Raw genomic sequence first — 72,089 nt, 5'->3', positions numbered from 1 at the left:
AGTGTTAATTGCACCTAAAAAGAATGAAAAGAAAGATTGCATTCCTACCACATGTCGTTCTACATAATACATTTGTTTTGTCTAAAATATGGGATATGTAAAATATTTAATTTTTGTTTTTATTGTATTGTTTGCTCTAATTTATTATATATTTTTACAATGTTAATTATTATTTGGATTTCAAAAATACCAGTTAAAGGGGAACAACTCAATTTAAATTGTATGCCAAGTAAACCCGAGTAGCAAATCTTTGTGTGGCGATAGCAAACATTTTCAATATCAATTTTTAACGTAATTTTTGCCTTTTTAACTGTCAAAAGTCGGATGGGTTTATATATAATAAAGGGAAATATCAAATAACTTTTTAGTCCTTTTAATACTAAAAAGTTACGACAGTATTACATTAAATAGAAAGGTAGTATGCCAATGTCTGTTAGTGAATTAACTAAAGTCAAGGTACAAACAGAGATAGACCACAGATGCTCGTTAAGCAGAGGTAGGTGAGGTTTTACTGTCAATGTAACCATTTTATATATAGGATCGCGACCGCCATTAACAGTAAAACCTCATCTGACTGTACTAAACGAGCCCCTGTGAATGGCCATTCCCTTTTATAGCTTCCTATACGGTATCGGATTTTGTCATTGTTGAAGGCCGTACGGTAACCTTTAATAGTTTCTTACATCCTGTGAGGTAATTTAAACTCTGGTCAGAGAGTGTCTCATTGGCAATTATACCGCATCTCTTTATTTTTATACTGGTTACGCTCAAAGAAAATTGGAATGCGACCAGCTCGAACCGACACAGAATAAGCATCTTCTGCTATGAATGCATCAACCGTCATACGTGTCCAAAGGCATATCAAGTATGAGGGTTTGGATGGGGACCTTTATTTATTGATTCTTTAATTTTATGGACCATTTTTCTCTCTTCTTTATTTATTTTGGCCATTATGCTCTATTCTTTATTTTTCAGCAAACGGTGTGGATGGGAGTTTACAGAATAGAGAATAATGGGCAAAAAGTATAAAGAATAGAGAAAAATGGACCAACAAAATAAAGAATAGAGAATAATGAGGTGCTAAAATATAAAGAATAGAGAATAATTGGCAAACGGTATAAAGAACAGAAAAAAATGGCCTAAAAATTAAAATTACAGAAATGAAGGACCGCCCATCAGGACCCTCATTATTCTCTATTCTTTATCATTTTTACCCTTTATTCTGTACGTTTTGTCCATTGTAAACCCCTTCCACAGTCAAAATCCTTGGCCACTTGCCAACGGGAGTAGTGACAGTGATAAGAACGGAAAACGGACGTGACCGGAAGTGACCAATAAGATTTAGCAACGAGAACTTATCCCCTAGTTTGATCGTACCATTCGTGACCTTTGAGGAAAATACTTGTCGCTGGAATCGTTCGTCAACAGTTATAATTTCTAAATTTCGACCGTTAGGTTCAGCTGGCGCCTCAAATATTCATTCAACGGTCCTCTTTAGATCTGTGATTAACTTCTCTAGTAAGTTGAGTACATGTGACACTGTAACCGTTGCAATCAACTAATTCGTGATAAGGACACGAACACTTATGATGTGATTATTTCAAGTGTTCTTTCTCCTATAACCTTGCTAAATTTGTTAAGATTACAACGATGTTAGTGACATCATGGGAATACTGTTTTACCTAAGGGGACGACCATTTGATATTCTGGGGGTGGGTGGGGGAGGGGCAGGAGGATTTTGAAAATAAATAACTCAGCCTTGATAATAACAAAAATGAATGGTTTGTTCTGTGGTAGTTTGAAAATAAATAACCTGACTTACAATGTATTGAAAATAACTTGGCAGGTCTTTTAAGCCATTTTATAAATGCTATTCTGAAGTATGAGATGGCACCAGATTCTTCCAAAATTCGTCTTTTTTCATATTTTTTTCGAAAAAAAATTCCCAAATCTTTTAATAATTTAAATATTAATGTATTTGAAATGTCTGAAAATGGGTTTCATTTCATTTGAGGTATATTGTCTCGTGAACTTTTACCTCACTTTTATTACAGGGCCGTATCTACATTGAGGCAAATGCCTCATGTTGGAAATTTCAAAACAAAAGCTTGTCTTCATATCAAATTGTTTTCATGGCAAGTGTCTTGCAAGAAGCAAGTTCTGTTCACCCTCTTACGTAGCCCCTGTTTTTTGAGATCCATGTTTCTCATTTATTTTTATTTTTCAGTGTTGATTGTCTATAATGTTTTTCGTTTTGTGTTTTATCTGTTCCCGGGTTCGTCTTTTGTTCATTGATTGCCCTTCTTTATGACTACTCTCTTAGTGTTAAATTCTATTTGTAATTTAGTAATTATGTATTAAACTTGAGTTTTATTATATTTAAGGACCTTTTGACTATTACAAACTACTTTAAATTGTATCCCAGTTAGGAACTACATCAAGTTGTAATTGAAATGTGTTATACAAACTGACTTGACATAGTTATATCAATGATAATCAGCCCCCTCTTAACTTAATTTGAAAAAAAAAACATAATTGACAGGTATAAAAGGTTTTCTGCAAACTGAAACTTTTTTTGCTTTGTCCTACATATTGGTCTTTTGATGTTGTCCCTAAAAACTAAAAGTCTTACTCTGAATCTATATATTTTGCTTGGAGACCAGAATATTGTCAAACAATTAAAACAGAACTTGCGTTTCAGATTAAGAAAGGGTCTGAGACGCGCATAATGCATGATTTCGCGCCATTTTTTCTATAGCTTCTTGGGGCCTTCAGCGAACCCCAGACTCTTCGCTGATTTTTTTTTGACAACTTTTAAAAGAGGCTAGTTACAGCCCAGCTTTAATACCTTGTACGTATGCAATATATGCAGTTAGCAATTCAGAAGATTAACTTCCAGAGGATGATGATTAATTCTGATTGACTTAATTGACTATGTTGTTTATTTGAGAATTTAAAAATTGTATGTTTACAAATATTATAAATATAATTGTGAAAATAGATAACCAGTCCCTTGTTTTAATGAAAATGAAAAATCATGCTTCAACAGTGCAGAAAATAAATAATCTGTCCTTTTGGTCCACAAAAATAAATAACCCATCCAAAAACAAATCCTTCTGCCCCCCCCCCCCCCCCCCCCCCCCCAGAATATCAAATGGTCGTCCCCTAATATGCGTAAACACCATAGAAAGATGCAGATGGTATGTTTCTTCAAGAATGTGAAGTGGTAGTACATGAATAGGAAAACTTATACAATCAATTTGATATTGGTCATAGTTTTGAAATGTTGATATTGTCCTAAATACGCATGATGTAATTGCCACTGGACGTTAAGCCGACAATTATCAACCATCAAATGTTTATATTTTATCAATTTGAAGATAAAAAACCCAACCAAAAGATGAAGCCGGGTACACATTATTGAAGGTTCTTGTACCATGTTCAAGGTAAACATACAGTGTGCGCTGTGATGATATTTTTGCTTTGAGTCATGATGCTACTGATGATGGACTTTCGTCCCCAGGCACCAGCCTAGTAGTCAGTTCTGTGCTAACATGAGAAATCATTGGCACGGTCATTTTCTGAAAACTTTCTAATAAAAATGTTGAATTATTCGTAAATTAAGACATTTTCACCCTAGGCATGCATAGATGGCCTTGACTGCATATCGCACAGCTTTTGGAAATTTTACACCAGCGCAAGGGGTGCTTGAGATATCTATTACGATGCTAATTTTATTGCTAACCAAACAAATCCTACAATTAGCTTTAACACTTTACATATAAATACTATAAGTACAGTGGAAATTATTTTTTCAGATCGAAGTTTTATGGTTAACAGGGCAAAAATATCCAAAATTGGATAAAATTACTCAACTACTCCACAGCTATATAGTAACTCCTGCTTTGTATACATTTGTAACACACACTAGTGACCATTGTCTTATCTGAAACTACATATATATAAATAAGGAGATGTGGTATGATTGTCATGAGACAACTATCCACCAACGTTCAAATGAAGTGGATGTAGACCATTTTTAACAACGATGAATTCCAGTAAACCATATCTAAGATAGTAAATATAAGACGAATGGAGTATACGTTCACAGATTAGGCCATTTATAGAACTCTCTAATTGTATTTCGAAATCAGCAATTGGTGCCATAAACTTCGAGTTTCATTTTTGATAATTCCCGTTCCATACTGCTTTATTATGCATTTATTTAAGGTTTTCTAAAAGCAACTTTAAAATTTCTAAAAATGTTATCCTCAACGGGGAATCCTTTTCAAGACATGTCTCTATTATTCTATCGACATGTTCCTCGTTGTCTGTTTTTGTGAACAGTGGATACATTAGCCCACCTTTGTACATGGCGTTTGGGTTCAGGATTTCCAAAGGAAACATGAATAGGCCATTTAGATCGTATAATATGTCTATCACAACCTGAAGTTTCTGAAATTCATGTAACAGTGCAATATCAAATGGCACACTGCTGTCGTCTGCACAGTATTCAAAAACTCTATTTACACACGCTGAATCTACAGGGAGATCATAGATATGCCCATATTCTTTGCTCAGCAGAAGCATGTGACTAAACAACAGAATTTTAAGCCTTTTGTTGATTCCTTCAATCCAGAATTTTTAGCGAGGTAGTTTAAAGCAAGTATGAACATTCTAGACACCTTCGGAATCATTACTAAGTTTTCTAATGGAAACTGGAAAGTTCTTGCTAAAAACGATAATCTTTCTTCTTCCTCAATACCTTGCATCATATTCAAAGAGGGTATTTTGCCTAGTTTCAAATTACTAGTCATAGGAAAAATTCGTGTTTGCACCATGTGACAGTTTTCTCTGTGGTGTTCGACGATCACTTCCTGTAATTGTTTGCCAGTCGCCATCTTGTATATGATTTGACGTATCGGTGATGTCATTTCGTACAGGAATTCTTGTGTTAAGTCTTCAAGATTGGGTTTCAGTAAAACTCTTTTGTCAAGAACATTAATAATGAAAGGCGATATGTCACAGTTCCGAATACTTTGAGTAAGCCAAGATGGAAATGGTATTGCTGGCGTTACTTCAATCTTTGCTTCCGAATTAAAGAGACTAGAGTTTTCTGTTTCGGTTATATTTTGCAAAGTAAACTGTTTTAAAATAATGTTTGCGTTGTCGATGATTTGGCATTTCTCTTCATTCGATAAGAATGTGATATCAGCAAGACATATCGTCAAAGCATCGATACCCTCACTTGTATCGGCGAAGGATCGTAATACTTCTATCATAACATCGATTGGCATCTTAAGCTTGTGTTTAGCTTGTTTGTGTGAAATGTTCAGTTCTTTTGACACGAACTGCTCAATAATTGCCTTATCCAACTTATAATAGTCATTGTCCAGAAAGACCGCAAGAAGCGGTAACACAGGTGCTGAAATTCCAAACGATTCTTGAATATTCTCTGTATAGTATATTGAAGTATCAATATATGTTGAGTACTCAGTTTTAGTATGTCTGTTGAATTTTATATCGTTTAAGCGAATAAATCCTCCCGGAAGATCATATATGTAAAAATCATTGTCGTTTGACAGAATAGGACATTTCCAAGAATTAGCAAGACTGGCTATTTCATGATCAGCTTCGTAGTTACATGTCTCGATTGGAATGCCAAGTTTTTTTATAGTGTAAGTGAAACATCTGTGGGACAAGATTGGGAAGTATTTCTTCCTGCCATTTGATGTGTTAGATATCCTTTTCTCGCATCTTTCTAGGAGACAAATGAACTTTTTATCGTCGGAATCGTGAGCACCATCCATGACAACATACGGTTGAACGTTGCAATTTCGTAATAAATTGAAAAACATTTCCACGTGCTCTGAGAATACATCATAATTCCCACCATATTTGGTGCCAGTGTATGATTTTTCCATTAACTCGTGACAAAGATTCTTCCCATCTATGACTAATTTGGTATCCCGAAGACGGTATTTTTTTACAACATTACGTCGTTGAATGTAACCACATAGATGTTTAATTCCCATGTTTTATTTCAAAAATCTGAAAGTAAAAGCGAATTCAATTTTATATAGTCGACACGACAAAGAAATATACTGATACAGCATATAATATATAATATTAACGAAGAGAAGAATTCCACAAAACATTTTGTGAAAAAACCATGCATAATCAGGCTTATGAGAAAAAAATAAGACCTTGAACACTAATTAACAGTACATCGGACTTATATAAGGAATCGTTGTTCTTGTTGTACTGGTACCTCTGATCGTAAGATAGTTCAATAAGAGTTGTAAAGCAGCATGTGTTTATTGTTTAAAAAAAACGTAACTTCGAGTTTGTTCCCAATAAATAAAAAGGTTGGTTATGTCACTAAAAAAAGGCAGACTATTGCTACGATTCGATTAATTGTGAAAACAGTTTCATGAAGAGAACTGAATAAACGATTTTTGAAATAAAAAAAGACTGCTGAACGATTCTGCTAGTTGTTTGTGGACGCTTGTATAGATAACGGAACTTCTTGAACTCATTTTTTTATTCCATAAACTCATTGGTTTATTTTCTTCAATCACATTAATAGAACGCTATCGATATTTCTTCGTAGGGAAAAGATTTTAAGGAGCTGACACAGTATGGTGAATATATTTCGTCGTATTTCATTTTGATAAGTCTGATTGGAATGCAGATCCCGTGTGCCGGTCCACGCTCTGCTTACAAGGATCTGGCAGTGCTCCGTTCTACTTTCTGTTTTAGAAATTTTTCGGAATCCTCATGTTTTGTTGTAATGATACAGACCTTCCAAAAGTTTAAAGACTGAAATTTCATTGCATGGTTGGTGTAATTATTTCTAGGAAAGAAAGTAGAACGGTATGTTTTCAGATCCTTGTAAGCAAATCATGGACACAGGATCTGTATTTAATTAGATTGCGATAAATTATTTTCAATTTCGTATGTCTCTAGCATTCTTATATATTTGGAGAATTTATGTCATGTATAATCATTATTTAAACTAATTCATGGAATTAGAAAATAACCCTAGCTAATACTTTCGACAGTTGGCCGAAACAATACGACCGAACGGTCACTCAATAATTGTTTTTTGAATGTGTTGCAATCGATTTCATCCTCTATTCTTCAGTGACAAATACATCTTTTATATCTATATTGCCTGAATTTTTTATACTATCATTTTGAATATCTAATATAGATGCCATACTATAACCTACTATATTATACAGTAGTAGTATATCGCATACACTGGATCACGTAACCTTTAACACATCCTTTAGAATTATGTGTCGGTAATATAAAAGTGAACAATACATAGTAAAAAAGGTGAAGATATGATAAGGCATCGTTTTGGCCCCTTGACATCGGATATAGAAAAGTTTGATGAATCTATCAAATAGCATCTCTCAGGTACTGGAAAAAAAGAGTATATTGTGAAAACTTGTTACACAAAATCACTTCCCTAACCGAAAAAACAAAGGCAAAGAAATTGTACTTTTATTGCTGTTCTTCCACTCAAAGTCGCAGCGAGCCCTTCAAAAACGGATAAACAAATACCACCACAATGATTGCTGTTCAAGACGCCCTTGCTGTGGTTAAACATTAACAGATGCTCATAAGACATTATACAACTTCCGACTCTTTTTATCTTTATTTTTGAACTGCGTCTTAGTTAAAGGCTCCAAATATCTTACAATTTATTACACTACAAAAACTGTCAAAATAGGATTATTTTGAAATGTTGTCATCAATATTTACTCTTGGCAAAGGTCTTAATAAAAAAAGATAGTTTGCTACAAGATGTTTTAAACAAGCATGCATATGTTGGCAAAGTATCTTTTCTGATAAGACATTGGCTCATTTGACCAAAAATTATGTGTAAAATTACCATTTTAGTTCAAATATGTCAATTACAGCATATTTATGACGATATAGTGAAATTATGATCACAATTGACATTTCTGTTCTAAAGTTTACAGCTTGTATCACCCTATTCACAATATAACTTACATAATTTTGAAAGGATTGAATAATTTTCCATCAATTTATATTTTTTGTTGGGTATATGTAATCACATTAAACCACATTGAAACAAAAAACAATTCTTGAGTGACCGTTCGGTCGTATTGTTTCGGGCAACTGTTGAAAGTATTAGCTAGGGTTATTTTCTAATTCCATGAAATTACATGCAGTGGTCTCTTATCGTATCTCCTTAGACCTAAATCCTCAATATTAATGCCTGCTGGCAAAAAATGTCTCGAATGTGCAGGTTTTCTCCTTCGTGCTTTATGCTCAACGTATTATCTCTGTTTGCAACCTTTTTATATCGTATACTGCAAGAACCAGCCCTCGATCAATATAAGCCCTCGGTCATGTTGCACATATTAATCTGTGTGGTTGACTCTGGTTTGTCCAACACCCGTGGTCACAAGTATTTCATTCAATAATGCAACAACCAGTTTTCCTATGAGAAATCATAAATCATGACACGAAACGCCAAAGAATCTCTCACTTTCTCGATTAGTGACTAAAATTGTGACCTACGAAATTGGTGTCTTATGGTAGCATACCTTTGTAATGTAGCAGTCTTCTTCTTGTAGTTAAAGATATATATTTTCGTTTGTTCATTTTACCTTTGTATATATCAAATATCAACTTTTTTACAAATGTGTTTCGCCGCTACCAAAGTCATGTTGGTCTTTTTATCCAAGAGCACCTATGACAACGTTTATCTTGATGGCGTCACAATCATGACGTCTGACACGCAACACCAATATCTTAATTGTTATGAGTCATTTATGATGACAAGTGTAAAACAGGTCAGCACTTATTAGAGCGTACGACCTTGATATAAAAGAACTTATTTCATGCTTTTGAACTTCCATGTAGTCTTTACACCATAACACTACCAGATAGTTGGCCGGTACGAACAAAAAACTGTTTCAGAATACTTTTTGTTTCAGTGAATCATAGAAATGACGCATTATTAAACCTTTTAGTATTTTCTAAATTATTTTCGAAACGTGATACATGAAAATCTACAATATACATATATTGAAAGAAATAAGAATCAAATGTTTGTTTGTAGCTTTCCCCGTCTACACCATAATATATATGTTGTGTACAAGTTATCATTTTGTACAAAAAAATTGTACAAATTATAATTTATATTTTCACTTTGTACAAATTGTAATTTGTACAAAAAGTGCTTGTACAAATTACAATTTGTACAAAATTTGACTTAAATTCACTTATAACTTGTACAATAATTTAGTATGGATTTTGTAATAAAAAAAGCATTGATACACACTTTAGAATATTTATTCAATGACCACACAATAAACCTTATTTACAAAATACAAAAATAGTTCTGTATCATTTGTTTGAGCATGTGAGTGAATTATGGCATCGGGAATTGCACAACTTCTTTTGCTTTTTACACTTACATTTATAAGTGCTGCACCCCTTTGCATTTACAGCTAGGAAAGAAACCTCTGGCGGACCCTGACCACCAGTTTTTGAAAGCTTTTTAACTGATTCACGTAGCGAAAGTTGAAGCTCATGAACCGTTGATGCGAATAAAGATGTGTTTTTAACAGCTTCAATTTGATTTCTCAACAAATATCCTGTTAAAATCCCTTTAGCTGTTCCAATGCTGTACCCAGATTCAATAAATACACCTAAGATATTTCGAGGATCAGTTGGGGCACGATTATACTGAGGAATTGGTATAATGACGTTATCCCCCACAGCAAGTTCTGGTAATTTCCGTTTCGTTTTCTTTGTTAGATATTCGGCTTGAATCTGGTGGCCAGACAGTGCACGCTTCCTGGCACGTATGATTGGTGTTTCAACGTCAGTGTCATCCTGGTTGCCTGGTAGTGCCAATTTCTATTGTACTATCAGAATTAACTGATATGCATGTATCAATTACATTTCCTGTCTCCATCTGGGTATTTTTGTATTTTGTAAATAAGGTTTATTGTGTGGTCATTGAATAAAAATTCTATAGTGTATATCAATGCTTTTTTTTATAACAAAATCCATACTATAAATTATGGTACAAGTTATAAGTCAATTTTAATTAAATTTTGTACAAATTGTAATTTGTACAAGCACTTTTTGTACAAATAACAGTTTGTATAAAGTGAAAATACAAATTATAATTTGTGCAATTTTTTTGTACAAATTATAATTTGTACAAAATGATAACTTGTACACAACATATATATGTATATTACAATGGGGTGAAAGAGCATCTTTCATTACCTGGCGACATGTACTCTAATTCTTTCTAATACTAGTATTCAATTTTGCTGGTGGACGATATTTTGGTCTTTCAAATAGTTTAAAACAATCCGTCTTGAACGATGTTGAAGTATCCTTTATTGGGTTTACCTATAGAAACGTTAGGTGGTGAAAGAGCTTTATTTATTTCGTCTGATTTGCATGTGCTTATAACCTAGTTTAGTGCTTATAATCTAGTTTAGTGCTTATAATCTAGTTTAGTGTTTACAATTTAGTTTAGTGCTTATAATCTAGTTTAGTGCTTTGCTTGTTTGTGCTATGCTTTTACATGATATATGAACATTTTTGCTTATGCAATATAGCTGTCTTACTTTGCATGTCTAATGTGTATGCTTAATATGTTTTATGTGTCTTAATATTGTATGCGTTGTTATGTTATTAATGTCGGCAAAAAGCTCTTCTTCTTCTTTCTTCTTTAGGTACAGAAAACCATCAACATTTTGAAGATTACTTTCCGGCGCATGCCTCAGTGAGTGAGGTTGGATACAGAGCTTATGTTTGTAATGTTTCATGTTAACCCGACTTAAAATAAAATGTTCTTTTCTATTCTATTCTATGATTGGGATAATGTAACGCAAAATGGCTTCATTTTTTGTTCTGTGTTGCATTTTCTCATCCAAAACGAAAGCGAAATACAATGATTAACGTATCGCCATTTAAAGGAACCTTAAATGTTATGTTATAATAAAGAATAATAGTCTGGCGACAATTTGCAAGAGTGCTTTAAGTGCGATATCCGTTGGCTGAAATAGGAAAATCACGGGTCAAGTGACGATGAGGGTCTCTTAGTCGTTTTGTAATTAAGTATGCCGAATCAGTCAATGTAAGGTTATTCAATTTGATCAAGTTGGCTAGTTGATTTGTTTTCCCCTTTACTTCATAAGGAACATTCAGATATTTAAAGAACATGTTGTTGTTTTGTATATGAATAGAACTGCATACGCTTCTTTTTATTTGTAACATGTTTGATTATACATGGAAAGGAGAAACGCGCGTCTCAGTGGCGTACAAAATGTTAAATTCTGGAATCTATGACGATTTTATTCCTGACAATTGTATCACGCGTTAATTTCGTATTTGCACGCCTTGTTGGTTCCTCATTATTATCATTTGTTTCATTTAATTGTCTCTTGCGCTGCAAATTCGATTTTTAAAGGTCGTTGTGGTGCTTTATTGTTAAAACTTTATAAATAGTATTAGGTGGAATTTTATATGGTTCTTAGAAGAAACAATCTGGCGATAGTTTTGATTATGTTGAAACACTCTCTACTGAAAAGATAAGTTGTGTGTAGTGGAAGCAGAGGGAATTTCGACACGAATTTTCAATTTGTTTGATGGTACATATTCATAAAAAATCTCATATGTCTTAGTAAAAGCACATGTTATATTGAATAATATGTTACTTCACAGCTTTAAACTTTTGTTTACGCAAGATATAACGCTGACTCGGACCCGCGGACCGCTTGATCCACTGGCCGTTTGTCGTCTGCAACTTCAAACTGAGTGTGAACAGGTTCAAGACATTTACAATATTCGTGCTTTATTGAACTACGAAAACATTGAATATACTACATAGTTATTCACTTGTACTTCTTGTAATTTAAAAATACAGCTACATTTGGATCATGTTTTTAGATTGTCCATTTGACAAGTTACAGCCCTCAAAATAGGCACAGGAATCGGAAATTCTATCAATAAAATTCTGTAAATAATAAAGTCGACTATCAATAGAGCTTCTTGTAGAGCTCTATTGATAGTCGACTTTATTATTTACAGAATTTTATTGATAGAATTTCTGATTCCTGTGTGTTCTCTACGAGAAGCTCTATTGAGGAAGCAAGTTAACTCGTACCATTGCAAACTCGTACCACGTCAACTCTTACCACTAAAAGTCAACTCGTACCACTGCAAAGTCATTCCCTTGCGAACTCGTACCACTGCAAACTCGTACCATTAAAAATATACTAGAACACACCAGCGGTTCCGTGACTGAATTAAAGTACCTATGCCTTATTATAGCAGGTCCAAAAGGCTCAATAAGTACAAATGGACTATCTAGGGTTCTTTATAGTGGTTTTATTAACACTGACTGCATATTATTAAACCCTACAACATATATAACAATAATAAATACACATTACATAGACAACACATAACAACATAAAACAGACTTATAGACAAAGGGGAATAAGTCAAATATATTCCAATGCTATTACTTCTCTTATATTAAAATAAAATGCACAAATAACGTCTCATAATCATGTGCTCTAAAGTATTATAAATAAGCATAAGCACTAGCAATCTCAATGTTAGTGTTCCGACAATTACATATAAACACTATAACACTATACAGTTACAAAATAGACAAGACAATCACAAACTAAAACATGTAACACATTCCTTACCATATATGTGGTATATGGGTCATGCGTGGAACCATCTACTTGATTTCTATCAAAACCAATTCAATATCATAATCTGAATAAAATAAATATAACATTCATAAGTCCACTGACCTGGACATTATTCTTACATTAATCAAAACACAATGTACTCAATAAAATGTCTATCTTAGTATCAGATCTCTGTACTCATGTACTTTTAAATGTATAGAAAACTATGAAGTTTATATACTGTTTTAAATGCTTTATTCTATTTGACATTTACCAAATATGCTTTACTAATAAAGGTTTATATTTTAATATGTGTGTTATTAATTTTAATCACTTCCTCTGCATATACTTTCATTCAACTCATTCATTCATCTTTTATTCAATATGTTAAAACATCAATATATTAGTTCTTGTTAGAAAATAGAATAAAACTGACCTGTAGAAATGAATAATGAATTCCAACAGAAGTATGAAATATGTATATAATATCCAATATCAAATATTGTCAAAATGTCACCAAGGCTAATAAAACAGGTAAGTAACAATACTGTCACTAGAAAATTAAATGGAACAAAGGAATCAATAGAGAATACCTAAACAACTCACAAGTGACCAATAGAATGACCAGTACTTTCCCTCCAAAACTGAATGAGGTTCAGTACAGGAAAATGACTGAGGTCCAATAAAGGAAAGTGTGAAACTGAATACTAAAGAGTGAAAATCATAGCTGTATCAAATATAATAAGCAAAGTAACTAAATATATGACTAAAACTATATTAACTAATACTAATCATATTTGATTACCAATCAAATATGACTCTGGCACATACTCCCCCTCAATGTAAAATGACGTCCCTGTCATTTTAAAGGAGTAAATTCTGAAATAAACTAAAGTACAATCATTAAGTTAATGTAAAAAAAAAATAAAAATATCACAAAATACTATAAAACCATATCAATCCTTAGTGATCACTGACAATAAAGCCTCCCCTGCCTGTCTCTCCAATCCAATAAATACACCTCTCGCAATACAATCCCTAATATACTCAGCTTTCTGCTGCCAAGGCTGTACCACTGGAACAGCAGACTTAACAACAAAATCTCCTGATCGCATCCATGTAGGTTCCTTTCTAGCACGTGCTGAACGTCTAGGAACTTCATCTAAAGGCTCTGGTTCATCTGTTGGCTCAACTGTAGGTTGAGATACATGTCCATCCGCCTGCTCATCTGCTGAAGCGCTTCCTGTATTGCTCTCAGAATCTTCTCCATCAATACTCTGTTCTATGGAGTGGGCGTCCCCTTCAGATTCTGATTCATCATGGTCAGACTGATCAACATCCTGAATTGTGGTTTCATCCGTGACAATGGGTACTGTGTCATATACTACAATTACTGAAGTATCCTCATCTGAACTATCATAAACGGATGACTCTGATGATTGCTGAGGTGTCTTGTGTCTAGTCCTGGTTCTAGTTCTAGGAACGTTAACTCTTGGTGCTGGAGTTGGTTTCCTTTCAGCTATGTATCCAACTGGCAGTAGAAGGTTCCTATGCAAAGTGCGTTTCCGGCCCTCGCCACTCTCCTTCTGCACAGTAAATACAGGTAGCTCTGCGTTTGGTTGATCTATGATGGTGTACACATCATCCTCCCATCTGTCGGCTATCTTGTGTTTACCATCATAGGCTACAATCTTGACAAGTACGCTGTCTCCTTTTTGCAATGTAGCACCTCTTGTCTTCACATCATAACCAGCCTTCTGCTTTATCCTGGCTCTGTCAGCTGCCTTGGATGCAAGTTCGTAGGCTTTGGCTAATCTTTGTCTCAGTTCCTGAACATACTTAGACTTGGGCTGATGTGTGGCCTCAGATGTAAGTCCAAAAGCAGTATCAATAGGTAGGTTGGGTTCTCTGCCAAACATCAAAAAGTATGGAGACTGTCCAGTTCCCTCATGTCTTGTGCAATTATATGCATGGACTAGTGGTGCAACATGTGCCTTCCAGTTGGTCTTTTGATGTGGCTGTAATGTACCAAGCATTCCCAATAAAGTTCTGTTGAATCGCTCGGTCATTCCATTTCCCATAGGGTGATAGGGCGTTGTTCTGGATTTCTGTGTTCCCAGGATTTGACATAGCTCCTTTATCACCTTACTTTCAAAATTAGCACCTTGGTCTGAGTGTAGTCTACTTGGTATCCCATAATGTACCACAAAGCTGTTGACCAATGCTTCTGCTGTTGTTCTGGCTGTTTGGTTCCTTGTAGGCACTGCTTGTGCATAGCGAGTGAAATGGTCTGTTAACACCAGGATATTCTGTATTCCTCCTTTTGATGGTTCCAAGGTAAGAAAATCCAGGCATACTAGTTCCATAGGTTGCGACGAAGTGATGTTCTTCATAGGAGCTCTATGTGGTTCCTTCTTTCTTTTTAGACACCGGTCGCAATGTTGTATCCACTCGTCTATGTCTTTAGATATAGATGGCCAATAAAATCTGTCGCGCACTAAAGAGCTAGTGCGATCACGTCCAGGGTGACCCATCTCATCATGAAGTGCTTCCAGGACCATAGGAACATGTGTTGCTGGTAAAACAAGTTGTCTGATCTTCCTGTCATCTATAACTATCTCTCTGTATAGAACATCATCTATAACTGTTAGCTGATCAAAGTGTCTTTTCAATGGACTAGGTGGTAGATGTCCTTTCTTTGGTTTCATACCAGACTTTACAAATTCAATCCATGGTTGCAGTTGAGAATCTGACTGTTGTAAGTGTGACCAATCAATGTTGTCCTCTATCTGCATGTGCATATCTATGTTGGCTGTATCCAAAACATCAGGTGTTACTGCTAATGTATCCACATAAGGTGTTGATATGACTCCACAGATGGCCTTGATGGAATCTTTGGATATAACTGTTCCCTCATCTGGTTTAGGTAACCTTGATAATGCATCTGCATCTGCGTTGTTCTTTCCTGGACGATATGTAATGTCAAAATCATATGCAGCTAACGATGATAGCCATCTGTGTCCTGTTGAATCTAACTTTGCGGTGGTCAATACATATGTTAGGGGGTTGTTATCTGTAAGTACACGGAAAGGATGTCCATAGAGGTAATCGTGAAACTTGTCCGTGACTGCCCACTTCAAGGCTAGAAATTCCATCTTGTGAGCTGGATAATGTCTCTCGGCTTTAGTCAATCCTCGACTAGCATATGCAATGACCTGTTGATGACCTTCATGTTCCTGATATAACACTGCTCCTAATCCTAGACTACTAGCATCTGTATGCAACTCAAATGACTTCTGATGATCTGCATAGCCAAGTATTGGAGCTGATTCAAGTCTTTCCTTCAATTCCTTGAATGCCTTTTCTTCCTTTTCTCCCCAAGTCCAAGATTTTTGTTCTTTCTTACTCTTTTTTCCCTTCTTTGCTTTTGGTGTTGGCATCAAATCAGTAAGCGGTCTCGCAACCTGGCTGAAATGGTGGATAAACCTTCTATAATATCCTGCGAAACCAATAAATCTCCTTACTTCTTCCGGTGTTGTTGGAGTTGGCCAAGTGCGTATACGATCTATCTTCGCTGGATCTGTCTCGACACCGTTCTCAGAAACTATATGGCCTACGTACTTCACTCGTGACTGGAAGAATGCACACTTTCCTGGTGATAACTTCAAATTACCTTCTCTGATTCTTTCGAAGACTTGATCCAAACGTTCTAGATGTTCTTCATATGTCTTGGAAAAAATTATGACATCATCTATAAATATACAGCAGATGTTCATGTGTAAATCATGGAGACAGTCTTGCATCAACCGTTGGTAGGTTGCTGGAGAGTTGGTGAGACCGAATGGCATGCGGTTATACTCATATAATCCTAATGGACCAACTGTAAAGGCTGTCCTCTCCTTGTGTTCTTCTAATATCTCTATCTGATGATATCCAGATTTCATGTCGATGACTGTAAAGTATCGGTTTCCTGCCAGACAATCTAATATATCTTCTATGCAAGGCAAAGCGTAGGCGTCTTTTTTCGTCTTAATGTTGAGGGAGCGAAAATCCACACATAGTCTCAGAGAGTTGTCTTTCTTGCGTACTAATACCAAGTTAGATGAATATGGACTAAATGACTTCCTGATAATACCAGCTCTAAGTAGTTGGTGGATGTGACCTTTAACCTCCTCATACATAGATGGTGGTATCCTTCTGTAGCGTTGTTTAAATGGTGTTGAATCATCAAGGTCTATTCGATGTTTAACCATGTGAGTGTGTCCAACATCAATGTCGCTCTTCGAGAAGATGTCACTGTAAGATGTAATGAAATCTTTTCCTCTCTGTAGTTCATCAGTTGACAGGTTATGCTCAGCAATCTTAACTTGATCTAACAATGGTGTTGTGAAGTCATCTATATCCTTTACTGGCTGATCTTGTATAGTTACAGGTTGTATTTCAGCAATGATGCATTTAGGTGGAATGGTGACGGTTCTAGTAGTTACGTTACTGATGTTGACATCTATACGGTTATAAATTCCATGATGATAATCTACTAAAGATGGAGTGATATCTAAATCTGATGGCATGATAGAATGTGAAGTTTGTTGTACTATGGCTGCTGATGTATGGTAAGGTAATCCTTTGTCGACGTAACCTGATATTCTTATGTTGCTGTTGGGTGGTATGGTAATAGTCTTTGTCTCAGCGCTTTTGATGACAGCTAATCTGTTATCATTCCTCTTTAATTCCTTTTCTCTTAATGTTATACATCTAAATGACGTGTACCATGGTGTTGTAAGCCTTGCTTGTTGAAGAAACTTGCATCCATGTTGTTCCTTACAAAGTTCAATGCTGTGACTAAGGGTATTAGTTCCTAACAAGAGTGGTATGTTGTTGTTGTAATCGCTGTCTGGTACGATAAGTAATATACATGGTATATCCTGATGTAATTCTGGTATATGCAACTCTGTCTCTATGTATCCAATGTATGGTAAAGCTTTCAAGCACATTTAATCTTTAAAAGTTGGTTAAGTTCTTTCATGGGTAAGTGCGATAAATACTGCTGGTAAAAGTTGGTACTGATTGTAGATACAGTTGATCCAGTATCTAGGAGAGCTGTTGTTTCAATGCCTTCAATTCTTACTTTGGCTTCTGTTGGTGTTCCACAAAGTCCAGCAGGTATTTTAGTTGATGTTATGTTGTTGCATATGTCTTGATGTTCCAAAGGGCTACTGTCTTTCCTCTCGTCTACGACCCGCCCCTTGGTGTAGACTGGTTGGTGTTTAAAGCCTTGTATTGGTCTGGCATATTCACACATCCTCTAACCATGTGACCTTCCTGTCCACAACGTCTGCAATAAATAATTCTACTTGGCTCTTGTGTGTTATGATTACCAGTATAGTTGTTTCCTTGATATCCTCCACGATCATTATATCCTCCACGGTTGTTATATCCTCCACTATAGTTTCCTCGGTTGTAGTTATTACCTCTGTAGCTGTTGTTACCTCGATATCCTCTACCTCTATAACTTCTATTTCCACCTTGAAAACTGTATTGGCTAGGTTGCTGTTGCTGATGTTGATTTCCTCCTGATTCCAATCTATCTAGTCTAGTAGTAATAGCCTTAAGCATTCCCTTCATCTCATCATCATCATTATCATCATTCTCATCCTTCTCTTACTTAGCAATAGCCTTCTTTGATGTACCCTTGATATGTTTAGGTGGCTCATCCAACAAGTTGTCTTTCTCAACTTTCCTCAAAGCTATCCTCAATGTATCAAAAGTAGTGTATTTTTCCTTTTCATAATGGCTGATGGCTTTTAAATCATGTCGTAGACCTTTCCAGAGCATGTCGTGCAACATTCCATCTGCATCTTGTCTCTTGACTTGGTTTGTCTGTATGGTCTTTTCCAATATATCCTCAAGTCGGAAACTCCATGCGGTAATGTTCTCGTCCTCCTTCTGGGTAGCGTTGTAAAATTCCCTCATCACAGATTCCTTTTCCTCAACAACTCCAAACACGCTATCCATCTTCTCAATGACTTGAGTGAGGTTGGCTTCAGGTCCAAGACGCATGACGACTTTTCCTGCATGTCCTCTCAATGATCTCCTTACGGACTGCATAATAGATTCCTTGCTATGAGTCTTGTCGTTGATATAGCAAACCACTTCATATCTCCAAAGGTCATATGTACTCTCTCCATTAGCAGGAGTATCCTTTCCAGAAAACGTTGGTAATCTTGGTGAGTTGATGTATGTTGAAATATCCTTTGTATGCTGAACTTCCGGTTTAACATCAGCATGTGTCTCTTTTTTTCCTTTTGCTAATATGCTCCTCATCAATGCTCGCAATTGTAATGGTAACTCTTCTATCGGTTTATCTTCAACATCCTTTAACTTCTGAGTGAGTTCCTCATATTCAGCCATGTTGATGTTATATCCTGACTACTATTAAATAATAAATCTAAAAAAAAAAATACTGAGTACTAAAGTACTACTATGCAAACACCAATAGGCGTAAATGACGAAGTAAATACTATGTACTGAGTAAACAAATACCTACAGGTGTAAATCACTAAAAAAAAAAAATAAGTACTGAATGTACAAACACCTACAGGTGTAAATATAGAACCAACTAAATATCAATAAAAATAATAGTAAAGTGCTGAAATACTAATAATATATCTAAAGTATACACAAAGCAAGAAATGTGCTAAAGAAATATAAAGTATCTACTGTGCAAAGAATATAACTAAATGTAATATATATATCAAATCAAAAAAAAATATATAAAGAAAGAAACTTATCTGAAATAAAGAAAATGAGATATTAATAGAAAATACGACTACAAAATAACTAGTAATAAGCTAATGAATATCTACTATCAAAGGAAAACTAATGTGTACTAAATAAGAAAACTCTCAAAAAGATAAAGTAAGCCTGCATAAAAAGAAAATGTAAAACAAAACAAGAAAATGAGAATGATTATATAATAAAGTAATCAACTATCAAGTATACCTACCATAAATCAGTAAATGTCCTGTAAAATACAAAAAAAAAAAAAAAAAGAGTTATTTCCCTTTATCAAAGAGAAATACTAAACCAGTATCCCTATAAATGAATATAAACAATGGATAATCTCCCCTGAATATGAAACTAGATACAAAAATCTACAAAGAAAATTATATTAGAATTATCTCCCTTGATACCAAAGTAACCAATCTACAAAAGATATAAATGTACTATATAATCTCCCCTGAATCACAAAATAATAAACTGAAATAAAAATAAACTAATAATTAGTTCCCTTGGAATCACTGAAAACCTAAGTCTAGATTCCTACAAAAAAAATGTACCGGGGTATACAATATTAATGGCTGTGTCTATTAAATAATACAAACAAAAAATAATTAATGCAATATACAAGTCTGAATCTGAAATATCAAAGCAAAATAATTATTAAATCTAACCTGAAGAAAAAAATAGTTATGAAATTAATAAGTCTGAAAAGAAAAATATACTAAGGTTAGTTCATACAAAAAGAGGTAATGTAACACAGTACTATAAATAAAACGAATATAAAATATATACTATATATATGTAGTAATAATAATATAATATACAGAATACCTATTTCTCACTATGTCTCGTATCACAATATCTACATGTATATGTAACTCAATGTACGTAACCTATGTGTCTCGTACTATCCTTTATGTCTCATATAATTTACCTGTTTACAAATACTCTAGTATACCACTGCACCTGAAAAGGGGCTGGGAATAACTTTATTTATATCATCCAACACTAGATACAAACAAATAACTATCACCAATCTAAAGTAAAGTACAACAGTAAATCAATCAACAATGTACTAAACTAACTAGAAGTAGCTCAAATCACTAAATCAAAAGTTCCAAAGTGTAGAAAAAAAAAAAAAAAAAAATCAACTATCTGACCTCTAAATATCAACTAAGTGTAAAGCGGTCAAGTATAAAGTAGTTAGTAATAAACTAAAGGATTGCTGGATAGAAAAGGTTCATACGCTACATATCACAACATTCACAGACACGTTCACAGATTTACACTAAGGACCTAAACTATCTAACTCCTTATTTATGATATAAATTTAAATCAAATAAATTTTATCAATCAATTTAAATCAAATCAAATTTTATCAAATTTCACAAAATGTAAACAGTAAATTTACTCTCAAGTACACATGTACCTAAACATAAGTTCACAAAGGTCAAGGACAAACAAAAAAATATATATACAAGTACAAGTACCACATACACAAACACTACATGTACACAAAACCACACACTACATATAAATATTTCACAAATAAACACAAATACATACAATGCGAACATACAACACAAACATATATAACTACTAGGTGTGTTGTTTGACTGTAATTAACAACAAAGTGTATGTCAGTGCATAAGTATCACTGCATAAAAATTGCTATAAAAACTACAAGTCAAAGAACCTCATAAAGTGTGTATAATTTCACTTAATGTGTGACGTCAGTGAAATAAATACTTATCTAATGTAACACCAAAGGATAATACAATGTAATATTCAATCAATATATGTAAACTGTTTCAAAACAATCCAATTTTAAATTTTGGATTTCAAAACCAAGTTATTTGTCAAGTGTTTAAACGTAAAATTTTACATGAAATATTTTACAAACACACAGAATATGTAATGATATGCCTTTCCTCACCAATTAAAGTAGTATAATCTATCTAGAAGACATATATCAACTGTTATACATATCCTAAAATAATTTCATCGTCAAACATGTGCAGAAAATCTTCTTCTGTTTACAACAGGGGAGTACTTCGGGAAGGTCTATTAACAGGACAGATAAAACCAGGACAGTTATTTTCGATACGTTTTCATCTGTAACTTTTGTTTTAACCAACATATTGTTGAAATATAAACTGTATAATAAAGAACAGGGTATATACTTACGTTATTTGTAAAAAAAATTAAAATAAAAAATTAATAAGTTAAAAAAAATCTGCCAGGACAGTTAAATTTTAAGAAAAAAATGGCTGAAATTGCCGAGAAAAATTTACTTATAATTGAAATAATTTCTCCAAAACAACTGTCTGGCATAATATTTTTGTACGATTATAAAGTTTAGGGAATACTCATTCTAAAAATCTAGAAATTAATATAATTTTCGATTTTTAAAGGTAAAAAAATCTGCCAGGACAGTAGCCTATTACGTTAGAAATTTTGTTGAAATCAGCTCAAAATCAAAATATAAAGTTAAATATCTTCTTCAAAATGAATGTCTGGTAAGCAAATTTTGGTTCATTGGAAAGTTTGAAATATAAGCTTTAAGAAAAAATTAAAAAATATGGACTTTTATTACATTAACACAAAAAAAATCTGCCAGGACAGTAGCCTTTTGCGTCAGAAATTTTGTTGAAATTCGCTTAAAATCAATGGATAAATTTGAATAATTTGTTTAAAATGCATGTCTGGCAAGAAAATGTGTGTTCATTGGAAAGTTTGTATTATCAGCTTTATGAAAATATAAAATTTTATGAACTTTTATTTTGTAAACATAAAAAAAATCTGCCAGGACAGTAGCCAACTATGTTAAATGTTTGAATAAATGGCGGAAATCAACGTAATTTTTTAATTATAAATGAAATAGTAATTTTATTACCATTGTCTGGCATACTTTTTTGATATTATTAGGACCAAATCATTCAAAAAATCTATAAATTTATTTTTTAATCATTTCTTAAAGTAAAACAAATATGCTAGGACAGTACCTTGTTACATTGGAACTAGTGAAGAAATTTGTTTTAAATTTAAAATAATTCTCAAAGATTTTTTTGTTTTTTCTATTCAAAGTTTGCAGTTTAAGCTTTATCAGTGATATATTCATGAAAGTGAACATATTTAGAAAACATAATTATTGGTGTGTTCATTAAAAAAATATTTACTTATTTCGTTATGTTGATTAATTTGATCTCTTTTCAGTTTATTAAAGGTAGCAGACAGATCATTGAAAGGGCATGGGCTTATATTTTATTAATCAAAAACATTTCATACACATACATGCATATATATAAATAATCATACAATACAATAAAAAAAAAAAACACAAACATTAAAAACTGTAAAATCTCCTTTATATCGGAAGCAAACTCTTAACAAATTAAATTAAGTTTTGACAGTAATAAAAACTTCAAAGTCACTGATTGGTGTCAAATCCTCATAGGTGTTTATTCACTAATTAGTAATGTGTTTAGAGCACAGGAATGTGTCACCTTCTTTTATCCCCGTACACGAAACGTGTTTCCAAATGTTGCATTTTTTAACTCCTTTCTGCCATTCACACCCTAACATGTCTTCTACTGAATCACATTTGCCACACTGACAGTTACATTCCACCACACTAGTTTTATATTTCGGTTTACCTTTCATGCCAATTTTTTTCTTTGGAAATGGAATAAATTCACCTTTTTCTAAACAAATCACAAGATGTTCTCTAAAAATTTCTGTGTCAAATTCTACATGTATTCCACCTGAAAAACTTGTAAAACAAAATTCTACAGCATTTGCAATTGCAAACAACCCACAATCTATGGAATTAGTTTGTTTCTGAACTTCTGGTATCTTGACCAACAGACGTTTTTTACCATGTGAATATATTTGTGAAAGTTGTATTTCTGAAGATGTTGTAAGTGTGTCGTACATGCTGTCCAATATATAAACTTCATTTGATTGTTTGGTTAAAGAAGTAACCCAGTGTGAATGTCCTGTATGATGAATTTGTACAGCCGGACCCTGTGTAGGTGTAAAACTTGTCTCAGAAAGCCATTTTTTTGTTGATTACAGAAAACTGGAGCATAACATGTGTTCTGGAAACCCTGGATTAATGGAAACTGTTTTAAAAGAATGTTTTGTGCATAATTAACAATGTCGGAAGTTAAACACTTTCTATCTGAAATTATTTTTTTGTCTACTTGTGTAAGTGTACCTACCCATGGTTTCAATTGTATTCCTAGTAAATAATTAGAACATAAAAAACTAAATATCTTCTCATAGGTACTCATTACCACTCGCTCGGTTTACGGTTGACATAACAGAATACACAAATACACAGATTCAATGACAGGTCTTAAGTTTGGCACGTGCCAACCAATTATTTAATTAGCTATAGGACGACTGTTGGGTAGATTTTTGAGGTTTTATTATCAAATGAATATTTTTTTTTCTTTTCACAAAATTTATTGTTCATACTTTACAACGAATAACAAAAATAATAATATTCTATTCAACTTTCTATTTCGATTTGAAAAAAAATAAGTTACTGTCCTGGCAGATTTTTATCTACTTTAAGAATGAAAATTGATCAATTTCTTTAGTTTTATATTATAATTGTGTCTGTTACTTTATGATAGTATCAAAATAGTATGTCAAACAATCGAAATAAAGAAAATATTTCATTTATAGTTAGAAATTGTGTTGTGAATTTCCGCCATTTATACAGAAATTTAACGGAGTAGGCTACTGTCCTGGCAGATTTTTTTTGTGTTAATGAAATAAATGTCCATATTTTTTTATATTTTCTTAAAGCTTATACTTTAAACTTTCCAATGAACCAACATTTGCTTACCAGACATTCATTTTGAAGAAGATATTTAACTTTATATTACGATTTTGAGGTAATTTCAACAAAATTTCTCAGGTAATCGGCTACTGTCCTGGCAGATTTTTTTAGCTTTAAAAATCGAAAATTATATTACATTTTAGATCTTTAGAATGATTATTCCCTTAACTTTATAATCGTACAAAAATATTATGCCAGACAGTTGTTTTGGAGAAATTATTTCAATAATAAGTAAATTTTTCTCAGCAATTTCAGCCATTTTTTTCTTAAAATTTAACTGTCCTGGCAGATTTTTTTTAACTTATTAATTTTTTATTTTAATTTTTTTTTCAAATAACGTAAGTATATACCCTGTTCTTTATTATACAGTTTATATTTCAACAATATGTTGAGTAAAACAAAAGTAACAGATGAAAACGTATCAAAAATAACTGTCCTGGTTTTATCTGTCCTGTTTTTAGACCTTCCCGAGTACTTCCGGTTCATCAAGTGTAAGGCTCCAAAAGGGTGAATCACATACACGTTGGGCACCAAAATATAGCAGGTCCAAAAGGCTCAATAAGTACAAATGGACTATCTAGGGTTCTTTATAGTGGTTTTATTAACACTGACTGCATATTATTAAACCCTACAACATATATAACAATAATAAATACACATTACATAGACAACACATAACAACATAAAACAGACTTATAGACAAAGGGGAATAAGTCAAATATATTCCAATGCTATTACGTCTCTTATATTAAAATAAAATGCACAAATAACGTCTCATAATCATGTGCTCTAAAGTATTATAAATAAGCATAAGCACTAGCAATCTCAATGTTAGTGTTCCGACAATTACATATAAACACTATAACACTATACAGTTACAAAATAGACAAGACAATCACAAACTAAAACATGTAACACATTCCTTACCATATATGTGGTATATGGGTCATGCGTGGAACCATCTACTTGATTTCTATCAAAACCAATTCAATATCATAATCTGAATAAAATAAATATAACATTCATAAGTCCACTGACCTGGACATTATTCTTACATTAATCAAAACACAATGTACTCAATAAAATGTCTATCTTAGTATCAGATCTCTGTACTCATGTACTTTTAAATGTATAGAAAACTATGAAGTTTATATACTGTTTTAAATGCTTTATTCTATTTGACATTTACCAAATATGCTTTACTAATAAAGGTTTATATTTTAATATGTGTGTTATTAATTTTAATCACTTCCTCTGCATATACTTTCATTCAACTCATTCATTCATCTTTTATTCAATATGTTAAAACATCAATATATTAGTTCTTGTTAGAAAATAGAATATAACTGACCTGTAGAAATGAATAATGAATTCCAACAGAAGTATGAAATATGTATATAATATCCAATATCAAATATTGTCAAAATGTCACCAAGGCTAATAAAACAGGTAAGTAACAATACTGTCACTAGAAAATTAAATGGAACAAAGGAATCAATAGAGAATACCTAAACAACTCACAAGTGACCAATAGAATGACCAGTACTTTCCCTCCAAAACTGAATGAGGTTCAGTACAGGAAAATGACTGAGGTCCAATAAAGGAAAGTGTGAAACTGAATACTAAAGAGTGAAAATCATAGCTGTATCAAATATAATAAGCAAAGTAACTAAATATATGACTAAAACTATATTAACTAATAAAAATCATATTTGATTACCAATCAAATATGACTCTGGCACAAGTGGTTGCCATGGTAATGGACACTCTATTTTTTGGTAGTTAAGCGTAGTAAAACCTTTGAAAAATTAGCTAAATCACTACAATTCAGAGCCTGATAATGAATAGAATCAAACTTTTTTCATAAATTTTCATATATAACATTACTATAACTTGGTTTAAGCTTTACTTAAGTTAAGATTGCAGTTAAACCCAACTTTTAGATTTTTTGTTAGAATATACTAAAAAACACATATTTTCAATTTTTCTGAATCATGGAGTTTTGTGAAACTATCAAATTTTCTCGTGTGTTTTTCTGAAAAGTGCAAATATGTAAAGCTTAGCTAGCATTGTAGTAACTAAGTTTGAATACTGCTTGATCGAAATAAATAGAATATTGCGTGGGACCCTCTTGAATTTTATCACCGTGGCAACGTATTTTTCCCCTGGAAGCGAGAGTTATTATTTTGTTGAATTCTGCAGTATAGGGACTTCAATGTTCTCAATTGTTTCCAAACCTTTAAGAAAATACATAGAAGCATATATATACTTTTACTTTAAACTACAATCGTGAAGTATTGTTAACAACAGTTGCCATGGTAACAAATATCACCCATAACAACATCCATTCAAAAGATATATAATATAATTTTATGTAAAAATTACATATAATTATGTAAATAATGTTAAATTTTCTAATGGTAATATAACTGCATGCTATGCTTTGTTTCACTCACACAGTCCTGTCTTCGCTCCTTGAGAAGGTTCAACAAATTGAATATATACACTGTGGCATTTTGGGGGAGGGGGTGGAGGGTGGGTAGTTTTTGTTTGAATCTTTCATAGATCCTTATAAGGAAAATTGAGAGGTTTAGCTACCTATAAAACCAAGTTTAATCTACCATTTTCTACATAAGAAAATGCCAGTACCAAGTCAGAATTAATATATGACAGTTTTTATCCATTCGTTTGATGTGTTTGAGCTTTTGATTTTGCCATTTGCTTAGGGACTGATATTTTGTGTACAGTGTAAATCTTAAATAAGTGCTTCAAAGTCAAATCAGATAATATTAACTATTTTACTTATTTCTGCCAAAAAAGTAATGCATTTTTGAATATTCAAATAAATGAAATCTGATTTGGATTAGTGTTTGTGCTCAATGGAATTTATTACGACTTGTTGAATAGTTATTCCTATTAAGTGACTTTTTTGGGATCGAATTTAAAGAAGATCATATTCAAGTGTGACTGTGTCAAAACAAGGGGACGGAGAGTTTAAGATTTGAAAGTGAAACCTTTTTTTCTGATTATTTAACTTTCTAAATTTAGGTACATATCTCCTCGGTTCATCTTTCTCTAAGCATATTATTGAGGGAAAGAAAAGCAATTAATCTATACTCAATAACGCTTTCAGTTATGATTTTTCATACACCTATTTGAAAGTACACCAAAATGGAACTAAAACTATAGGAGATGGAGGTTATACGTCAATAACACAGCAATCAAACGACAACAACATCTAATGACATCTAGCGGGCAACATACAGTTTTTAACAATACTAGTACTTATAGGTGTCTACACAATATGTCAAATTCTTAATCATTACAAGTTTATATAATAAAGACTTAATTGAGAATAAATCTAACAGAAATGATAAAAGAAATCTACCATTAAATCGCAATTATTAAAGTAATGTAACAATTAAGGAAGAAGCCTAAACATAAAAAAGTTAATAATTTAACACTTATCAACCTTTTATTACTACACAAAGGCGTATTCCCCCTTTTTCCCTACAAGAAACTTTCTTTGGAGCCGTGGATTGCAGTATTTCCAAAACATACACGTAAATTTGTGGCGTTTATTATGTGTTAAAACAGTTATTGGCCAATCGAATCGGTATATATCATTTACTCTACACGGTCGGGATGACCCTTTAACCCGAACTCCTATAAAGATACAGAGTGATTGACAGAATGGGGCAGTAATTGACATGATAGGAGAAAAGGTGAAACAATTTTCTTTTGCTGGGTTAGTTTAAAAAATAATGTAGAATATAAAAAGTCGAACATATTATATGGTATGTATTAGAGGGAAAAAAAGGCTCCAGAAAGGTTCTCCTATGATCACATGGTCACTTTTATAAATTTCTTCAGTTAACCAGGCCATTTTAGGCAAACTTTACAGTTCTAAACTGATCTGGTTCTCGGTTTTAATCGTTTTTAAAGTATCAAACAAAGCAAAGTAAAGCAAAACGGGCATAACTCGGGAACAGTTAAAGTGACGCCACCAAAATTCAAAATTGGATCTCTGTTTTGTTGTAATAAGCATTGTGTATATGTTTCATAAAATTTGGTTGAGGCAAACTAAAGTTAGAAAATGGAAACCAATTTTGGGACGAACTAATTTTACATGTTTACTATCTAAAAGGAAAGGAGGGGGATTTCAGAAGGATTAAATTTGTGCTTCCACTAAACCCCATCCCCCCTGCAAAAAAGATCTAATGTTACCGGAATCATGAAATTATGAGATATATGTAGTACGGTGCATAGTAAGGAATGATTCATAATTAATACAATTATTTTGTACAATAATTTTGTTCTGATAGAATTTCAATTGCGGAAATGTAGTACAACACAGGAGTTATTAATGATATGTTTATAGCTATATATTAAGAGGATTCCATTATATTGGACTTCTGACAGCAACGATCTCCAATTGACTATTTATTTTTTTAAGTCCCCACCGACTTAAAATGTGTTCAATTGGTCTGTCCGTCTATCCGTCCGTCCATCACACTTCAGTTTCAGTTTAGAAATGCTTTGACCAAATGATTCTATTTTTTGGTTTGTAAGCTTATTATTATGTTACAGGTCAAGTTTGTGATTTTTGCTGGTGGGATAACATCTCAGACTTGTGTGTGCCCTAAGAAATTAAGAATTTTCTTACAATCGGTAAGGGACAATATTAATCTTGCCTTACCATAAGCCAGGTTGGGCTATTGCAATCCCATGAAGTTTGTCATCTGTTAACTTTCATAAATTGATTATCAGATGATGAACTCTGAACAAAATCCGACCAAACGCAATTATCTTTTCAAGGATCTACATGTATGAAACATTTAAAAAATAAACCTACCCACTCTTTTTTTCCCGACCCTCCAACCCCAATGTTACATTATATATTACATTTGTTGAACCTTCTGAAAATAAAACAAACAAGACTGTGAGTGAAGCAAAGCATGCAGTCATATTCCAATTCGAAAATAAATACCCTCTATATATTTATTGTTTTTACATAATTTTCAATTTATACAGCTTTTGAATGGATGTTGCTATGTATAATATTTGTTTCCATGGTAACTATTGAAGTCGGCAACACTTGACGATGGTTATTTTAAGTAATGGTATGCTTTTATATATTTTCTAAATCTCTTTTTCATAAATATATAAGTTAGGAGGCCAATGAAATTTTGCACAGTTGTCATAAATGTTGTGCCTTTTATTTTGAACCATACATTAGGGCAAAAAACTTAGTTATCTAAAAAAACATTCAGGAGTTTAATATCTTAATGAAATAACAAATTGTATCATTGTAGAGCAATTTATTATTATGGATGATCTTCTTTACTTCTTACTAAAGAAAGTAATGCACAGTTATAAATGGTTAATGTATATATATGTTACAACAATAAAATTTGACCATCATCCAGTTTGTTTGTCCATGACACTTTCTAAAAGTATGAATATAAAAATTCATTAAAGATGGCTTCTTATAACTTGAATAAGCAGAACTTTGTAAAAAAATGAATTATAAATTTTCTTTTAAGATGGCTTCTTATAACTTGAATAAACAGAACTTTGTAAAAAAAATGAATTATAAATTTTCTTTTAAGGTTAAGGTTAATTTGTAATTAACCCATATTCATGGAAAATGATAGTATGAGGAGTGGGGCATCTATGTGCTATGGACATATTTTCTTGCTGTATAAATAGTTACACCCTACCTCAGCTGGGTAGAGGGGCCTATCTGAATAATTATTTACAATTTAAAACACTTATTTAACACTTTCAGTGAAAAATTGTTTAATTTGAATAAACTTTTAAAGTACTTTTAAAGTAGTAACTTTGGGAAATAAGAATATTAAAAATTGACTTTTTTCTGAAAATGATGGAATTATTTTTGCATAACAACCCCCAAAAAAAGGTTTTTGATACATAAACATTTGTATTTTGATATTTTTTTTTTTGTTCCATTTATAAATACCAATTTCAAGTTAAGTCTATATAATAGGATAACTTGAGTTTCAACATACTGAAATTTTAAGTTAAGGCTTTTTTTTTTTTAAAAGCCTAAAATGTAGTATTTTTGTTGCCATGGCAACCAAAAATGCTTATAGATCCCAAAAATTTGAATCATTTTTTTAAATTATTATGTTTTGATAAAAAATGTACAGTACATGATTTGAAATATTAAACTTGGTAACTAAAGAAATTAAATCATTTATACATGGTAAACTTCACAATTTGTAAAAAGTAGAAATTTGAGGATTTTGTTCAAAGTTCAATCTAAATTTACCCAAAATGTACAACTGAGGTCACAATATTGTTTTTACAATCTGATTGTATGTGTATCACATTGTCTTGAAAATGAATTGTTTTAATTTTGTTGGCAAAATACATGCCTGAAAAATAAAGAATAAAGTTGGCTGATTTTTCTAAAAAACGCCTTGTTTTTTATGAAATTTTGCCTTGGCTGTTACCATGGCAACAATTTATAATTTTGAAAAAAATGTGCAATTTTTTTTTTTACATGACTCCCACTTATGAGGACCATTTTCATGCATAGTGAAGGGGGTCATAAATCACACTCTGCCTGGGTTTTACAAGGAGCTGTACTTAATTGTTATGAGTTTTATGGTGACAAGTGTAAAACAGGTCAGCACTTATTGGAGCGTACGACCTTGATATAAAAGAACTTATTTCATATTTTTGAACTTCCATGTAGTCTTTACACCATACCACTACCAAATAGTTTGCCGGTACGAACAAAAAACTGTTTCAGAATACTTTTTGTTTCAGTGAATTATAGAAATGACGCATTATTAAACCTTTTAGTATTTTCTAAATTATTTTCGAAACGTGATACATGAAAATCTACAATATACACATATTGAAAGAAATAAGAATCAAATGTTTGTTTGTAGCTTTCCCCGTCTACACCATGATAATATATATGTTGTGTACAAGTTATCATTTTGTACAAACAAATTGTACAAATTATAATTTATATTTTCCCTTTGTACAAATTGTAATTTGTACAAAAAGTGCTTGTACAAATTACAATTTGTACAAAATTTGACTTAAATTCACTTATAACTTGTACAATAATTTAGTATGGATTTTGTTATAAAAAAAAGCATTGATACACACTTTAAAATATTTATTCAATGACCACACAATAAACCTTATTTACAAAATACAAAAATAGTTCTGTATCATTTGTTTGAGCATGTGAGTGAATTATGGCATCGGGAATTGCACAACATCTTTTGCTTTCTACACCTACATTTAGAAGTGCTGCACCCCTTTGCATTTACAGCTAGGAAAGAAACCCCTGGCGGACCCTGACCACCAGTTTTTGAAAGCTTTTTAACTGATTCACGTAGCGAAAGTTGAAGCTCATGAACCGTTGATGCGAATAAAGATGCGTTTTTAACAGCTTCAATTTGATTTCTCAACAAATATCCTGTTAAAATTCCTTTAGCTGTTCCAATGCTGTACCCAGATTCAATAAATACACCTAAGATATTTCGAGGATCAGTTGGGGCACGATCATACTGAGGAATTGGTATAATGACATTATCCCCTACAGCAAGTTCTGGTAATTTCCGTTTCGTTTTCTTTGTTAGATATTCGGCTTGAATCTGGTGGCCAGACAGTGCACGCTTCCTGGCACGTATGGTTGGTGTTTCAACGTCAGTGTCATCCTGGTTGCGTGGAAGTGCCAATTTCTATTGTACTATCAGAATTAAATGATATGCATGTATCAATTACATTTCCTGTCTCCATCTGGGTATTTTTGTATTTTGTAAATAAGGTTTATTGTGTGGTCATTGAATAAAAATTCTATAGTGTGTATCAATGCTTTTTTTATAACAAAATCCATACTATAAATTATTGTACAAGTTATAAGTCAATTTTAATTAAATTTATTTGTACAAGCACTTTTTGTACAAATTACAGTTTGTATAAAGTGAAAATACAAATTATTATTTGTGCAATTTTTTTGTACAAATTATAATTTGTACAAATGATAACTTGTACACAACATATATATGTATATTACAATGGGGTGAAAGAGCATCTTTCATTACCTGGCGACATGTACTCTAATTTTTTCTAATATTCAATTTTGCTGGTGGACGATATTTTGGTCTTTCAAATAGTTTAAAACAATCCGTCTTGAAAGATGTTGAAGTATCCTTTATTGGGTTTACCTATAGAAACGTTAGGTGGTGAAAGAGCTTTATTTATTTCGTCTGATTTGCATGTGCTTATAACCTAGTTTAGTGCTTATAATCTAGTTTAGTGCTTATAATCTAGTTTAGTGCTTTGCTTGTTTGTGCTATGCTTTTATATATGAAAATTTTTGCTTATGCAATATAGCTGTCTTACTTTGCATGTCTAATGTGTATGCTTTATATGTTTTATGTGTCTTAATATTGTATGTGTTGTTATGTTATTAATGTCGGCAAAAAGCTCTTCTTCTTCTTTCTTCTTTAGGTACAGAAAACCATCAACATTTTGAAGATTACTTTCCGGCGCATGCCTCAGTGAGTGAGGTTGGATACAGAGCTTATGTTTGTAATGTTTCATGTTAACCCGACTTAAAATAAAATTTTCTATTCTATTCTATTCTATTCTATGATTAGGATAATGTAACGCAAAATGGCTTCATTTTTTGTTCTGTGTTGCATTTTCTCACCCAAAACGAAAGCGAAATACAATGATTAACGTATCGCCATTTAAAGGAACCTTAACCCTTTCGCTGCCACGGCAAAATTTCAAAATTCTGCGTTCAGTGCCACGGCTTGTTTTGGAAGTCGTTGCGAAGGTAAAGGAGGCTTTGTGACGTCAACAATAGAAGAAAGTTCTATTGAGAAATGAATGATGGTTTCCATTTCTACAGCATATGATATGGCAATTCCGATATTTCCGGAATAATACAATATTGTTACTTGTCAAAATTAATATCTATCTATCTATAATAATGTTTATTCAATAACAAATCATTATACCCTCAGAAACATAAATCAAAATAACACGATATATTATAAACATACAATCAATAAAAAAAACCACCAAGTCTAGCTATATTTGAAATTGTGATGCAATGCAAATTATGCAGAACATGTAGTAGGATAATGAGGGGAAAACTATAATACCTTCCGAAAAATGTATTGATACATAAAATGCAAACGTCAGATATTTTGAAAAGCCCAATTCACGGCACGGCCACCATACACATTACGAAACCCTTTTGCCACCCGTTTCATACTATGTCAAATATTATCAAGCAAAGAAAACTTTGTTCAGAGGTCCATCCGGTGCCAAATATTATTTTCGCCAGAAACACTTAAGACTATAAAACGCCGAGGTCTAAGAAAATAGACAAGAGTTTCTTGATATTTCATAATATATTTACAAAAACTAACAACTCAGAATATTTACAACAAAAAGTCCAGCTTCCTTCCCTAAAGAGATGCAATCTTGTTTGTCTCTATAAAAGCAATCATTTAATTTTCAAGATGGGGAATTTGGATCAAATTATGGATCCTGATTATTTTTTAGGCAAAATTTCGATCGTGGCATTGTCTTTCGTCACGCTGGTGCGCGCAATTTTTTTTTTCTGAATTAAAATAATCTTTAATTTTGTGCCCATTTTGTGTTCCGGCTTTTTTATTTTAACCAATTGCTCATCCTTGATATTTTCACTAACAAACCCCGTCCTGCATTTGACCTCAAACATATCCCCCCCCCCCGGAATAAAACTAAAATTGTTACTTACTGAGGAGATGTGGATACATAATTTGGACGGACGGACGGATGCAAACCAAGATTCAGAGTAATAAAATAATTTCATGTCATGAAGCGATAACGGTAAATCTTGTGTTTGGAATGTAACACAATGTAAGAGAATATAAAATGTATATTTTATTAGGAATAAAATAAATATTTGTACCTACACGCAGATAAAAACGGGTACTTATAAGCCCATTAATGATCACACTCTGTGACTCTGTCCCAATTTGAGTTTTTATAAGGCAGAAGCTATTTTTCTGGCGTCGCCAAAAAAATATATATGCTATTTTGCCGGCTCTAGATATTAGTGGAAGCCAATATTGCCAGTAAAAACGATTTTGTTTACAGATACATGTATTTGATTCAAAGAACAGACTATTATTTCAAAAACAAATTTAATTTGAACATTTTTGCTTCTGAAGCTAAGTGATTGATTTTATCTGATTCTAGAAGTAATTTCAACTAGCTGCTGACCGAAAAATAATTAGATTTTGCATTGTAGCGTGAACAAATTTTTATGCTGTCACCTGCTTCATGTAGTTCTATTTCACATGATAGGAAAAAAAATGTTGCTTTCCTTCTCATAAGAAAAAAAAAATTATCGGAGGAAGGTTCTGAAACACAATGAAAATCCCAGCCCCCCCCCCCCCCCCCGATAAGAAAATGGTTGTTGCCTAATATAACCTTTTTTTCCTAATTTTTCGAAAAGTGCTTGGTTTTTTCTACATTTAAGTAACGTCACAATTAAAAACATGACGTCATTTTTGGAACTATTGGCATTGCGCTTCCAAAATGTCAGACATTTGCGAAGATTCCGAATTTCCGATATTGAAAGTGAAACGGATTCAGATGTTGATCTAGCTCAAGAGATCACAGAATCGGAGAGTAGCGAAGATGAAAATGTGCCGAACCAACGTCCATGGTTTAGAATCTACCCACCAGAAATAGATGAAATGCAACAGAACTTTGCCGAGAATGTTGGACTTCAAGACGCTCCTCCAAGGAATCCAAGACCTATATCTTATTTTTTCCTGTTTATGACAATGGATTTCTTAAGACAAATAGTTACAGAAACCAACAGGTACTATCATGTACATATTTTATCGATCCATGCTTTATGTATACATCACCAAGGAATTGATAAACATAGAACATTTTCATAATTTAAAACCGGACATAAGTCGAACATTTGAGCTGCTTATTTGCTTTAAAAAAGTTATTTGGCATTTTATAAATAAGTCGGAAGTTAAGACCCCGGGGGTTTACTTCCTATATTTTTTGTGGTACGAGTGTGCCACAAAACAGGGTCGCTTTTTCATGCCCTGCTGGTTAGAACAGGGTCCCTTTTTCATGTCCTGCTGGTTAGAACAGGGTCGCGTTTTCATGCCCTGCTGGTGAGAACAGGGTCTTTTTTAGACAAAGTATTTGTCTAGAACAGGATCTTACATTAATGAATTGTTTGGTGACAGGGTATAAATTTCTGAACTAGTCTAGAACATATAGGTCTCTATCTAGAACAAGGTATACATTTTCTGAGCGTGTCTAGAACAGGTATACATTTTCTGAGCGTGTCTAGAACAGGGTATGTTTTTCAATATTTCTGTTTAGAACAGGGTATGTTTTTCAATGTTTTCTGGTTAGAACAGGGTATGATTTGGCAAGTGCTGTCGGCACAGTTATACCCGAAAGGATAGTCAGTAACTCCCTCGGGGTTAAGACAATGAGCCCCATAACGCTCATTTTACACACATGCATGTACGAAGAGACACTACCTCATTTACAATAGAACAGTCACCATTGGCGGATCTATGATCGGCACCCCCTCATTCACGCGGTTATAATCTTTACAAGAAAAAAAAACATTGTGCCTTTTCATCTTTTTTCATGATGTGTTGCCTTATTTCTCGGCAAAACAATAAAAAGTAATCTTAGCGCTAGCTCTTTTTTTCGTGGAGAAAGGGTACATTTTCGTGAGAAAATTATGACCGCTTGCTTCTAAAAAACAAACAGTTTCAATGGAGAAAAAGTAACTTTCGATGGAAAACTTATAAAACCTATTTCTTTGCAGGTATGCAGCAGACTATATTGCTAGTAAAGACAGAATTCAACGATTCTCGCGCCTGCATGACTGGTTCAAAGTTGGGGTTTTAACATTGAGAGATCTGAAAGCGTTTTAGCGGTTATTCTCAATATGGGTATCATTAAGAAACCGGTTATAACCGAATATTGGAATACAAAGTTTGCTAGCCAATCAACAAAATGGTTTAGAGACATGTTTTCAAGGAACCGGTTCCAATTGATTTTGAAGTTTTTTCATATAACTAACAATGATATGATTCCTAACCGTGATGATCCACAGTATTCCCCGACCGGAAAATTTCAATGCTTCGTTGATTTGTTTAATGCCAAATCTAAACAATATTATACACCAAATCAATCCTTAAGCATAGACGAAAGTATAATAGGAACACGGGGCAGGTCAATAATGATTCAATATATACCCTCAAAGGCAGCGAAATTCGGTGTTAAATTATGGGTGCTTGCTGAATCAATAACGGGATACATTGTTCATCTTAATGTGTATAAAGGAAAGCGTTATGACCCAACCCCTGCCGGAATGTTACAGGGAAGTTACGTAGTAAATTCACTTTTAGACTCGTGCAATTTTTTTAATAAATACTACCACGTTGTCACAGACAGCTTTTTCACGTCACTTGATTTAGCAAAAGAACTACTGCGGAAAGGGACATTTTTGACTGGAACTTTACGTAAAAATCGTGCCATGCCAAGCTCTATAAAAAACCCGACAATAGATGAAAACGAAGCTAAGTTTTTAAGACAAGGACAGTTATTGCTATGTGCGTATAAGGAAGCTAGGCGTAGGAAACCTGTCCGTCTGTTATCCACTGCATGTAGAGCCGAACTTAATTATAACGGGAAACCAAAAATGATTGAATATTACAACACAAAAATGGGAGGAGTAGATCTAGCTGATCAGCTTGTCAGCGCATATGTCGATGATAGAAAAACTATGAAAGTATGGAAAAAAATTGTATTCAATCTACTACAAAGAATGGTAACAAATGCTTATATACTTTATAAACAAAATACTGATGCACCACGTCTCTCGAGGTTATCATTTCTGCAAAGTATAATTGAGGATCTCGCACAAGAGCATCTTTTATCACGTCAGCAGAGACTCCCTAATCGTGAACTAAATAATGCGCGCATACGACTCCGTAAGGTCCCCGACGGAAAAGAAAAAGATTGTAGCGGTTGTTCAGACAGAAACGGGTGGAATGGGAGAAAGAGAACGAGAACTGTTTGTGTTAGATGTGGAAATGGACTTCATAAAAAATGCAAACATAATCATGTATGTGTGGAAGAACAATGAATATATCTAAAATTGTGAAATCTATCTATTTATTCGCCATGTATATGCTAATGACTTACCCCCCCCCCCCCCCACCCACCCACACACAAAAAAAAATCTAAAACAAAAACAGAATCTGTCTGCACTATGTGCGAAAGAAAAAAATCCAAACACCAAAGCTGTACAAAACATTTGAGCCGTAAATAATATCATGCAAGTAAAAGAAACAAATGGACTATCGATAGACAAAAGTGTTTCTAAAGAATAGGAAATTGAATGGAAATGGGGAATGTGTCAAAAAGACAAAAACCCATCCAGCGGGACCACTTACAAGTCTTCATTGAATAGTGAGAAACAGTGAGGTAATTTTCGAGACAAACAAATAATATCTGAACCAAAAATTAGCCATACGCTATTTTTGAAATGCAACGCCAAGTGGAAGTGGCAAGTGCGCTCTTAGGTGGCGGGAGATCGACGTCACAATTCTGTATTGATGACGGCGTTGGTAACGTCGCTAAAATAACATCAGCCTAAAATCGGCCCTCTGGCACTGAACGTAGTATGTACAGATCGGCCCAAAATCGGCCCTCTGGCATACAATGGGTTAAATGTTATGTAATAAAAAAGAATAATAGTCTGGCGACAATTTGCAAGAGTGCTTTAAGTGCGATATCCGTTGGCTGAAATAGGAAAATCACGGGTCAAGTGACGATGAGGGTCTCTTAGTCGTTTTGTAATTAAGTATGCCGAATCAGTCAATGCAAGGTTATTCAATTTGATCAAGTTGGTTAGTTGATTTGTTTTCGCCTTTACTTCATAAGGAACATTCAGATATTTAAAGAACATGTTGTTGTTTTGTATATGAACAGAACTGCATACGCTTCTTTTTATTTGTAACATGTTTGATTATACATGGAAAGGAGAAACGCGCGTCTCAGTGGCCGTACAAAATGTTAAATTCTGATGATGATTTTATTCCTGACAATTGTATCACGCGTAAATTTCGTATTTGCACGGCTTGTTGGTTCCTCATTATTATCATTTGTTTCATTTAATTGTCTCTTGCGCTGAACATTCGATTTTTAAAGGTCGTTGTGGTGCTTTATTGTTAAAACTTTATAAATAGTATTAGGTGGAATTTTATATGGTTCTTAGAAGAAACAATCTGGCGATAGTTTTGATTTTGTTGAAACACTCTCTAATGAAAAGATAAGTTGTGTGTAGTGGAGCAGAGGGAATTTCGACCCGAATTTTCAATTTGTTTGATGGTACATATTCATATAAAATCTCATATGTCTTAGTAAAAGCACATGTTATATTGAATAATATGTTACTTCACAGCTTTAAACTTTTGTTTACGCAAGATATAACGCTGACTCGGACCGGCGGACCGCTTGATCCACTGGCCGTTTATCGTCTGCAACTTCAAACTGAGTGTGAACAGGTTCAAGACATATACAATATTCGTGCTTTATTGAACTACGAAAACATAAAAAAAATTGCATATACTACATAGTTATTCACTTGTACTTCTTGTAATTTAAAAACACAGCTACATTCATTGGATCATTTTTACATCGCGATGACCTTGGGGTCATTCAGATGTATTGCTATCGCCCAGATTTCCATTATGTAAATTAGTTTTGGGTTTGTAACCGATCTATAAACATGATAAATATGCGCACATAAACGAATGCAAAATAACATTCCTTATCGTTTGATATAAATACATCTCTTCAATGAATACTGATAAAAATATTTTTGTTTACAACATGAATTAATAATATGAAAATGTTTTGTAGTTCGATATATATATATAAGTAAAAAATCATTGATAATATCAATGCAGACGTACCGAAAAATTGTGTTAAAGCATGCGGAAGAATATCTCAGAGAACTTTTTGCGAGGACCGGTAACTCTGTAATTGTTTTTGCGGGAAAATATGAATGCCTACTCGTATCCAATCTTAGAAAAATCGAATTTTTACAGAAAAGTGTCCACCATGTATACTGATTTGTATCACTACAATATAATAGTTATTATGGTGAAGTTGAATTTCCTGTCATTTATTCATCATCCACGCACGAACTTGTCTCAGAAAAAAATATATCTCTGTACCTTAACCTCAGTTTCAGGTAAAGAGATATGTTGTTTTTTTCTGAGACAAGTGCTTTTGACCATCCTCAAGAACTTGTGGTCATCCGATGTTCAGTACTTCAGTACTTTGATTTTAGATTGTCCATTTCGGCATTTAACAAGTTAATTACAGCCCTCAAAGTAGGTTTAAAGACCAGGTTGCCTTTTGGCCACCAGACATAAAATTTCAGTGGCCAATTCAAAATTTTAGTGGCCAGGAAATTATTTCAGGTCGCCTAAAAAATTTGTTATGAAAGTCTAGTCAGTAGAGATAATGAAGACTAGTAAAAAACGCACATCAATATATTTTCTATGATATAGAATAGTAGACTTAAAATAAGTTAGTCTTAGTTCAAAGTAAATACTGCTTATAGTTAACCCTTGTATATCTTTTGTTCTGATCTTCTTTACTTTACTAATTAAATCAACATTGATTAAAGAAACACAATGACCAAATCATGACTAAGTTAACAAAAAAGTAAATATTCATTGAGGTTGTTTCCGCGTTCTACGCTTAATAGTAACATTAGAAGATATACTTGGCTTTTCAGAAGCCAGAGTTTCTATAGAGGAACTCTCCGTCCCTTCTTTTTGTTTTTTATCTGGCGAAACATCGTTGTTTTGGGTAGTTGTTTTGAAAAATCCAGACAGCAACATCTGTTTAGCTGCCATAATGTATTGGTCCTGAAAACACTTCATCAGACGCTTCAATTCCCAGTTAAGTTAAGCCCTTTATAGACCCCGTTAAGATTAAAAATGCTTGAAATCATATTAAAGATTTAGCATACATTCAAGCTCTCGTATGACTGCGAATAAAACTTAATAAAATACGACCGGAGGCAGGTTGGTTATCCGGAATTTTACGGTCGCCAGGTCAAAATAGTACCAGTCGCCAAATTGCAACCAACAATGAAAGTAAAGTCGCCTGGAGGCTTCATAGGTCGCCCAGGCGACTTTTTTTAATAGCCTTAATTTGAGGGCTGAGTTACAAGCTCGGGGGGGGCCCACTAACTTTCTGTTACTATATATACAAGTAGTCCAAGATTACTCTGACGTCCAACAGCTCTTTTGCCAGACAAGCTGGGGCCGTCCCACTGCACCAGCTTGTCTGGCAAAACAGCCGTTGGACGTCAGAGTAATCTCGAACTAATATACAAGATGATAGGACGTGGCGCTGGAATAGGCCGCATTTTCCAGCTTGGAAATATGTGAATTAGTGGGGAAAACTATCAGAAATATAAAATAGATATGAAAAGGTAGACATTTTTTAAAGCGAAACTTATATGAAAAGGGTGGGGGTAACAGAACCAGTTGCACCCCTATCAATTAAGTATTGAAGTGTCCCCCCCTCCCCCAAGGTTACAAGAAAATCCAATTGTTCAACTTCTCCGAATCCAAATTAAGTGTAAAATCTTATAAAACTGTCCTTAGCTGTTGACACAATTAATAGTGCATATTAAATGTGCAAACCTATAATAATGGACTTCTATGGTTCCTAATGTAGTGTTATCCAGGAAATTGCCTTTTACCCAAATAATTCATTGTTTGCTTTACTGAATATTCGAATGTTATGGTTTTTTTGGTCTGTTATCATGCTAGTTGCCAAAATGTTACAGTAGCTCTTATAGGTCCTTATGATATGTTTTGACAATTTGGGTCTGCACAAATAATCAGAAAACATAATAAGGACCATGAGAGATATAGTTCTCATTGTGGTCTAAGTGTGATGCTGGATTGGCAGATTTTTGTAAGAATGACATGTGAAAGTCAAATTATTGTGTGGGAAAACAGGAATTGAAGTCAGGCGTTACACATGAAATGTTACAAGAAGAGCCAGGAATCTGTGAAAATCATAATTTTATAAAGCCATTGAATCAAAATTTGTTGTCAAAAGTAGTGAATACTTGTTAGTATATGTACAGTTTACAATCATCAACATTCCTTATTTAATCTTGGTCTCAGTAAAATATATACTTCAATTCAATTCAATACTTAAAGCACAAATTGAGCCCATTGTTTATGAAGGGCAAAAGGCATACACAATACTATATACGTAAAAAAATATATAAACATATTACAAAATATTTCATTGAAACATATTGACAAAATCTTCCAAGTCCCCTTGAAAAATTAATTGTTGTACCCAAGAAACATTGAAGAAATTAAAAAAACTATACTTATGTTTTGCAAACTTAGTAATTGGACAGTAACTGAGTAAGTACATAATTCAGGGGTGGATTCAAGAAGGCTCAGGTGGCCCAGTGACTCCAGTCATCCTTTTCTGGAATTTATTGTTTTAATTAAGGGGCATTTTGTCAAGTTTTGTCTCCAAGTCCAAAGCCTCGACCCAAATGTAGTGGGTTTTTTATTATTGACAGTTTTTCTCCGATATTAAATGAAAGATTGCTGATGTCATGCAGATGTCTGAGGACAAGTGAAGCATACCGACAGCACTGGTTAACATCATAATCAATAAATATGGCAAAACAAGTGTAACTAAACAAAACATAGAACTACAGCATGGACAAACCAGGAGTAAGATCAGGTGTTCCAGAAGAGTGCAGTCTTCACAATAAATTTTTACAAAAAATTTTAGTTAGATTTTATTGGCCTGTAGAGATGATTTTTGCAGGCTCAACAGGATTTTTACAAACCTGGGCTGTTAGGCCTGTAGTAAGCTCGAAAACTGAGCGTGAACATCTTCTGACATACATGTGTCACCAGGTATGATGTCCAAATTCTCAAAGCACCTGTATTAAGAATATTTGGGGTACAATGTCCCATTTGTGAAACAGAAATCTTGGGCCCTATGGTAACACATCCACAATGAGAAGATACAGTATTTTATTATAAGGTAAATTTTGTTGTTGACATAGCTAGGAGAGCAAACACCATTTCAAACGTAAAACTAATTTTTTCCTGCAGGCAAAAATGAATAAGAATTCCAATTATTGAAATATTTCTGTTCTAGTTACGTTGTCGATATAGCATGTCTTTGCTTAATAAACTTATGATTTGCCACTTCTGAAAATGCCTTGCTACGAAGTATTGGTTTAAACATAGCAATGTCATAATAAGTTTCAGGAGTAAGTTTGGTTAAAGCAAATTGTGTATTAATGATTTGACAAACATATTGTTGAACTCTGATGAATAGCTTCATTCAATGTTGAATGCTGACACTGATTCCACATCAAAGTCTATGTGATTACAAATGTCAAATAATACCAGTTTTAGATGAAATTTCAACATTGAATACTAACATTGGTTCAACATAAAAAAAAAGACAAAATAGTTACCTTAATTAAAAAAAAAACATTGAGTCAATGTTAAAGTTTTTACATCATCCCGAATTTCATATACTGGTAGTAACATTTGTCAACTAAATGTCAACATTTAATGTAGCTGCAAATACATGTCTCTTCACCCTTTTATAATCTGATGAGTGACTTAACAAAAAAACATACGATAATCACAAAATAAGAGGGAAATGGGATCTGACAAAACCTTAAGGGGATCCAGAATCCAGACCCCCCCCTGCCTAAATGAGACCCCTTATCATGCATGCTTGCAACAATTGTAAAATCTGACAGAAACTAAAATTGATGATGCAATCTGATCATGTGATGGGATAAAACGAAATTTGTTAACCTTCAGCAGACACTTACCCTCAATTAAGTTGTCAATTAGGAAGCCATCAATACTCAAATGGTTGCAAACCATTCATGTCTTACATATAGTCCTTATAAGTTTCTGTTTTCTACAATGTACTATTTTGATTTGTATATTATATTTTTTGTTTTTTACTACATGTACAATTCTAACAGTTTCATCTCTTATCATGTTTAGGCCACACTTAAAAATATTTTTGTTTGCCCAAACCCTATCCAAAGGTAGAGACAGTGGGTAGGTAGGTAGGCATTTTTTTTTTTTTCGGCAAAAAGAAATTGAAGTGTCAGATGTTTTATAGTCTTCATGCCTATCTGATTAAAAAAAACTTTTTCACATCAGGACAATAAAAGATTTTGAGTAGGCTGATATTTTCTGGGTAGGTAGGGTTAGGGCAAACAAAGATATTCTTTTTTATGGCCTTATAATGATCGGTACATTGAACTATTATGATTAGAAAATAAACTATGTGTAAATATCTGATTTTTATTGTATTGTATTATTTGTATGTGAGGACCACAGGGAAGAATAGTTTGTTGTGACTAACTGTGTTTACCCTCTTTAGAATTTATTATTATTACTATTGTTACACATTATGCAACACTCTGGAAATAATGTAAATTAACAATCGTAGGTTAATAAGTTCTAATTTGATGATTTTTCACTTGTCCCATTGGACAACTATTAATTATGTTGATTCTACATGTCTGAAGTCTATTTTCACTTGTCCTGGACAAACATTTATGTCAAGCCTAGTATTTGACACAATAGATTTGTACTTTTTCTTTTAAAAGTTCAAAAGTGTGTAATTTTTAATGTAATGAAGTTGAACTGTATATCTGAAAAAGAAGAAGTATTTGTCAAAGGGAGATAATTCTTTAAGTAGTACCAATGTGCTCCTCGTCAAAGGGAGATAACTCTTTAAGTAGGATCAATGTGCTCCTTGTCAAAAGGAGATAATTCTTTAAGTAGGACCAATGTGCTCCTTGTCATTGGCTGTGAGTCTGTGACATATGCAACATGCTTATTGTACAATAATATTCATATTATATATATTCAAATCTTTTTAAGGACTTCCTGTCTTCAGTCTAAAGGACTTTTTCAAAACGGAGCCTAATTTGCTAGCATCCTGATTCCTGTAATATTTCAGGATTAAGAATTCGTTTTAGTTTATTGATATATAATTAAGGATATATATATATGATAATTATCATTTTTATGCCCCCGTTGTAGGCAACGGGGCATTAAGTGTTACCCTTGACTGTCCATCCTTCTATCTTTCCTTCCTGCTGTCTTTCTGTCTTTCGATCAGTCCCATTTTTGTTGCAAAGTTTGAGTGGGGCATTTGTGTCCTCTGACATGTTCTTCTTTTATCTTGATTTATATTTATAAATAATACATTAAAAAGAAAAGGAATTCATCTTCTGAGATATATAACAGCTAGTGTGTACTGAGTCTTACAAAAATGAATGACATTTACTATATTTTTTTCAATTACAGCAAGTATTGCTTTTTCCCTGGTGGCCCTTGAAGAAAAGAGACCTTTTGTGATTTTTGATCAAAATATTACAATTTTTATAGAATTGAGCCTTCAATCAACCACAGGGTACAATTATTTATGAAACATTTTGACAACAGCACCATGAATCATGAGTACATATCCAGAGAAATTTTAAAAGTGACAACAGCAAATAATTAGATAATGCAATAACTATTCACTCAATAAAGTAGCTGCAACACAACCTTGATTCCAAAATGCTAGAGATCAAACATTGAAACTCCTATAATCCCTTAATTTACATACATGTATGTAGGGTTATAAAGTTCAGTTTATATGAATATTAATATTGCATGACATATAAGAAAACGTTATTATTTTGTCGTGTGTTTGACAAGAATTTTATTCAGAATTTGACTTCAGAGTTCTGCACTTCAATACTGTACTGTCGTTTTGTTCTGTAAAATTAAATAACAGTGGTCAGTCTACACATTTTGGATAAATATTTTGGTAAAAACTTTTGTATTAGAAAAATCATTTCGAAAAGTGATTTCAGGCACACCCAATTCAGGTTTATGTTTTATTATCATTGGATTTTGTATCTTCATATACTTACAATTTTTTTTCTAATTATTAGAAACTAAAAATTTATACAATATTGAAAATATATCCATACATTAGAAATGATTATTTGAATAAATGCATAAACATTAAGACATTATATTTTTTTAATTTCAGGATAGAGGGAAAAGTACACCAGTTCCAATTTTTAACTACAGAAAGAGACCAAGACAAGCTGTTATTGCTGATCCTCAGGATGGACATTCTATTACGAATAAATATCAAGGTACTGTCATTTCTAAGATGTGTTATAGGGTGACTTCCATGTATTTCTTTTCCTTGCACTGCAACTTATCAATTTCAGAGTAATCGAAATCTTTTTTTCCTGAGTGGTCCTGGAATAAAATCTGTTGGTCCTCACTATTATTCCTATTGCAAAATACCAAAATTATGTCAGTCCTTTGCCAAATTTTAGTGGTCATGCAAAACCATCTTACCACCACTTTTATTTGGAGAACATTTTGTAGATAATTAAATGACTCTAAAGGTGTGGATAATGAACAAGTGCTTATCTCCCTTTCATCAAGTCCACAGATTAGTTGTTACAATTTAACACAAAATGCATAATAATAACTAATATAGATTTTCTTTTGTATTTGTGATGGGATTACTTCCCTTAGTACATGAAGTAGATACTTAGCCAGCCGTAAGCAGTTGAGCCAGGGAATTACTTCTTTAGCTCAGTTGGTTTGAGCGCTAGCTGCCTTGTAACACAGAGGTCCCAGGTTCAAGTCCCAGAGGAGACAAATTAAGTGATTTTGTAATAAGATTCATGCTCTACAGTTACATATTTAACCCAATCTAGGCAACAGCCTTCTGCTATTTAGAAATTATTCATAGTGCCATTAGGTACTGAGGATTTTGAAAGATGAATATATGGAATAAACATTATGATCTGACAATATTCAATCAGGAGTTTTCCATAAATGCAAATTTGAAATAAAAACTAGTTTGAGTTATCTCCCATGGTGAACTACAAGCCTGAAGCAACATTCTGGTGACCTTTGATTGGTATAATCATTTAATCTGCTGTTTTATTTCTCTTTGATATAATTCATCCAAAAAGTTTCTTGTCATAGCCAAATTGACCAAATTACCCTCTTCTCCAAGTTTTAAAGTTTAGCTTATGAAATCTTTTAATACAAATAAACAATAAAATTTAAAATTAGCTTTTTAATATTTTATTGAAAATGTTTGTCTTCAAATTAAAAAAAAAGATATTTCTTGACTGACTTACACAGACTCCTTTCAGAGCCTAGAGTTATGACAAACACAAATATTGCTCAGTCTTGCCTGGCTAATTTTATCACAAAAAGGAACATAAGTTTGAGATATTTCATCATTATAAACACTGAAATAGTGTAAAATCTTGTACATGTATGTAAACTAATTTTACTTCCAACACTGAAAGTAAGGCAAATAGTGAAATAAAAGCTTTTGTTAAAGAATTATAAAATGGGTGGATATGATAAAGAAATTTTTATGTCTATCGGACTCTATCCGTATTTTATGTAGGTTTGATGCCAGTTGGTGGATTCAGTAATGAAAATAGGTCAAGAAATAACAGTTTGTATCTTAATGTTATTTATAGATAGGGGTAGATATTGATGAGACAAGAACCTAACACCACAGACACACAAAAGAAAAAAGATATATAGATACAGATGACAATTGATAAAATAAAATGTAAGGAGGACCATATTTGCTGCATCCTTACTTGGACTCAAATTAAATAAAACTAGTTTCACCTCTCCATAAAAACATACATGGAACTCAGGGAAGGCACTTTGAAAACTCAACTATTAGTGGGTGTCAAATATTTTTTTACAATGAAAATGTAATTGAAATTTTAAAATTGCATCTGCAGTTGGTTCACACATTTTCAAAATACCATCATTGGGTATCATATATGTTTTAATGGAACAGATTTATCATATAAATAAAAGCTGATATTTTTTAAATTAGGTTGATAGGTAGTGTAATTTTTTCACTCAGGAAAGCATCAGATTTGGAAAATTTCAATATCAAGTTAAGCTCACAATGTAATAATGAGAAGCATATATATAAGCTTTAAGGTAAAATATCTACTGAATTGGCATCTTACTGATACATGTAGGAAGTGTAAATGCTACTGTAGATTCATTTATTGTCATGGTACTGTAAATTCAGAAATTATTGCGAGGTTTTTATTAAAGCGAACAATGCAACTCTGTGAGTATCGCAATAATAAGAACTCACATTCTGATATCTGATACATACATTTTTATGTAAATTTTCCTAAAATCGCAATAATTAAACTCGCGTTCTTGTTCATTTTTTGGAAATCGCAATTATAAATACACGCAATAATTTCTGAATTTACAGTAACCAATTTTCGTGGATTGAGGGAATTTTGCGCTTCATTGATATTTGATTTCATGGTTTTGTCAAAATCTGTATACAAGATTATAGAAAACTTGTACTTTGTTCAACATTTAAATTCCTTGTGCACTTGTACCCACAAAATCCATGAAAATTGGTATCCAAGAATTAATAATGAATCTACTATAGGAGTTCTGGAGTAATTGGACTTTAAAAGTTGAAGTAAGAAGAGCAAGCTTATCATAAGATAATATTGCAACTGATTATTTTTTATTTATGCTTGAATTGATAATAATGTTGAGCTTTATTTCAGATCAAGGTCTCCAGAGATTCTCAGCTTTACAGAATGCTCCAATCACTGAAAGGGGAGATCAACCAGCACAACCCTTTCAGCAAAGAAAACATGCTAGTCAGCAGGGAAATTGTCAAAAACCATTCAACCAGTCAAATACTGGAGCATCATTCTACACAAATAGAAATTCTTTTTCAAGTATAAATCAAATGGGAGATTCTTCGAGACCTATGAAACAGCAAACTAAGGGAATAAACTCTGTTACACAACAGCAGAGTGTTGGAAATTTTAAAGGAGGATATACAAACCAAAATAAAACAACATATGATAATCAGAGCAAAGTCAGTCAACCAAGAAAATTTCCAAGTGCTACCATCACATCTGGAAATCAAAGAATCTGTAATACTAGTTCTGGGCTCCAGTTTGGCATGGAACAAGGAAACAATAGAAATCAGCAGCAAAGCTTTCAACCTACACAAGCTCCAATGCTTAAAACATATCAAGGTCATCAAAATAACCAACAGAATTATAGAAATTATAAACAAAACACTCAGCAGAGCTATGGATCAGCCCAGCAACAAGGCTATCAACAGAATTTAAAAAATAATCAACAAAATAAACCTTTTAAAAAAGTTGATATGCCCAGTATGTTTCACCAAGAAAGGTATGCACTATCATATTTATATGTTTTAATTGTAGATCTCTTTATTCAATTCTCATAGTCCATAGTATGTTCTTATACATGTAGTAAATTCATGATCATAAACTTGAGCATTTGCAATTAGAGAATTAATTCATGGGCATGAAATGTGAATTCTTTTGTTCCATTTTGAACTTTAACGGAAAGAGTTGAAGTATAAAACCTTTTTTTTTTAATGCAGATTTATTGTTGTTAAGTTTAAACTAGACACTGCTAGATGTTTTTTCGTTTATTTTGTTTTTATTAGAAATACAAGTGGTATAAGGGGTAGCCCATTTACTGGAGGTATTCCTATTGACAATAGTCCAGCTAGGGGTGCTGTTTACCCTGGAGAATCAAAGGTTTTTTGCAATGGACCCCAAACCAGTGATAGATTTCAGAAAGAGGTGTAGTATTCTTAATTCATTCCATATAGAAAAACAAATATTCAAAATTAAATGGCTAAATTGCTAGATCAGAAAGTAATAAGTACTTCAACACTGGTATGATTGATGGTTTTTCAACATTCACTAATTTTCTTTTTATTTATGCACAACCTGCTACTGATATATAGTACAGTTCAATGAAGAATTACACTAAAATTTCATTTACCCGGTACAAAATAAGCATTTTCATATATACAAGGGAGGTAATTATATGTTACTTATTTTATATACAAATAAATATGTGAGATATGATATTTCTGGTTCATAATACTATTAATAGTATGTCTAAGAGTCTTTGTATCAAGTAGCCATTTGCTATCTGTTAAAATACAGATAGTGTGCCCTGCATGCCTGGCTTGCATGCATCTGACATCACTCTGTTCTTAACCATGTTCACATTTGCATTTGGTTCTGATTATTATATGTCAAACAAAGACACTCCTGCCTCCAATTATTTTTAAGATGTGTATCATTACAACAATACAGAGGATCCTAAAAGGTCTTCAAAACTAAAAGTAGTGTCAGATCCTTGTGAGTGAAGTTTTGGACTGTGATTAGTATTTCAATCTTATTGATAATATTAATGAATGCAGATTGAAAACACTTTAGAAGATAATAATGTAACACTTATAATAAATTTTGTGCATCCAAAATGCTTTTCTCAATGTACCTTAATCTGAAATGCTTGAACCTAAAGGGGCATACTACCAAAGGGACCTAAAAAGAACTAACAATTCATATAAAGTCAACTTTGCATGATATAATTTTATGATTCTTTTTAATCAATTTAATGAAAAATTATATGTTTATTCAATATTTGAATACACCAAGGTTTTAATCTCAAATTAAGCAAACAGAGAAGTGTATAGATCTAGATTTTTTGTATGGTAAAAAAAAACTATATTTCTTTACACCAAACTGTATATCTTATTTCAGAAACAGCAGAACAAAAAGCAGAGTGAGAAGAAGATTGACCCAAGTCTACATGTGATGACTCTTCATGCCTCGAGCATTCCTCACTGGGCCAAGTATAGAGATAACATCCATATGATATTTGAAGTTTTTGGTAAATATTAATAGATTATTAAATGGCAGGTTCCATATTAGCTATAGGATCAGCCCAAGACTCAAGTAGCTTCATGGCTGATATGGGTCAGTAGATGATACCTGTCACAGTAATGTGAATGGCATGTAATAATCTACTATAAATTCAGAAATTATTGCTAGGTTTTTATTATTGTGAATAATGTGACTGGTTGAATATCACAATAATAAGATATTACATTCTGATATCTGATACATATATCTGTATGCAGATTTTCCTGAAATTGCAATAATCAATCTCGCATTTTTGTCCATTCTTCAAAATTCTTAATAATAAATACACGCAATAATTTCTGAATTTACAGTAAATCTATGGAATCAGGCATGTAGAGTGATTCTCATGACTGTTGGTCAACTAGTTCAAAATTATTAAAGGAAACCACTGTCAGAACAGAATTGATTTAAATTTTGGTGGAATATTATGGATGACTGATGGTAATTATTTAAAGTTTTTTTAATTTTTTCACTTTTACAGCTTCTGAATTATGTCTTTGTATATTTTGAAAATATAGGTAAGTTTTGGTTTCCTGATGGATGACAAAAAGAGAACAGATAACCAAATGAATGAAATATAAATGTTAATGTTATTGATCACAAAATAAAGGTGTTGGTTGGTTGATGCCAATTAAGCTGCATGCATTTCAGAGTTGTATGGTCTTTTATTTTCTGAAAAAAAAAAAATTATTGTCCTCCATGGCTTGGGACGCAGGGGATATAGAAATAATCTTTATCTGTTTGTCTGGAACACAACAATACTCAGAGACCATATTACCTAAAGCTTATACATACTTAGAATAGAGAATGGAAAAGGGGAATGTGTCAAAGAGACAACAACCAGACCAAAGAGCAGAAAACAGCCCAAGGCTAAGAATAGGTCTTCAATGCAGCGAGAAAATCCTGCACTGGAGGCAGGCTTCAGCTGGCCCCTAATCAATACTGTATACTAGTTCAGAGAAATGGACACCATACTAAACTCTAAACATACAAATGAACCAAAATTTTTAAGAAACACAAGACTAACAAATGCTATAGGTTCCTGTACTTTTATATGTCATCATATTTTCTTGACATATGGTTAATATAAATATTAGACCCCTTGGTTAACATTTCATATTGCTCTGTTGTATCAGAAACTAGAATCTTCACATTGAATGTCTTAGATTTTCAATTGTTAGAATCTTAATAACTCATAATTCAGTTTAATTAAGATTTTTATCTTTGTGTGAAGCCAATTTTTTATATTAGCCAAAGTTCATAGACAGCTTTCACATGTATTAGTCACTAGATTGTTTCCTCCATTAGGTATTATAGATTCAGCTGTTGTAAGAGATGCTACAGGTACCCACAGAGAATTTATACTCAGAGATGAACAACATCTTTTGAAGTGTGTCTTCTATGAGATAGTAAGTTTTGTTACTCAATGGGCTTTTTATGCCCCCGCCATAGGCAACTGGGGCATTGAGTGTTACCCTTGACCGTTCATCCAATTTTCGTTTCTGCACTTTAACTTAAGATTTCTTCATCCAAATTTCATGAAATTCATTCACAATGCTAAGAGCCAAGCCATACAGAGTTTACATTTTGGCAGTGAGTCACTTACCATTCTAGAGTTATGCCCCTTTATAAAATTGCAAATTTTTTTGTTTTTGCACTTTAACTTAAGTTTGTCTCATCCAAATTTTATAAAACTCATACAAGAACCTCAACATGCAGACTGAGTTTGAATTTGGGCAGTGACTCATATACTGTTCTAGAGTTATGCCCCTTTTTAACTTTTTAACTTGAAAAATTGCAAAGCTAGAGCAAGGGCATTCATGTTCTCAGACAAATTCTTTTTTTATTTGTTAATACGCTTAGCAAAGGCACTCTGTACTCTTAAATCAAATTTACATGTAGATGCCAATAACTCCTTTCAAAAATTTTTTTCAATATTTTAAGAATGACAATCATTTCAAACTTAAACTTTTACAAACTGAATGTGAAATATTACAAAGTATGGTATTAGTTGAATGTGTCTATATCTGCATACCAAAAATAATTTAAGGATTAGTTTATAAGTGTGATGTTATAAGATTGTGTGAAGGCAAGTTTTCTTTGTGATTGACAGGATAGAGAATTACAAAAGTTAACAAGAGGACACTGGCATAGGTATGTATACTCTTAAATCTAAGGTGCTGCTTGCAATACATATGAGCTCAATCCACAGATTAAACAAGTTTGTCCGGAGGTGGATGATAGGCGTGTAATATTGTTTTGTTGTGTTTTTTTTTTTTGGGGGGGGGGGGGGGGGGGTACAACAGTAAAACATATCTTAATATGCTGTGTAATTGTATATAACATTTTATATTCATATTAGAAAGCTTTTCTCCTGAATTGCAACCTAGAAAGACTTGCACCTGCATTGCAACCTATAAACACTTTCACCTGAATCACCACCTTGAAAAATTTCTCCTGAATCACCACCTAGAAGAACTTTCACCTGAATCACCACCTAGAAGAACTTTCACCTGAATCACCATCTAGAAAGACTTTAAACTGAATCACCACCTAGAAAGACTTTAAACTGAATCACCACCTAGAAGAACTTTCACCTGAATCACCATCTAGAAAGACTTTAAACTGAATCACCACCTAGAAAGACTTTAAACTGAATCACCACCTAGAAAAACTTTCACCTGAATCACCTTGTGTGTTTTGACTGTATACACTACAGGAGGACACTTATACCTTTACATTTGACATATTCAAATGACACCTTTCAATTGTTGAAAACCATATGTTGTTCTCTAGATGTCATTAACCTATCATAGTTATACTTTTCTTAAAGTAGATCAACTATTTGATGGTAATTGCAGTTATATTTAGCTATTTAACAAACTTATATACATTCTAACAAACTTTTGCAAGACTTTGCCATATTGAAAGTTTTCCATGTGTTTACTTTACTGTTCGTCTGTGCAAGGTTCAGAATGTGAAAGATCATAGAATTACAATTTTGACTATAGTTTAACTGTAGTTGCAGTGGTACTTTGTCAAGCTTCAAATGTGTTATTATTATTTTACAGATGTGTTGGTACTTATGATATAAAAAATGGATGTTTTAAATGTGTATCAGTCAGACCTGCTACTATGGAGGAGAAAAATCATGGACAACAGCTGGCAGTATCTACAAATGAATTGTTAAAACAAATGACAAGGCATTTACCAGAACAGTGATCATAATACTGAATCTTATTGGAGATGTGGTTCTAATATTCCATGAAATGCATACTCTCCATTCATTTGTAATGTGCATTTTTAAGCTATGGGGAAAAAAACCCTTAATCATTTATATTTTTTTCAAACCTCAAATTTGAAATCAGTATAACAAATACTTTCAGAATATCAAAGGTTAATCCATGAATAAGACAAAAGTGACTTGATTCTAATCTATGCAAATACGTGATGACCAACCATTGCTCTATTCAGTTGTTTTAGAAACCTTATCTTACTTTGATAAAAAAAAATGCTCTCACATAATAAATAATCACAAAAATGTATGGGACCATTTAGTATTAAAACATTTTATTTGTTTATTCCTATACCTTTATGTTCCTCATTTTAAATGCAACTGAGTTATGTCCCCTGTAAATGGGGGGGGGACTGGCAATTTTTTATGGTTAATAACTTTAGTTTGCTTTGAATAAAATATTAAGACAGATATGACTATAAACAAATAAATAATAATTTATGTTCTACTTTTTTATGTTTGCATATTTAACAAATGAAATATTTGCCACTGGACATCAAGCAAACAACATTCAATAAATCATTTGATAGATTTATTTATAGTCTGATAATTGGATTTGATTTTGAGCATCACAAATTATATGGTACAGGGATTATGCCTATAAAAAACTTCATGTTTTGAATTACCTAGATGATTTCTTTGATTAAAAGATTTATATACTGTCCATATTTGTTTTCCTTTTTGAACATTCAAATACCCTTTAAAGGATCCTTTCTTCATTATAACCTCCTTTTACTTGTAATTAAACCTAATATTAATGCCTCCTTTTATCTAGGGAATTTTTAATACAGACTTTGCCTGAGATATTCCCCTTTATAAAAAATGCCTCTAAATCTCTAGATGTGAATATAAATTTAGTACATGTTACAATGATGTGAACAACATAGAATTCAGAGAGCATTAGTTTGGCTGTGCCAAATATTTACCTATTTTTCACTTTTGTGCTTTATTGTGATTAACAAAGTTTCATGTGATAGACTTGTTTCTTAGTTATATGATGTTATAACTTTTTGTTGTTGATAATTAATTAAAACATTACTGATAATTTTTGTGTGTTTTTTATCATAACAGAAGGTAAATTGGTATCTGATAAGTGGTACATCAATAATCAAATTAAATGGTATAAATTTAACTGCATATGATACACATTTTCACAATTAAGTCTCTTCTTCAGATATGCTCCATTCCCGGAACAATTGAAAATAAAAACCTAATAAAAAGGTTAAAGAGCTGATAAAATTGAAAAGGACCAAAAGTATTGCCAAATCCTGACAAGAAAGCAGAGTTATGTATTAGGGAGATACATTAGTTAATTCAAATGATTTCCCAAGTTTTATAACAGCAATTATACAATTAAAAAATGCTGTATTTTTATGTCAGCATTGAAGTACTGAGCTACTTTGGTGAATAAGATTGCTTTATGAATTGAAATAACAATTTTGACCATTTATAGTAGATAGTATCTCTGAATAGGACAAAAGACTAAGGTTTCTATTTGTAATTTCTTGTACTTTATACTAACATGTTCACCCATTGTATGAAACCTCAAATAACATGCAACTTCAGTCAAACCTGTGTACAAAAGTCCCCCTTTGTATCAGAGAAAACTATCTTTTAAGAGAGATGACCTTTGAATTTAGGTTCTAAAGTATACAGTATGTATTACAACAACAGGACAAGACACTTCATAGACTAGATTAGTACTGTTATCATTCAAATATATTAATGCAAATAAGGTTGCAACTCTGTTTGATAAGAGTTGGCCGATGACCACTTCTCAAAGATTAATGTAAATTTTGCAGCAATTTGCTTCCCATTTCTTACGAGTTTAAGTTTTTCAGGTTTCAGGAGTGTGTCTTTCCTCATTGATTATGAGTAAGAATTAACTGATTATCTATTACAGAACTGTTATGTGTAAATATCTGTCTTTTCAGTTTTAACTTCATGTTTATGTCAGTTTCTCATTTACTGAGCAATGAGTCAACTATATTGGGTCTATACAACAATTTCAAGTTGTACATGTCAATTAAACTTATTCTTTTTCATGGTAAAATTTGTAAGTTAAAGGTTTCTGAATTTAGTCAGTTGGTATGGGGGATAGGTTACTATATTTGATCGATGATATGGTTGTAAGTTCTACATGTACATCTGAGTTAGGTCACCTTACCTTGACCTCTTTTCCTGGTTCATTGATCAACTTCTAGGTTTTGCTTAGTAGTAAGCCACTTGTATTTAATGATTGATTGTTGTTTGCTTAAAATCCAGTGGCAAATATTTCATGCATGTCAGGATGATATTATTTAATGTAGTGCATATGATTACTGCAGTACAAGTCAACAACAAGGTTGCCTGACCTTGACATCATTTTAAGATCAATGTTTATTTTCTTCTTTTTTATGTCAGTGTTATAGTTACTATGAGTTAAATGAGAACAATATATGGTTTATAAAATCAATGCAAGGCGTACATCATTGTCTGAACTTTATTTCATATCAGTGTTCACTGATTAACTTAAGTTTTATTAATTTCTATCTTATATGCTTTACGACAATTGATATATATCATAGGTTTGAACGTTGTTTTCAATTTAGACTTGTTTATAATTTTTCGTTTGGGCTTGTATTATATTTGCTTTCGGGTTTATATAATCCCTTCATCCTTTTTCTACTCTTCAAAATTCAAGTCTATCCTAAATTGAGGTATATTATATGGCCTTCCAAATACCGTTTTGATTCCTAACATCACTGATGAGACATTAATTGTTGAAATCCGGATATGGTGTACTAATTTTTGCACCTCATGTTTGCGGTATACCATCTTTTCCGCAAGTTTATTGTTTTCTGTTTGGTATTAAATTAATTATTAAGATCCATTTTGTTGCATCTGGTGATCCGTTTAATTGGCAATCGCCATGGCAGTCAGCTGTGTTAAAGAACATCCGTTGTTCAACCTGATAGTCAAATGCGTTTTGTTTAAATATACTTTTTCACTTTTTTGGTCTTTTGGAAAATGTTGTTTGTGCTGTATTTAGACCCCTCTGCCAAGAAATTTGTTTTGCATGCACACGTATAAAAATTGTGGTTTTTATCCAATGCAATCATAGGTTTGAATGTTGTTTTCAATTTAGACTTGTAAATATATATATATTGGTACGTTTTTGTCACAAACATGTTTAATTTGTTTATATGACAATAAAGATTATTCTTAATGCAAATAGAAAGGCCCTTATGTCAAAATATAATTTAGTTATAATCAATCAAGCAGACACTTTGCACACTGTAAAAGTTAATATTTTCATTAGGAATAAAGTTTTGATCATTTTAAATTAAGGCCAGTCTTTGCTCTCATTTCGAAATAATGTATGATTGGTGGAGAAACAGCAAAAAAAACCAAACATTCTGAGAGTATTGCATCGCAATACATAGTCCCCTACCGGTTAAAATTTCATTATAGTGGAACAAAATGCTAACTTGATCTATAACTTGTCATGGTGTAAACTATATAACAAATATCAAGTCAATATCTTCAAGCATGATGAAAAACAGTGTGGAAACTGATTATTGGGGTGAATTTTCTAAGTCAAAGGACGATAACTCTGCACAAAATCATCAGATCGGAACAAAATTTGAACTTGATCTGTAACCTGACATAACACTATATACCAATTATCAAATCAATATCTTCAAGCATGACTAAAAAAAGTGTGGAAAACTGAATATTTGAGTGAATTTACTAAGTCATGGACCATAACTCAGGACAAAATCATCAGACAGGAACAACATTCGAACTTGATCTGTACTTGAACTTGTCATGATGAAACTATATACCAAATATCAAATCAATATCTTCAAGCACGAAGAAAAAAGTGTGGAAAACTGATTTCCCGGACTGACGGATGGACAGACAGACAGACGGACGGACAGAGTGCAAACCTAAAGTCCCCTTCGACTTCGTCGGTAGGGGACTAAAAACAAGCCAGGCAGCAAATCAATGAACTCTTGCAATCAATATAAAAATTAGAAGATGTGGTATGATTGCCAATGAGACAACTATCCAGTAGAGACCAATGACGTAGATGTAAGCAACTATAGGTCACAGGTCGAGACAACTTATGCACTAGACCACTCAAGCAGACACAGAATTTTTTTCTTCTTAAATGTTTTACAGATTAAGCAGTTTGAAAAATAAATAACTGTTTTCATACCTAATATATGATAGTGTATGATTTGAACATGTAAACATGTATGATGTAAATACGTTTATTTGCATATGTTACAATTGTAGCTGACACATTCAAGCTTGAAATGATAAAAATTACCAATAACTAATCAATTGTCCTCCATTTCCAATAATGTCTGTGAGCTGATTGAATAGATATTTGTAATGGTATGAAACGCTACCCTGAGGAGAGTAGCTTTATTTAAACTCTAAAATACGTTTTTACAGCCTAGAATGTTGTACTGGTACTAGCTTTGTTAATCCAAATTTAATTATTGCATAAATCATATTTTTACTATTCAATGTGATTAGAAAATAAAGTACACTGGGTTCTCTTTCATCTTGCCAAAGATTGATGACAAGCTGGTCTTCAGGAAAACTTTCTGCTATATAAGTTATATCAAGATAATCTACCGGATAAAAGCACGTGTCCTCTGTAAAATGTTTTAGTTTTCCATTCAATGCTGCAGAAGTAGCTCCATCTATGCATAATTTAATGTATACCGACTGACTTGTGTGAAGATTGGCATCTTGATCGCTGTATCGAATTGTTGCTTGCCATTTATAACTATTTTCAGGGATTTGTGGTACTTCTGAATATCTGCTTATTTCGTCTTCCAATAAATGTTGGCTTCTTACGTCAGAATACTTTTTTCGAAACCAATCTTCAACTCTAATAACTTTTCTTGACTTGCTGATAGTAACATATTTCACTGCTCTTTCCATCAAGAGAGATCCTGTATTGGCATCTATCACTGTATTGTACCAACTGAAAGACGTATTACCAACTTCTATAGTGTGGGAAATTTTCAAACACAAAGATTTTTTCCGACGATATAGATACATTTGTGGATTTATTTTCACAATTTGCCGCTTTTGAACGGTCATCATTCCTCTGGCTAGTGTGCTAACATCTTTCATTACTGAATTCTTGTTTTGCCATCCTGTAAAGCCAATAAATGATACCAGTCCCCAAATACTCCATACCTCTGAAAATATGTTAAAAAGTATTTTCTAGAATTTTAGATTTATATATTTTGGTCAACTTTTATTTTGGGTCAATATACATTTGTCACGTATTCATCTCTTTAGAAGAAATATGTTGGTTTTTTTTTGTTTGTTAACACTCTTGGTTGTCAAATAGATGCCATGTTTAACATGTATATTGACACAGTCTTAATTAACGCGACAGTAGTTTACTATGTTTAACATGTATATTAACACAGTCTTAATTAACGCGACAGTAGTTTACTATGTTTAACATGTATATTGACACAGTCTTAATTAACGCGACAGTAGTTTACTATGTTTAACTTGTATATTGACACAGTCTTAATTAACGCGACAGTAGTTTACTATGTTTAACTTGTATATTGACACAGTCTTAATTAACGCGACAGTAGTTTACTATGTTTAACATGTATATTGACACAGTCTTAATTAACGCGACAGTAGTTTACTACGTTTAACATGTATATTGACACAGTCTTAATTAAAGCGACAGTAGTTTACTATGTTTAACATGTATATTGACACAGTCTTAATTAACGCGACAGTAGTTTACTATGTTTAAATCTTTTAAATCAACTAAGAAGAGACAAAGCAAGGTAACAAACAAAATCTGGGGGAAGCAAGGATCCATAGAAAATTGTCCAATCAAAAACTGACAAAAGAAAGCGTTCAATCTTACAACAGGTGTTCGTAAATATAAAACATCACCATTGCTGGTCGGTGGCATTTTTAAACGCAGTTTAGTAATACATATAATTTGAAACAAGACGAATACACAACACAACAAACCTCTTCTGTCGTCAAAGCTAGTTACTTGTCCCTCAACAAAAACAATAGTCTCATCATTTGGATCTATAGTAAAAGTCGGCATTTCTTGAAGGAAAAGCTACAACACAACAAAGACAAACTGAACATTAGTTATGATATACAAATATACAACATGTAAGACAGATTGCATGATCATTCTTTATCAAAACGAGTCAATGAAAATGACCAAAAATTGAAATAGTAAAAATTTGTTAATAGTAAACAAAGTTTACTAAAATTAATTATTTATATTTTATGTATCTATTTAAATGTTAGTAGCCTAAGGTCATAAATGTATAGATAATTTAACTATCGGACAGAAAATCTGCAAACCAAAAATTTCATTGCTTTATTTATATGGCTGGATATTATAAGTTTCCAACAAGCAACTGCATAAATATCTAAATATTTAAATACAGACTCCCAGGGTTCCTTAGAAATAAACACTAACTATTTACAATGAAACGATTTCTTTCCTTTTTAATAGTTTATGTTTTCCCTTGTGCAAGGATTTGTATAGTCACTATATAAATCCTTGCCATCTGGCATCAGATTTGATACTCATTGACGTACAACTCAAATCTCCTTTAAAGTTTATTCTTTTTTCAGAAAACAACTAAGATGACAACTTTGTTTTAAAGAAACGTCGCATAAATGGAGACAATATTTTTTTTAATAAAATTTTCCCACTCAAACCCAACCCCAACCTAATCCACTTAAATCCATTTTATATATACGATATTATCTTTTAATACCTTTGTGGTATAAATTTGTTCAGCTGACAAAATGCACACCCCATCCTCTTTAAACACATTAAAACTGTTTTAGTCATCGCTTGTTAATATTTGTAAACATTCTATATCTTGGTGATTTCGATCAACATCTGATTTTCTATGAGTCTGCTCCTATCATTCAGATATAACATTTTACTTTCATTCGGTCATTTTAGTTTGACGTTAAACCTTTTACAGTCGGACTATAAAAATAACATTATATATTATTTGTAACATAAGGTCCCAGAGTAGGGGTTATGATTTAACAAATAAGGTCCCAGAGTAGGGGTTAGGAATTAACAAATAAGGTCCCGGAGTAGGGGTTAGGATTTAACAAATAAGGTCCCAGAGTAGGGGTTAGGATTAAATAAATAAGGTCCCAGAGTAGGGGTTAGGATTTAATAAATAAGGTCCCAGAGTAGGGGTAAGGATTTAACAAAATAGGTCCCAGAGTAGGGGTAAGGATTTAACAAATAAGGTCCCAGAGTAGGGGTTAGGAATTAACAAATAAGGTCCCAGAGTAGGGGTTAGGATTTAACAAATAAAATAAGGTCCCAGAGTAGGGGTTAGGATTTAACAAATAAAATAAGGTCCCAAAGTAGGGGGTTAAGATTTAACAAATAAGGTCCCAGAGTAGGGGTTAAGATTTACAAATAAGGTCCCAGAGTAGGGTTTAGGATTTAACAAATAAGGTCCCAGAGTAGGGGTTAGGAATTAACAAATAAGGTCCCAAAGTAGGGGTTAAGATTTAACAAATAAGGTCCCAGAGTAGGGGTTAGGATTTAATAAATAAGGTCCCAGAGTAGGGGTAAGGATTTAACAAATAAGGTCCCAGAGTAGGGGTTAAGATTTAACAAATAAGGTCCCAGAGTAGGGGTTAGGATTTAACAAATAAAATAAGGTCCCAGAGTAGGGGTTAGGATTTAACAAATAAGGTCCCAGAATAGGGGTTAGGATTTAACAAATAAGGTCCCAGAGTAGGGGTTAGGATTTAACAAATAAGGTCCCAAAGTAGGGGTTAGGAATTAACAAATAAGGTACCAAAGTAGGGGTTAAGATTTAATAAATAAGGTCACAGAGTAGGGGTAAGGATTTAACAAATAAGGTCCCAAAGTAGGGGTTAGGAATTAACAAATAAGGTACCAAAGTAGGGGTTAGGATTTAATAAATAAGGTCCCAGAGTAGGGGTAAGGATTTAACAAATAAGGTCCCAGAGTAGGGGTTAAGATTTAACAAATAAGGTCCCAGAGTAGGGGTTAGGATTTAACAAATAAAATAAGGTCCCAGAGTAGAGGTTAGAATTTAACAAATAAAATAAGGTCCCAGAGTAGGGGTTAAGATTTAACAAATAAGGTCCCAGGGTAGGGGTTAAGATTTAACAAATAAGGTCCCAGAGTAGGGGTTAGGATTTAACAAATAAGGTCCCAAAGTAGGGGTTAGGATTTAACAAATAAGGTCCCAGAGTAGGGGTTAAGATTTAACAAATAAGGTCCCAGAGTAGGGGTTAGGATTTAACAAATAAGGTCCCAGAGTAGGGATAAGGATTTAACATATTGGTCAAAACTTTTACTGCATATTAAAGCATGATTCCTGCTACAAAAGTTTAAAGTGCATACCAAGCAAATTACGGTTACATTATTTATGAAGATAACAAAATCAAAAATCGTCTTTTAAATCCTTATCTTTAGCTTAATAAACTTATTAATATAGAGGATTCAGTTAGACTTTTGTTTTCAGTCATTGTGTCTTATATTTTGGTGATAAACATCATTTCTTTAGTTTATGGTTTAAAGCAAGACTAAAAAATGATTTAATGATTTTTCTCCATCAAAATTATGTATACTTCATTCTGGGGATTTCACAAGACTACAAAATATATATATATATATAAATATATGTGTAAACACGCCTTTATATGTTCATGCAGCTAGCTGTCACGTCACTAATTCCGTTTTTTGTTATATCTTTACACTTTGTCGTGTAGGAAATTTTGCCCTTAATGGATGGTGTTTGAAAGTCAGTTAATATTTGACGTCTTAAGGGCATCCGATACAGTTACAGGGGAGGTAATATCCCCGTGGGATCAAAACTGTATCGTATGCCCTTAATTTACCGCGACTAGACAAGTTGTAAATGGATTCAAAATAGACTATCAAATATCTATACAATTCATACGTTATTGAGTTGGTTCTTCGTGTGATACTTCAATTGGGTTTTACATATATCAGTTGTAGTTTGTATTGTTTATTTCAAATGCTTTATTGAGAAAACAATGAATAAGGTATTGTTTTCCGTCGATGGCTTCATGAGCATGAACCTTGCACAATACATCGATCTAATGAAACATTAATTTTTCAACGACGAATTCCGAATAGTCCATGGGGTCGTAATTTTCACCCTTCTTCTGACATCTTGCAATGGTTTTAGTCTTTTTGTTAGTGAACTGTCTGGCAATAAATGAGGGTGTGGATGGGGTCCTTCATTTCTGTATTTTTTTGGCTATTTATATCTATTCTTAATGTTTTGGCCATTATTCTCTATTCTATATATTTTAGTACTCTATTATTCTTTATTCTATACTTTTTTGGTCCATTTTTCTTTATTCTTTATATTTTTCGACCATCATTATCTATTCTGTAAACCCCCATCCAGACCCTCATATATTTTTGTCGAAACTTTTAAATTATTTTTTGTTTCCAACTTTTGTATCAACTAAGTTGCTTTTATTTTATAACAAACCATTTCTTTGTATTCTTTGTGGTTAAATTCGAAAGATACTAGCATATAGGTCCCCAATACTGATCGGAAACAGATGATATACCGCTCATTTCACATTGTTTGTGTCAATGAAGATTGAATTGACGTACCACATGTATATCCATATAGATGTCGCAGTCGCAGGTCCTATTCCAAATTTATGATGACTCTTAGCGCTTAGTAAGCTATAAAAGGCCCCGACATGGCACAATGTAAAACAATTCAAACGAGAAAACCAACGGCCTGGATTATGTACCAAAAAATAAACGAAAAACAAATATGATAGACTGCTATCAAAGACAACCACTGAATAACAGGATCCTGACAGGTAAACATGTAGTTATAAAGCATGTATAGATAGACTGATAACCACGTGACTGTGTAGCTGTAACTGCTGACCATCTCAAGTCTAGTGGTCGGCATCGGTTTTTATTGATACATTTGATATAATTCTCAGGTGATAAATTTGGTAATATTCACGAACTAACCATAAGGCTTCAATTCCTTCGGACATATTTCAGAGCTTATCGAAAATATACTGTGTTTTTCCAGTTGCAACACACATTTTCAACCTTTATCGCAACCCAACAACTTTACTGAACCTACTTAATTGGCGTATTATTGTTAACTTGTTCTCATCCTGAATATATATGCATGATATATTTTCCACTGGACGTTATGGTAACAAAAATTTATCATGATGTGGATAGTATACCGTACACTGATAGTAAAGGTATAAATCTTGGTGTTATTGGTATTATTTAGTATACGAATATTTAAATATAGTATTCAATACATTTTAATCTGGTAAAACATGATTCATATATTAGTTGTAAAAAGCTTTGGACTACTTTTCTGTAAAAGAGAGGCGAAAAAGATCGGTATACTATGTTTAATACTAAGTAAATGGAAAAGAAAAATGGGGGTCCATTATTCCAAGTGCCTGTGATACTAATATAGTAATAGATAATAATTTCTGTTACATCATTTACTGATAATAAACATATAACACGTATAAGTCTTGCGGTTAAAGGTAACAATTAGTAATAATAGTATGAAATTAGGAAAATACACACGCCTTGTGGTGTGTGTATTCAATGTTGTATTTCTTTGTATATTCAGTATATATACCAAAATACTTTTGTTTACTCGTTATTTATGCTTTTAAATAAGTTTTTAAATAGTCCTTTTTATTCTGATCTTCATCAAAAACAGACTCAGACTCAACCCAGGGAGGGAGACACATACACATTGACAAGTTAATCTTTGCTCTGGCAGTCATTGTTGTTGACAAAGTCTCATCATAACGAATGGACAAAAATGGCTGTATTTCCACCTCAAAAACTACTTTGAGTACAGACTAACCTGTGCAGTTGGAAAAGTTTTAATGCCTGGCATCCACTAGATATATAAAAGTTAAATGCATTTTGAGTTTCAGAAAGATAAAAAAAATGGATTTTGATGGGCATTTTTTTACATTCCTGCGGAATGTGTAAAAATAAACTAAGTTGGGAATCAACTTTGAGATGCTCCCTCTCAGGTAAAAAGAATTGATTGTCCTTGATTGACATAGACAATAGACAGACAATAGAAATCTACACAGCTATAGGTGAGTAAAAGGGTTTAACTGAGTGGACAGTATCAAAGCAATTCAGGTGTTTTTTTTATTTTTTACACCTTCTGCAGAAAGGAAAAAAAAATGCCCATCAAAATCCAAAAAAGATTATATCTTTCTGAAACACAAAATGCATTTACCTTTTATATATTTAGTGAATGCCAGGCCTTAGAACTTTTCCAATTGGACAGGTAAGTCTGTACTCAGAGTAGTTTTTGGGGTGTAAACAAAATACGGCCATTTTTGTCCATTTGTAATCGATGAACCTTGAGGGGCGGTGGTTTCCCTGTTATATTAAAGCTTGGGGATCTCCCACATCCTGATGTTTTCGTATAAAAAGCTGCAACGTTACTTTTAAATCGAATCATCGCCTGCAGTAATTTGAATTTTCTTGTAAACATTACCTGTAGATAGTTTTGTGTCGTCTATCGTCCTATATATTGACATCTTGCTTGTATTATACTGAACAGGATAAAGTTTGTCTATGTGTTTGTTAAAATTAATATTTTTTAATTCACTTTTTGGGATAATGCATTTTAATTTTACAGGAGTAACACGACGGGTGTCACATGTGGAGAAGGATCTGCTTACCCTTCCGGATCATCTGAGATTACCCCCTGTTTAGTGGGGTTCGTGTTTCCCAGTCTTTAGTTTTCTATGTTGTGTCTTTTTGTGTATATGCATGTTCTCTGTGAAGAACAGGCAGGTTTTAGAAAGAATTATGGAACTTATGATCATATATTCAATCTTAAATGTTTAAAAGATTTGTACTTACACACAAGAATAAACCATTATAGTTTGTCTTTATTGATTATCGTAAGGCTTTTGATCCCATTTATAGAACAGCTTTATGGAATAAGTTACTGCAAAACTGTATTGATGGCAAAATGTTTAATATTGTACATGCTATGTATGAAAATGCTAAATCTTGTGTACGACAGGGTAGTCAAATATCAGATTATTTTCAAAGTAATGTTGGTGTTAGACTGGGAGAAAACCTGTCTCCTGTACTTTTTTCACTGTTTCTTAATGATTTAGTCCAGTTTGTATCTAATGCATATATTGGGTTGTCAGATGTGTGTAATGCTGTTCATACTGCTCTTGATACTGATGAAATTTCTGTCTATTTAAGATTGTATCTATGATTATATGCTGATGACACTGTTATACTTGCTGAATCTAAGGCTGAGTTACCAGCTGCACTTATCCATGTATTTATATTGTAAGACATGGAAACTTGAAATTAATGCTACTAGAATAAAAGTTGTTGTATTTAGAAAACGTAAATCCCCTGATAAACCTGTATTTACTCTAAATGGGGAGGTTTTGAATATTGTTGATGAATTTGCTTATTTAGGTATTATATTTATGTATGACGGTTCCTTTAAAAATAACCAGAATGAACTGTTAGAACAAGTTAGAAAAGCCATATATAGTATGTTACGAAAATGTAGAAGTCTAGGATTACCTATTGATTTGCAATTACAAATGTTTGACACAATGGTAGCACCTATATGGTTATATGGGTGTAAAGTATGGGGTTATAGTAACAATAATACTGGTGAATCTTTATTCTTGCAGTTTTATAAGATTATTTTAAATGTTAAGAAGTCAACTCCAATTTGTATTATATATGGAGAACTAGGTAGATATCCTATTGATGTATTTATTAAAAGTAGGATGGTTGGTCTAAGGAAAAGATTCATGTGCAGTAAGCAAGATAAGATTTCATCTATTTTGTATAAATTGTTATACACCATGCATAACAGAAATATGTACCATTCAGAATGGATACGTTAATTGTGTTGAAAATACTCTGAGTGAATGCGGTTGTTCTGAATATTGGTTAACTTAAAATGTGTCTAAATCTGTCAACCTAGCTAAGATTGTAAAGCAAAGGTTATGTGACCAGTTTAAGCAAAAATTCGTAAAGGTTCCGCAGAAACCAGTGTCTCGCCTACTTTTGCTGTTAGTCGCAGGCTCAACAAAAATGGGGAAAAAGTTATTAAAATTTTTCCTCTAGATACTATCTTTTGATTGTAAGAAGCTTCTATCCAAGTTTGGTAAAAATCCAGGATGGTTTATGAATCTAATAAATGTTTTAAAAACTTTAACTGCAGGTATGTAATGTTAACTGGAAGAAAAACTAAGTCCATTAATAAGTAATATACGGAAAAACAGGAAATTAATTTTTACAAAATTTCCTTCTAGATACTAGCTTTTGATCATAAACAAGCTTCTGTCCAAGTTTGGTACAAATTCAGGATAGTTTAAGAAAGTTATTAAAATTTTAAAAACTTTAACCACAGAGTGAATGTAATGTTAACTGGCAGAAAAACTAAGTCCACTTATAAGTAAAATACGGATAAACAGGATTTTTTTTTACAAAATTTACTTCTGGATACTATCTTATGATCATGATGATCGTAAACAAGCTTCTGTCCAAGTTTGGTAGAAATCCAGGATAGTTTTAGAAAGTTATTAAAATTTCAAAAACTTTTAACCACAGAGTGAATATTTGTGGACGCCAAAAGCTGTATTATATATCGTCTCTCTTTGGCGTCCGTGCGTTTCCGATGTACACACCGAAATAGGTTGTATCTCTAATTGTTAAAGTTGTTCTTGACGTATAGTTATAATTGACATTTCTTTATGGATCTAAACTGTTTTAAGTTTGTTATTTATTACAGAATGTAACCTACTTATATCTTATGTTTATGTCTATTTCACAGCTATAGGTACTTCATTATCTCTGAAAAATATTTATATATATACATTTAGTTAAGTACCATGAAGTATCGATTTTAATTCTTTAGAGAAAAGCGCATATACTCAACTTTCAGAATCGTCAGCCTTTTGCCGTCAAATTGTGTGCAATTTTTTTAAGCTATGATTAAAAAAACCTGATAAAGATTCATGGTTTGTTTTAAACTCTATGATCACATCTGAATGCGTCAGATATCCTTTTTAAAGATAGTACTTGTTTTCTTTTTTTTTTGCCATGGCATTATCAGTTTGTTTTCAACTTATGAGTTTGAATATATCTCTTTTGTATCTTTCTCCTCTCTTTAAAATAAAAATAGGGGAACATATCAGTGGGTAAAATAAGGCGAAAACAAAAAGACAAACAACACTGCCAAGGGTCCAGATGAGGTTTACGGAATACAGAATAATGAACAAAATACATAGAATAATGGGGAAAAAAAAGAATCGAGCATAATGACTGCTAAAATATAAAGATTAGAGAATATCTGGTTTGAGCTTCATACAGGCATTTTGGAGTAACCTTATATTTGAATACGATAGAAATCGATCGTTAAGGAATAAATAAAGACGACAGTATATATAGTTTACCGAAGTTTTAAAACCGTCAATCGATTAGGAAGAGAGAATTCAAGGTAACAAACAGAAACTGAAGGAATTGCATGAACTTCAAAAGGAGCTAGACCGGGTGCGTCGACAGGATAAGCGTCCGTTGCTATGCATGCACATGCATAACCCTCCGTGCGAATTCACTGTCTGTAAAATGTTACAGGCGGGAATAGGAAACAATCGGTAAAACCTTTACTTCTTAACCGACTTTCCATTCTCTGATGTTAGTTTTACCCAAAATCAATCACAATAAATTGGCTTCATAGAAGCAATCAAATTACTATTAACATTGCTTAAATTTTACCTGTGAATCAATTTTTGGCTCAAAAGTTTAAGATGAGATTTTTCGTGTTGGAATACCCGACGAAACAGTTCTGTTTAAAGTTTAAAGCAATTTATATATATATATAGAAGTATTGTGGATTAAGTTGTCCGGAATATAAAGGGGGGGGGGGGGGGGGGGGGGGAGTCTCTTTCTCTATTGGTGCAGGTGGTGTGCAATTTTACCGAGTAATATGTTTTTCCTATTTTCGCAAAAGTCAATAGATGAATGGTGCTGGTTTTTAAATCCCAGCCAGACGTATGTACTAAAATTTATATGTTGAGACCCCCAATCCCCCACCCCCTTCCCTAAGGTCAGGACGTTTTAGGTATTAGTGGTGGCAGAATAAGGCCAGACGATATTAAGTACCTATTATTTTGGAATACATTCCAATTATAATCTGTCGTTACTTTGCCATAGTCTGTATTGTGACATTAAACACAAAGTGAAAAGTGCATAGCGAGTCTGAGAGGCTTGTCTAGCTATATTCACATAAGGTGTGTAACTTTATGTAACCATCTTATTCCACTTTGGTGCTTTCTTCTTCGTGTCACTTGCAATAATTCTGCCAACGAGTCAACTGCGAATTTACAGCTCCGGCATAAACCTTTGACTCTTTACCTAACTATATCTATCTCATAGTCATTACAATTTCGGTGGACATTTTTAAAAACCATTTGGAGCACGCTTTGCTTACAAGGAGCTAACATTCCATTTCATTTTCTGTTTCGGTAATTATTAAACTAGAGCCAATGAAATTTCAGCCTTCATATGTTTGATGATGTGTATCATTATGACAAAACTATACAAAGTAGAACCATAGCTGTATAAATCTATGGTAGAACGGAGCGTTGTCAGGTCCATGTAAGTGGTCGACGCGTGGACACCGAATTTGCATTTCAATCAGATTGCATTTTTCAGTGTAATATTTCATCGGATGTTGTGCTGTATATTCAAAACTAGTAATTCCATTTGTATAAATCATTTATATGCTTAATTTAACCAATCTCATCAATCGATTACTCAAGAAGATACAAATCTAGGCAACAAACCAAAATTGTGGTTCTGGCATGAATTCCAAAAATGAGCCAAAAATAGCTGGGAACTTTGTCAAAACTTGCAGATTTGACATGTCGTCATAAGTATAGAATCTAAAATGCTTGTAAGCTCGTACTTTATTTGTGGGCTCTTAAACTTTTTTTAATCGAGCATCACTGTCAGATGAGTCCTTTATAGACGAAACGCGCGTCTGGCATACACAATTTAAATCCTGGTATCTATGATTTCGCTTAACTAGTATACTGTAGCGGGTCAATGGAGAAAAGGGTAGAAACACATACACCGAAACCTCTGATATATAAATCATCCAGACGGAACCTAAACCACTTACTCTCTATCAAGATTTAGAACGAACGATGACAGACCTCTTTTTAATTGTGTCATAGGACCAAGCCTAAACTATCCAAATATCTATAGCGAACTTTAAGGGTATTCTTTAGATTGATATCACAAATTTATACCAAACAATTCAGAAGTTGCAAATACTTTATTTTGAGACATATATATTATATATATTATAACAACAACATAACAGTAACAAATAGTTGAGATCACAATTTAGTCAAACTCAAGACCAATAAAAACAACTTTCAAATTATCAATTCTAAGTACACCTTTAGTGAATTTCTAGACAGTTACCTAGGGTATCTTTAAAAAGATTGATTCAAATATTATATAAATACTCATAAAGAGTAAAACAATAACTGCTATGATGTTCTCTCGTTTGTTGAGAATATGAGCAGATATGGGACAAAAATATTAGATACTCTATATCAATAGTACATCCGACCTCACAGGACAAAATATTGGGTATTCATGTATTAAAAGTACATCGGACCTCACGCTAATTATAGTGAGACTTAATTCAATAAAATTTATGATATGTTCTATGAAATGAAGGGGGAAATTTTTTTAGACAGTGTAATAGCTTCCACTGGCTAAAAACTAATGTCTAAATTTTTCCAAACTTGATTATTACAAGGTTAACTGGTAGTTCAATGATTCAGTGAAAGTTTTAATAATATGAATTTTGGTAGAGACTTTGTATTAGTTTCCTCTCACTAAAAACATATGTCTCATGTTTGCCAAACTGACCTTTACAATAATATGTGAAATTCAGTAAAGTTAAAAATATCAAGCAAAATTCTATTAAATAATTCTTTGTTGAGACTGTGTTTTAGTTTCCTTTGACTAAAAACGATTGTCTTAAATTGTTGCCAAAAGAAAATGACAAAAGTTGGCAAGAATTAATTATCTGTTTATTATTGTTTAATAACAAATGTTCTTTTTTTCTAAACTTTCTAATCAAAAGTTTAGTATTTTACTAACAAGTATTATATCTTTTACTAACAATTACTTTTATATGTTGTTCTAATACCATTGATTGACTTATAAAGTTGTAGTCTTTTTAATAAGAATGTATGGAAATTTGAACTAGTTTCCTTCACTAGTAATGTGCTTTTTCCTGTGTCTCACTGTCTGAAAACCCTACTAAAAACGCTAAACTTTTGCAAAAGTCTTTGCTTTAAATTTACTGGATTCCGTTACCAGTAACATAAATAAAATATGTTTCTTAATTTTGTTTGATTAGGCAAATAGAATATTGGCGTTAAATTGGGTCAAAACTGTTCAAGTACATGAGACCGCATAATCGGCCTTGGCACAATGATTCAGCAAAAAGTATTACCAACGTACAAAATTTCTCAACAAGAAAAATATGTATACGTAATCATTATGGTTTATGTATTTCTAAGTAAATTTAAACCATTATTATAAAAAAATAGTATTTCCATCATACAGCTAGTTTCCTCAAGTTTTTCCAAAAGTTGGGTAGAATTTGCGTAAATCGTTTTTAAACAATTATGTGTTCTTTAAATGTTGAAATCTTTACAAAAAGTAAAGTAAATTACTATTATTCTTTTGGACGTCTTTGGCCAGAATGACGTCAAACTCGCGTTTTGGGGCTGTATACTTGTACTTAAAATTAGTGCATTTTTTGTGCAGTTTTCGTGCAATTTTCCACCGCAACTGCAAGATTATGCAATAATCCAATGAAAATCATTTACGATATTTCCCACTTCGGCCGCTATGAAATGTTTATTTTAATAAAATAATTGTACAAAATCACGCTCAAGTAACTTTATGTTTGTTGAAATGTTTGTTCCGTGAATAGAATATAATAATTAAAATCCTGTACGATATGTTAAAATAATCGTGACCTTCCGTAACTGTTCGACCAATGAAAACACTTCAGCACCGTTAGCTGAAGATGACGCTAAAAGAAGGCCAGGTGCTTGCCTGTAAACGAATCTCGACCAATTTTGTAGTCAAACAAAATGTTCTGACATAAAACTTGTAATTCCCTATACCAATATGACTTGAGGAAGCTTTACAGATAAGTAAGTTCATATGACACAATCAAAAATGTACATACGAGTCAAAAACATCACTCGCTCAAATGACAGTAATAATTACGGGCCGGGGTCGTCTCATAACAGTAAATAACAAATACAATTTCAATATTTCCCAAAGTA

General features: G+C 32.7%; 2 protein-coding genes and 1 long non-coding RNA gene across 3 annotated transcripts; 1 reads left to right on the top strand and 2 right to left on the bottom strand.

Annotated features, from left to right (window-relative positions):
* Window positions 1-3,806: 3,806 nt before the first annotated feature.
* Window positions 3,807-8,726, bottom strand: LOC127729513 (protein asteroid homolog 1-like). The gene is made up of 2 exons (XM_052237347.1): window positions 8,589-8,726; window positions 3,807-6,051 (listed from the first exon to the last, which is right to left on the bottom strand). The coding sequence occupies exon 2, from the start codon at window positions 6,033-6,035 to the stop codon at window positions 4,578-4,580; it is 1,458 nt and encodes a 485-aa protein (XP_052093307.1). The 5' UTR covers window positions 6,036-6,051; window positions 8,589-8,726; the 3' UTR covers window positions 3,807-4,577.
* A 3,656-nt stretch (window positions 8,727-12,382) lies between these two features.
* LOC127729546 (uncharacterized) lies at window positions 12,383-13,137 on the bottom strand. Its single transcript, XR_007994693.1, has 2 exons — window positions 12,732-13,137; window positions 12,383-12,432 (listed from the first exon to the last, which is right to left on the bottom strand). It is a non-coding gene; the product is annotated as an uncharacterized LOC127729546 (long non-coding RNA).
* Window positions 13,138-38,695: 25,558 nt separating this feature from the next.
* Window positions 38,696-54,668, top strand: LOC127729514 (spermatogenesis-associated protein 22-like). The gene is made up of 9 exons (XM_052237348.1): window positions 38,696-38,796; window positions 45,568-45,676; window positions 46,966-47,016; window positions 48,125-48,767; window positions 49,051-49,189; window positions 50,165-50,294; window positions 51,635-51,735; window positions 52,440-52,480; window positions 53,398-54,668. Exons 1-9 carry the CDS (start codon window positions 38,794-38,796, stop codon window positions 53,546-53,548), a joined length of 1,368 nt encoding a protein of 455 aa, XP_052093308.1. The 5' UTR covers window positions 38,696-38,793; the 3' UTR covers window positions 53,549-54,668.
* Window positions 54,669-72,089: the final 17,421 nt, after the last annotated feature.

This window comes from Mytilus californianus, unplaced genomic scaffold, assembly GCF_021869535.1.
Source record: "Mytilus californianus isolate M0D057914Y unplaced genomic scaffold, xbMytCali1.0.p SCAF_2, whole genome shotgun sequence".
In the NCBI taxonomy this organism is placed as follows: domain Eukaryota; kingdom Metazoa; phylum Mollusca; class Bivalvia; order Mytilida; family Mytilidae; genus Mytilus; species Mytilus californianus.
The sequence above is the reverse complement of the archived record's forward strand: the minus strand, read 5'-3'. Positions and strand labels throughout refer to the sequence as shown.

Bases quoted from the DNA above. Each gene is read 5' to 3' on its own strand.
- LOC127729513 (XM_052237347.1), bottom strand. From the start codon at position 6,035: ATGGGAATTAAACATCTATGTGGTTACATTCAACGACGTAATGTTGTA.
- LOC127729514 (XM_052237348.1), top strand. The intron at 48,768-49,050 runs GTATGCACTATC...TGTTTTTATTAG, and splicing joins AGTATGTTTCACCAAGAAAG to AAATACAAGTGGTATAAGGG. The intron at 52,481-53,397 runs GTATGTATACTC...ATTATTTTACAG, and splicing joins ACAAGAGGACACTGGCATAG to ATGTGTTGGTACTTATGATA.